At 35.2% G+C, this 72,089-nt stretch overlaps 1 pseudogene; it reads right to left on the reverse strand.

The window, feature by feature from the left end:
• Positions 1-2,699: 2,699 nt before the first annotated feature.
• Positions 2,700-44,967, reverse strand: LOC131399556 (huntingtin-interacting protein K-like; annotated as a pseudogene).
• Positions 44,968-72,089: the final 27,122 nt, after the last annotated feature.

Raw genomic sequence — 72,089 nt, forward strand, 5'->3', positions numbered from 1 at the left:
AAATTATAATGTTATAACATTTTTGTGGTATGCAGGTGGCTATGCTGAATTCCATGCTTAAATTAAGCATAATAAAATGATGGCATACTTTTCTAAATATGGTTTTTATTACATTGATGGCTTCATAGTTCATGAATATTTCTCATTTCCTAACGTACATTTTTTGCAAGGCAATTATATTGGAATTTTCCTAGTCAAAGTATTTTAAACTATACTGAAACATGAAAATCTGTTTTATCAATATCCATTTATTCTAAAACTTCATTAAGTTCCAATTGTATCTTAGTAAAATTGGCAAAGGAGCAGGTAAAATATGAATAAAATTTTTCCTTGAGAAACACTGAAAAAACTTTCTATTGTTTACGTTGGTTTGAAAGACATTTACAGATACATTAAATTTTATCTTCAGCATCAACCAGAGTATAAGGATTTTTGTTGTATGGTTAAAGGGAAAGACTCTGAAACAGACTGCAAATTCCTATGATACCACTTGCTATCTGTGATGCTTTCAGTGCCTTTCTTCACCTCTCCATGCCTCACATTCTCATATGCTTTATCAAAAACAAAAAGAAAAAAAGTGAAAAAGAAAATACGTATATTTACCTAATACGAATGCTATGAGAACAAAACAGATCATGTTCAGAACTGTGCCGTATACAAAGTGTGCACCATATAGACGTATGCTACCACCACTACTATTGTTAGGCATAAGATGACCATCACATTTTACAAATAAGAAATTTTAGGATCATAGAAATTATGACTTATTCAAAGTCAAATAGTTAATCCATTACTAAGAAAATATTAAAATCCACTCTTCACTTTATTTATGTAAAGTCAATTTTTATGGGAAAAATTTTTCTCTGTATTTAATGAGACATCAAAATTGGCAATTCATTTTAATGATCTACAATATTAGTGATGTCTCTATAGCATTGATATCTTATAAAGTTTTGAATTTTAAATAATATCAGAAAACATAATAATTGTCATTATATAATCACTATTAGAGTACAAAGGAGAAAGTTGAGAAAACTTCACAAAATAAGTAGCATCGGGTTTATGTTGGACTGCAAACTGATGAAAATTGGGATTTTAAATCAAATATATGTCTTTTTATACTGTGCATCTGCCACTTTCTAATGAATGAGTTTGGGCTAGATATTTAACTTCTCTAAGTCTTGGTTCCCTCATCTGAAAAATGAGAATAACAAAAATATATTCTTCACAGTTTCTCAGCTAATGCAGTTGTCTTTTCCAGAAATATATTCATAATTGCATATCTAAATATGCACAGGAATATTTATTGCAGCATTATTTATAATAGTAAAAAGTGTCATTGAATATATGGGTGTGTCCCTCTTGATAGAGAAATAAATATAAATTATTTTATCATTAAAAACTCTAGCAAACCAGGAGGAATAGTTATTGACAAAATAGAAAAAGATTGATACTAAAAAATGTTGACAATTCTTTCTTTTTTTTTTTTTTTGTGAGGAGATTGGCCCTGAGCTAACATCTGCCAGTCCTCCTCTTTTTTTGCTGAGGAAGACCGGCCCTAGGCTAACATCCACGCCCATCTTCCTCTACTTTATATGGGACGCCGCCACAGCATGGCTTGCCAAGCCGTGCATCAGTGAGCGTCCGGGATCTGAACCTACGAACCCCGGGCCACCACAGCAGAGTGCACTTAACCACTTGCGCCACGGGGCCGGCCCCAACAATTATTTCTTTTAAATGAGAGACAGGAAATAATTACCATGCTTATCACCTTTATACAACCTTTTGAAGAACACTGGAGTTCTTAGCAAATGCAGTAAGACATATACAGATGATAAATAATATAGATAGATAGGTAGATAGATATAGAAATATAGATGAATACACAGACGTAAAAATATACCATATCAGAAATGAAGAAAATGAAGAAAAAATAATGTGCTATACATCAAAGATTTGTGATTGTCCATGTAGAAAACTCCCCAAAAAGATGTCAAAATTTTATTATAATTAATAACATTATTCAGTAATTTGCTGCATGCTAAGTACATTTAAAAATATAAATAGCATTTCTCAGCATGAATAATAAACAGATGGACAAAGTATATTTATGATAGCACAAAAATATTAAGTACTTGCACAGAATCCAATAAAAATATGCAAGACCTTTATGCATAAAATTAAAAAGCATGGAACAGTTTGAGGTGGATATTTCTGCATGAGTTGCTTGGAATCTGTAAAAAATGAAGAGATGCACTATTTTCATAGATAGGAACCCTTAATATTGTAAAGAGGTAATTCTTACTAAATTGAACTACAAATTAAATGTAATTCCAATAACAAGAACTCCTACTTTTTTGGTCACACTTGATCAGATGATTCTAAAATGTATATGCCAGAGAAAGGAGGTGACTATCACCAAGACTCTCCCAAGCAACACTTTCTGTCTCTAAACTGAAAACAATGCCTATATGGAACATTCAATCCATGGCACAATTTCCTTTACTATTACATGGAGAGTCAGGTTATCTATTTTATAATAAAACATTAAATGCTTGTATTAGTTATCTATTTTTGCATAACAATTGCTCCACGACTTATCAAAAAACATTTATTACTATTATTATTATAAATTGCAGAAAAAGACAAATCTTCATTGAAATAAATCAGTCCAGTGGGTAGGGCTGAAAAAGCACAAATCAGTTGGTTAGGGCACTGAGAGTCTCTGCCACATTGCCCACGTGTTTCCTCTAGTTCCCTTCTAAGGCTGCTGGTTGAGATCTGCATGTTTGTCATTATCAGCTCCAAATCCTCCTTCTTGATGGTGACTTTTGCCAGTTCCTTCTCCTGTTCCTGTTTGGCTTTCTGCTCCCAGGACTGTCTCTCTCCAATCACGGACATGGCCGACTCCGGATTGGAACTCTGGATCTCCTCCTTTTCCGTGTAGTTGGGGATTCCCTTCAGGTCTCCAGCACCACTGGTCATGCTTCTGCGGCCCCTCTGGTTTCTATGAATCGGAAGTCAAGGAGTGCCTTAGCTGAGTTGTTCTGACTTCGTTAGGCTGAAGTCAAGCTGTTGGCTGAAGCTGGAATCTGTGAAGTCAATATCCGGGCTGAAGCATCTTCTTCCAATCTTACTCATAATGCTATTGGCAGGAGGCTTCAGTTCTTCAACACAGGGGCCTCCCCACAGGGCTCCTCACAACATGAGTTTCTCCAGAGCAATCATAATAGAGAGACAGAGAAAGTGGGCAAAGGAGTGTGTGTCCAAGAAGGAACTACACATGGAGACCACAAAGGGGTGTTAATTTCAGGAAGGGGCAGGCATGATAATTGGCGGCCATCTTGGAGGCTGGCTATTACGTTGCCCAAGAAAATAGAATGTGAATTGAGTTTTCAAAAAGTTTCTGAACAAGTTTTACAAGAGAAGATTCTGTGCCGTTATTTATTGGTGTATCGTAAAAAAACTCGCCCAGAAAATAGTTTCTTTCACCATATAACCCTCAAATTTGAAAAAATACACAAAATATTTCAAAGAAATGCATTTTGATTTCTTTCACTCTACTAACTTATAACCAATTAGACAATAATGAGCAAAGACTTGTATGATGTATTCATTCATATTAATTACTTTGGAATTCCAGAAACAATAAAAACAATTCTCTTCAATGTTTAGCTTCTGAGCCATTAAAATATATGGCGAAGAATAAATTAAAAATCCAAATTATCACCCAATTTGCTGATTATGCTAATATTGAAAAATATATGTTAGCAAGTGGATTTGTAATTCTTAACTCTATAACTAAACAAACTTACCCATCAGCCTCACTCTGCCACTGCTGTCTTCCACACATGAGGTGGGGTTTGGAATAATCCTCTAATAGATTGGAACAACAGAGAAAATGTGTATTTTCTATGAACAAGTCCTTCTATGACAGAAAGGGTTACTATATACAGAACGGTAGATTTTTTTCCCTCAGCTGTGCAATTAGATAAATTATCTACCACTGTCTCAGTAAAGGCTGTGTCCTACTATTTGATTAGTAAGTACACTCTCAGAGAACATGAGTAAGGGACAGAGGAATGGAAGCAGGGAATGAGGTTGAGACTATCTAAAGATAGGTTTTCAAGCTAGCCCCAACTAAACGTGACTGATTGCTGGATCTTGCTGGTGGGTCCTGACAGAGCCAATTAATTATGTCTCAGGAAAGATAATCTATGGAGAAGAGAGAAAGAATGTAACTGTGGGTTCACATCTCCTATGGGTTATTGGTTAACTTATAGGTGCTATTTTCACCCTTTTCACAAATTGAACAGGAGGTTAAATCCCCTGCTCTTCCAGAATGTGCATGTGTGGCTCTTAAGCGTGGATCCAGTGCCCCATGCCTAGGGATCAACAGGAAAGCCCCAGGTGGAAGGACAGAGACATTTTGAGCAGGCATGGGAAAGGCTTACATCCTCACTAGCTGTGTGTTATTCCTATCGCACCTTTGGTAAGCCACCCAGCCCCTGGATTTGGAATGCGTATCCATTGTAGTTCTAATGAGAATCCATTATAATTAGGCATAAAAATTGTTCTGTTTTCCTTCCTCAATTAATGTCCAGATTCCTGTATTACTCATTAAAACCTTCTTTTTTTTTTTTTTTTAAATTTTGGGCAACTAAATAATTTTAAATTTTACAATTTCTATGATATCATCAAATCGCAGTATTTTTTAAAGCTTTTCATATGTTTTTGGCATTTTTTTGTAGAAACGAAGCTTGGTTCCTTATATAGAAATCATAATTAAATATACATTTACCTTAAATTAGATTATTTTTAACATTTAATAAGCATATAAATCTAATCTGGACAACCTCAAGATCAGGGAGATTATACAAAAGAGAACATTTTAGGGGTTATACTTTTTTTTTGTTTGCACTTTTTTTTTTAATTGCAGTAACATTGGTTTATAATGTATAAATTTCAGGTGTACATCATTATACTTCTATTTCTGCATAGATTACATCATGTTCTCATGTTCACCACCCAAATACTAATTACAATCCGTCACCACACACATGTGCCTAATCATCCCTTTCGCCCTCCTCCCTTCCCCCTTCCCCTCTGGTAACCACCAATCCAATCTCGGTCCTTATGTGTTTGTTCGTTGTTGTTATTATCTTCTACTTATGAGTGAGATCACACGGTATTTGACCTTCTCCCTCTGACTTATTTCACTTAGCATAATATCCTTAATGTCCACCCATGTTGACACAAATGGCTGGATTTCATCATTTCTTACGACTGAGTAGTATTCCATTGTGTATATATACCACATTTTCTTTATCCATTTGTCCCTTGATGGGCACTTAGGTTGCTTCCAAGTCTTGGCTATTGTGAATAACGCTGCAATGAACACAGGGGTGCATGTGTCTTTACGCATTGGTGTTTTCATGTTCTTTGGATAAATACCCAGCAGTGGAATAGCTGGATCATATGGCAGTTCTAACCTTAATTAATTATTTGAGGAATCTCCATACTGTTTTCCAAAGTGGCTGCACCAGTTTGTGCTCCCACCAGCAGCGTAGGAGAGTTCCCTTCTCTCCACATCCTCTCTATACTTATTACTTTCTGTCTTGTTAATTATAGCCATTCTGACAGGTTTGAGGTGATATCTGGTAGTTTTGATTTGCATTTCCCTAATAGTTAATGATGTTGAACATCTTTTCATGTGTCTGTTGGCCATCTGTAGATCTTCTTTGGAGAAATGTCTGTTCAGGTCTTTTGCCCATTTTTTAATTGGGTTGTTAGTGTTTTTTGTTGTTGAGATGTATGAGTTCTTTATATATTATGAAGATTAACCCCTTATCAGATGTATGGTTTGCAAATATCTTCTCCCAATTGTTAGGTTGCTGTTTTGTTTTGTTGATGGTTTCCTTTGCTGTTCGGAAGCTTTTTAGTTTGATGTAGTCCCATTTGTTTATTTTTTCTATTGTTTCTCTTGCCTGGTCAGACGTGGTGTTTGAAGATATGTTGCTAAGACCAATGTCAAAGAGCGTACTGCTTATGTTTTCTTCTGGAATTTTCATGGTTTCAGGTCTTACATTCAAATCTCTAATCCATTTTGAGTTAATTTTTGTATATGATGTAAGGTAAGGGTCTACTTTCATTTTTTTGCATGTTGCTGTCCAGTTTTCCCAACACCATTTGTTGAAGAGACTTTCTTTTCTCCATTGTATGTTCTCGGCTCCTTTGTCGAAGATTAGCTGTCCATAGATGTGTGGGTTTATTTCTGGCCTTTCGATTCTATTCCATTGACCTGTGTATCTGTTTTTGAGCCAGTAGCATGCTGTTTTGGTTACTATAGCTTTGTAGTATATTTTGAAATCAGGGAGTGTGATACCTCCTGCTTTGTTCTTTTTTCTCAGGATTCCTTTGGTTATTCAGGGTCTTTTGTTGTTCCATATAAATGTTAGGATTCTTTGTTCTATTTCTGTGAAAAATGTTGTTGGTACTTTGTTAGGGATTGCATTGAATCTATAGGTTGCTGTAGGAAGCATAGACATCTTAACTATGTTAATTCTTCCAATCCAAGAGCACAGAATATCTTTCCATTTCTTTGTGTCTTCTTCAATTTCTTTCAGCAATGTTTAATAGTTTTCAGTGTACAGATCTCTCACCTCTCTAGTTAAGTTTATTCCTAGGTATTTTATTCTTTTTGTTGCAGTTGTAAATGGGATGGTATTCTTAATTTCTTTTTCTGCTACTTCATTGTTAGTGTATAGAAGTGCAACTGATTTTTGTATGTTGATTTTGTATCCTGCAACTTTACCATATTCATTTATTACTTCTGAAAGTTTTCTGGTGGATTCTTTAGTGTTTTCTATATATAAAATCATGTCATCTGCAAATATTGACAGTTTCACTTCTTCCTTTTCAATTTGGATCACTTTTATTTCTTTTTCTTGCCTATTGCTCTGGCTAGGACTTCCAATACTGTGTTAAACAGGAGTGGTGAGAGTGGGTATCCTTGTCTGGTTCCTGTTCTTAGAGGGATAGCTTACAGTTTTTAGCCATTGAGGATGATATTAGCTGTGGGTTTGTCATATATGGTCTTTGGTATGTTGAGGTACTTTCCTTCTATACCCATTATATTCTGAGTTTTTCTCGTAAATGGATGCTGTATCTTGTCAAATACTTTCTCTGCATCTATTGAGATGATCATGTGATTTTTGTTCTTCATTTTATTAATGTGGTGTATTACGTTGATTGATTTGCGAATGCTGAACAATCCCTGCATCCCTGGAATAAATCCCACCTGATCATGGTGTATAATCTTTTTAATGTATGGTTGTATGTGATTTGCTAATATTTTCTTGAGGATTTTTGCATCGATGTTCATCAGTGATATTCTCCTGTAATTTTCTTTTATTTTTTTGTCCTTGTCTGGTTTTGGTATCAGGGGCTTAATGTTGGCTTCATAGAATGAGTTAGGGAGCTTCCTCTCCTCTCTAAGTTTTTGGAATAGTTTGAGAAGGATAGGTACTAAGTCTTCTTTGAATGTTTGGTAGAATTCACCAGGGACGCCATCTGGTCTTGGACTTTTATTTTGGGGGAGGTTTTTGATTACAGTTTCAATCTCCTTCCTGGTGATTGGTCTATTCAAGTTCTCTATTTCTTCTTGATTCGGTTTTGAAAGGTTGTATGAGTCTGAGAATTTGTCCATTTCTTCTAGATTGTCCAATTTGTTTTCATGTACCTTCTCATAGTATTCTCTTATAATCTTTTGTATTTCTGAGGTGTCTGTTGTAATTTGATTTTACCTATTTGAACCTTCTCTCTGTTTTACTTGGTGAGTCTAGCTAAAGATTTGTCAATTTAGTTTAACTTTTCAAAGAAACAGCTCTTGGTTTTATTAATTTTTTCTATTTTTTTTTAGTCTCTATTTCATTTATTTCTGCTCTGATTTTTATTGTTTCCCTTCTTCTATTGATTTTGGACTTTGTTTGTTCTTCATTACCAGTTCCTTTAGGTGCACTTTTAGATTGTTTAATTGAGATTTTTCTTGTTTGTTCAGATAGGCTCATATTGCTATAAACTTCCCTCTTAGAACAACTTTTGCTGTATCCCATAAATTCTGGCATGTCGTATTTTCGTTTTCATTTGTCTCCAGGTATTTTTTGATTTCTCCTTTGATTTCTTAATTGACCCAATCGTTGTTTAGTAGCATTTTGTTTAATCTCCACATGTTTGTGGCTTCTCTGATTTTCTTCCTATAGTTGATTTCTAGTTTCGTACTGTTGTGGTCAGAAAAGATGCTTGGTATTATTTCAATCATCTTAAATTTATGGAGACTGTTTTGTGGCCTAATATGTGATCAATCTTGGAGAATGTTCCATGTGCATTTGAAAACAATGTGTGTTCTTTGGTTTTTGGATGGAATGTTCTGTATACATCTACTATGTCCATCTGTTCTGGTGTGTCATTTATGGCCAAGTTTTCCTTATTGAGCTTCTGTTTGAATGATCTATCTGTTGGTGTAAGTGGAGTGTTAAAGTCCCCTGCTATTATTGTACTACTGTCTATTTCTCCTTTTATGTCTGTTAATAATTGCTTTATATATTTAGGTGCTTGTATGTTGGGTGCATAATATTTACAAGTGTTATATCCTCTTGTTAGATTGTTCCCTTGATCATTATGTAATGTCCTTCTTTGTCTCTTGTTACAGTTTTTGTTTTAAAGTCTATTTTGTCTGATATGAGTACTGCTACCCCAGCTTTCCTTTCACTGCCATTTGCATGGAGTAGCTTTTTCCATCCCTTCACTTTCACTTTGTGAGTGTCTTTAGGTCTGAAGTGTGTCTCTTGTATGCAGCATATATATCGGTCTTGTTTTTTAATCCAATCAGCCACACTATGCTTTTTAATTGGAGCATTTAGTACATTGACGTTTAAAGTAGCTATTGATAAGTATGTACTTACTGCCATTTTTTAACTTTTTTTCTGGGTGTTTTAGTAGTTCTTCTCTGTTCCTTTCCTCTTCTCTTGCTCTCTTCCCTTGTTGTTTGATGGCTTTCTTTAGTATTATGTTTGGGTTCCTTTCTCTTAATTTTTTGTGTAATTATTATAGGTTTCTGGTTTGTGATTACTGTGGGGTTCATATACAGTAACCTAGGCATATAGCAATCTAAATTAAGTGGACAGTCTCTTTAGTTTGATTTCTATCTGAAAGCTCTACTTTTTACCTCCTCTCCTCCCACATTTTATGTTTTTGATATCATATCTAACCTCTTTTTTGTGTGTTTGTATCTATTACCCTCTTATCATGGAAATAGAGAATTTTTCCTGTTTGTGGTCTTCTATTCCCCCTTAAATAAGTCCCTTTAACATTTCTTGTAGTACTGGTTTCTTGGTGATATATTCCTTTAATTTTTGCTTATCTAGGAAACGTTTTTTCTCTCCTTCCATTTTGAATGATAACCTTGCTGGGTAGAGTATTCTTGGCAGCAGGTTTTTTTCCCTTTAGCACTTTAAATATATCATTCCACTCTCCTCTAGCCTGTAAGGTTTCTGCTGAGAAGTCAGCTTATAGCCTTATGGGATTTCCTTTGTATGTAACTTGTCTTTCTCTTGCAGCTTTTAGGATTCTCTCTTTATCTTTAATTCTGGACATTTTGATTATGACGTGTCTTGGTGTGGGCCTCTTTGGGTTTATCTTGTTTGATGCTGTCTGTGCTTCTTGTACCTGGATGTCTGTTTCTTTCCTTAGGTTAGGGAAGTTTTCAGCTATTATTTCTTGAAATAGATTCTCTGCCCCTTTGTCTCCCTCTTTTCCTTTTGGGACACCTATAACACGGATGTTAGTGTGCTTGATGTTGTCCCAGAGGTCCCTTAGACTGTCCTCACTCTTTTTAGTTCTTTTTCTTTTATCTGTTCAGCTTGGGTAATTTCTTCTAGTCTTTCATCCAAGTCACAGATCTGTTCTTCTGTAACCTCTACTCTGCTTTTGAGTCCATCCAGTGAATTTTTCATTTCCAGTATTGTATTCTTCATTTCTGATTGGTTCTTTTTTATATCTTCCATTTCTTTGTTGACATTCTCACTGAGTTCATCCATTCTTCTCCCCAGATCAGTGAGCATCCTTAACACTCTTTGTTTGAACTCTATGTCGAGTAGGTTGCTCATTTCTGTTTCATTTAGTTCCTTTCCTGGCGTTTTGTCCTGTTCCCTTACTTGGATTGTGTTCCTTTGGCTCCTTATTTTGCCTCTTTCCCTGTGCTTGTGTCTACATATTAGGTAGGTCAGCTACGTCTCAGCTGCTTGTAGTTGTGGGTCCTTCAGTCTCTTTATTGGATGTGGGGAGCTCCAGCACAGTTGGCTGCCAGGTCTAATAGCACATTCTTGTTGCAGGAAATCTAGTAAGTGAGTAAGCCCCCAGCGTGGCTGGTTGTTAGGCTCAGGAGCTTATAATTGCTATAAGCTTCTGTCCTTTAAGTATCTTGTCAGCTCTCCGAGAATTGCAGCTGGGTGGGGCTGGCTTCAGGCACAGGAACACCCAATTATTTTAGGCTTTGGAAGGTGGAGCCAATCCCTTATGTTGCTGTTTGAGAAGCACAACTCTTCTGCAGCTGACAAGCCCCACTGCCCACAGGTCCACACACACAGTCAACACAGTCCTGCCCCATGCACATGCCCCAACCTCCTGAAGTGGACCCAGTCTCTCCAAGGCGGGAGCCCCACACTCTCCTCTCACTCCTCGTGCATGCCCTGTCCCTCAGAGGTGGACCCACTTGCCAGGCTGTAGAGAATCCAAGCAGTTCACTTAGCAGGCCCACAAGCTTCCCAAAGATAGGCTGCCTGCCCTGGCTGAGCTGGATTAAATCAGTGCTCTAGTGGGTGGGGCAGACCCTGGGCTAACAGACCAGGTGAATATCTCCAATGGCATCTGCCAGTGTCTGTGTCAGCACGCCCACATCTGGTCACAACAATGGCCGCTGCCAATGTCCCAGTCCCTAGAGAAGTCTCACCTCTCACTGAGATGCCCTCAGAGCCTATCAGGTAATTCTGTTTTCACCAAAGGACTGTGCATCTTTCTTTCTGGAGATTTTAAGTTCCTTTCTGAAAGAGGTGAATTTGTACATGGGCCCTTTAAGATCCAGCTTTTATTTCTTTGTGAACCAGCTTTTCTGGGGGTATTCCCCAATGTTGTTAGTAGCCAGCAAAGTCAGATATTATGCCACTCATCTTAGGTTGTGCTGGGTCCAAAAAAATGCCCATAGTGGGAGCACCTCCTGGCCCCACTCCTCCTGGGAAGGCTGTGTACCTTTGGGCTGCTCCTGGGCTGCCGTGAAGCGCTGCGGCTTGTGAAGGTGGCATTTTTTCTCTCCAGAAGAGAGTTTCTGCCTCCTCCACCTCAATTAGGATTGTCGTTTGTTGCAGGAGCTCCTCTTATCCAGTTTTCAGCTCTCTCTCAGGGGTACTTTTTCCAAGAGTAGATGTAAATTGGCTGTGTCCATGGGAGGAAGTGAGTTCGGAGTCCACCTACGCTGCCATCTCAACTTCTCTCTCTCAAGATTCAGGGGTTATTCCAAATAATGTAAAAGATGATATTTACCTAACTTTATGCATTTAACTTCTATCAAGGGAATTAAAGTGATTTCTTTTTTAAATTATTGTTTCCTTTATGGCAGATACAAGCTAATAATATAGTGCTAAAATAGCTAGAAGCTTCCTCTCCGTCCCTTCATTGGCCTGGAACCTTCACTAGGTGATGGGGCCTGATTCCATTTTTATGGCTCCACTAAGCAGTAGCTGCTTTTTCTAAATTTTGTTTTTGTTGTCTAGTCATTTGAGATAATAAAGAGCATTGGGTAGGACATAACTAGGACCTCAGAGGGCAGGACTGAGATTTCAAGGGGGCGTTGCCTACAACTAGAATCTGGTGCATACACATACACACACATTCCCTCTTCTGTTTCTATTCTTTGATGTAATTGCTTAAATTCTGAGCTCTTAAATATTTCTCAATGCTTAGGATGTTCATAGGATGCAAAAAGAAATAATCTACCATCGTTGAAGTCAAAGAATTTACCAAGTATTGGTAAAACACAGAGTAAAAACTCATATGAACAAACACATAAAAATATAGGATAGTAATTGAAATGGCAGGCATTTTTACAAGGTACTAGATAGCAAGGGTTAAACCCATCTTTGAAATGCAATAAATGAAGTGTTTAGGAATGTTCAGGGATTTTTTTATAGAAGAAAAAAATATGAATTTGTTTTTGAACGTTGAGTAGGAATTCAGAAAGCAGAAAACTCGAGAAAATCCAATTATGGCAGAGAAAAACAATTTTATTCAGAGACGTTCAATATGTTTTACGCTGGGAAAGTAAAGTTGTTTAGTTTTTTTAAATCTCATATTCTTTAAATATTAGCTTCAATTAATCTCTGCAAATTAGATGCCATTATGATGTTATTAAAAATGTGAATCACAGATACGACTGGAAAAGCTACAGGTGTAGGAGTATCTGCAGGAATAATTTGAATAAAAATAGCCTAGCCTGCATTTCACACATACATGCAAAACTTAATTCTCCTTTTCACTTCTTTTCTTAAATATTAGTAATATCTAAATATTTTAAAAATACCTTTATCTTCAAAAGTTCTAAAAATATAAATAATTAGTAACATATATTTCTATTTCCTACTTCGTTACACAAATGAGTTCAGGTGATCCTCAGTAAGTCTCATAACCATGAGCAGTTTAGTCCAAGCTTAATTATATCTATCCTTTCATCCTTTTTCTTATCCTTTATTCTCCCAGCACTTGTGCCTTGACCTCATTTTTAAAAAATAGTGAACTCTTTAATTTGTGTAAAGTTATCAATCAACTTGCACTTCAGTCCCACCCAACAGGGTCCTAACGAGTCATAATTCTACTTACTCTCGCGTTGGTACCCTCAGATGACTTGCCCCCTTATGCTTCTGGAGAACAGACCTATCATCAGCAACCACGGAGCATTTCTGTCTTCTCTCATTTTTATTCCAGGAAGGATGCTGAGCACTTCTGAGAATTTATCTGGGATGCACAAATCAGTGCCATCAGAAATTTATGCTCTTCAATTCAAATGAACTCTCCGTCCTTTTCTATACTTTACCAATAGAATAGAACAGGACAGTTTAATATCCTAATATAGGGTTTTAAGTAAGAGTATGAGATTTGGATGTAGAAGAGCATGCAATAGAAATTCATCTCCTTTACTTAATAGTGATATATCTGTGGCCCTCAGTCTTCATCTGGAAATGAAAATAAAACAATATTTGAATATGAGTTAAATAACATAGTGGAGGTTTTATTTTTTATTTTTTTATTTTTATTTTTTTGCTGAGGAAGCTTCACCCTGAACTAACATCTGTGGCCAATCTTCCTCTTTTTGCTTGAGGAAGAGTCGCCCTGGGCTAACTGTTGCCAATCTTCCTCTATTTTGTATGTGAGCTGCTGCTACAGCATAGCCACTGATGGACGAGTGGTGTAAGTCTGCACCTGGGAACTGGACCCAGGCTGCTGAAGCGGAGCACCCCAAACTTAACCACCAGGCCACAGAGGCTGGCTCTGTGGAGGTTGTTTTTAATACTCAATATCTATTAGATAATATTGACCTTGCTATTATTTCCCACAGTGGCAATTCAAAAGCTTCCTCACTCTTTGAATGTGCTTTACTCCATTAATTTCACATTTACTCTTGTCACTTGAATATACTTAATATTTCAAGGAGAAAATAGAAGGCATCATAAGGGGACCCTGTGAATTTTCTTCCTTTTTGTATACCATACCTGTATCCAGCCTTTTTTTTTTCTATCCAAATGTATAAATACACTGATTCTCTCTGGCTAACCTCTTCATTTGTGCTTTATGTCCCATATATAATTCATCTTTAGGGAACTGCTTCATTACATCCCTGCTACTATTTTGGGAGGGGAGGGTGTTTCAATATCTTTTAAATTTGATCGTCTATAAAAACATAGTATTTTTAAAATTAGCAATACCAAAAACCTCCCTCAAGACCATATCTTCTTAGTTGTCACCTATACCCAGCCTCTTCCTTAACACACACCTGCATTCATTATTTTCTTCATTCTCATGCACTCCTCCACTGCATTCAGCCTTCTGTTCCCCTTACTCCATTAAAACTCTTAAACCGACAACACAGATGACTCTTTGGCTGCTAAATCTAATGGCATTTTAAAATACCTACCTTTATTAAAGTTCCCCTCTTTATTTCACGTATACTAAATTGCAGTTGCCTTATTCTCTGGATAAACCACGGGTCCCCACTAAGAGAAGATTTATTCTTTCTTTAGACATGTTAATTTTGGCTATGTGATTATATAGCTCTCTGTACTCAATAAGAGTCAATTATATAGATTAAAAAAGGAGTATTTTAAGTACTATAATAGCAGTGTCAGACAACTGAAACTAAGAAAAGAAACATAGAAAATTGATCTAGTAATTAGTATTCCTAGTGCTTATTCTTACTAGTATTAAAAAATTTAAAGTATGTTCCAGTCATCCAAAATGTAATAAACATGTATGATGCACTTTAGGGGAAAATATTATTTTTTAAATTAGTACATGACTGAAGATGTAATCATCAATTATCTCTCGCCGTCCTTGAAACCACTTCTTTTCTTCATGTTCTGGACAATAACTTCATTTAATCTCCTCTTTCATCCCTGACTCTTCTTTGAAAGTCTTTTTTTTTTTTTTTTTTTTTTTTTTTTTGTGAGGAGATCAGCCCTGAGCTAACATCCGCCAATCCTCCTCTTTTTTCGCTGAGGAAGACGGCCCTGGGCTAACATCGGTGCTCATCTTCCTCCACTTTATATGGGACGCCGCCACAGCATGGCTTACCAAGCAGTACTTCGGTGCGCGCCCGGGATCCGAACCAGCGAACCCCGGGCCGCCGCAGCGGAGCGCGCGCACTTAACCGCTTGCGCCACCGGGCCGGCCCCAAGTCTTTTTTTTTTTTTTTTTTTTTAAATGATTTTTCCCTACTCTTAAATATTACTTCAAATTATCACAAACTTGTAAATAACTATCTAATGCAAATTTGAGCTGTCTCAAACTCAATATGTACCAATTAAACTAGTTATTTTTTCCTTACTTCATGCCCCTTGAACACAGCTAACTTGAGACAGCTGTCCTGTCTCAAGACATTCCTACTTCACCCTTGCTGTACCAACTGGTGGAATCCTCTTACCTCTATGTGGTAGATTGTGTTTTTGTTCAAAACACCCCCTTCCCTTTTTTATCAGGCCTATCTTTATGGGACTTTACCCTAGTGCCTTGCAATGTGGGAGGAAAATTCTTCCCACCTTATTCCTGTTAGTCTAGACTATCTTACTTTCTTTGGCAAATGAAATGAAATATGCCAAATCTGAGCAGATTCTGTAAGAACTATTATGTGACTATGTTACTTCTTATTTTTTTCCAATGACATGAGAATGGTTTGTCCCAGTTGGAAACTACTTTTTTTTCACCCTGAGTTCTAGAGTGAAGCAACAGGAAACGGAATCCCGAAAACCACGCCTGGCATGAAGTAAGTGTGCTGTGGCAATTTCTTTACTCATTGACAAACCATTATACAATGTTTACTCATACAAACCATTGTATTCTACATGGAGTCATGTATATTTTACTGAATATCAACCTGAAATATGGAAATGGTCCTTTACCTCTCTGTTCTTTACTGATCATGTACAGTTAATATTCTTAATAAGGAATAAGGTTAAGAACATAGACTCTGGAGCCAACTATTTAGATTCAAATCACAGTTCTGCCATTAGATCCTTGGTCTTAAGAAAGTTACTTAAAGCCCCTGTGCCTCAGTTTCCACATCTTAATGTTAACGTACACAAATGTTTGCTATTATCAATACTGACTCTCTAATGTCATTCTTACCCAACCATTTCTCTGTCATCATCATCTTGAATTAGCTACGTTTCCATCATTTGTGGTTTAAATATTGAATTATTTCCTAACAGATATACTCAGCAATCTTTTTGGTCTTCTTCATTCCATTACTTCATTGTAACTAGAATAATCTTTCTAAAATACATATTACTCTTTCTCTTAAAGTATCTGTAGAGAAGGTCCAAAATCATTGTCATACAAAACCCTGCATGAAGTTCTACTGCTGATGTGGAGAGGATTTTGTCTCATCACACAGCTTGCGATTGTGGTCAAACTTTGAGTAGTGTCAGGATGCAAATCTAGGACTTCTTGATCCAGAGCCAGTATTTTTCACCACTTTGCCTCAATTTATTAGACCTAATGTGCTTTTAGTATCCATAATCTCTTTTTCTGAGACATTTAAAGTAGGTATACTGTTTAGTAGTAAATTTAACATGTTTGCCAACCATGTATTTCTCTTTTTTCCCCTGCAATAAATTAAATAATTAATTACTTAAAGTAAATTATTTATGATATACTTTTTAATGCTCAACTACAGTGATCCATATAGACCTGTAGAATTAAAGATGCCCTAAAAGTAAACTACTGTTTACCCTAGGACACATAACCTGTCTTTACATAGTTCTATTTTATGTGTGAGTTCAAATATTCTGTTGTCCTTTATTTTTATATCAGCATGAGGCTTGGTCTGTGTGACTTTTAAAAACAATTCTATCTCCATCTTTTAAAAAATTAATTATTTCAATCATATTGGATTCAAGGTGGAATGAGGTAAATGAATTAATTGATTATTTGAAATAAAATTGGTGTGATTAAATGGGATCTCTTGGTCTAATAATAAGTTTCAAATAAACAATTAGAAGACATGATACATTATTTTTTCTTCTCTGAATTTGGGAGTATTATCTGAAAATATCATTTTGAGTTTCCGTTGAAACACATCATTTGATTTTTAAAAAGAGAAAAAATACCATAAAAATTCACTTGGACTTAACTTTATAATTTTCTTTATTCTACTATAATTTATGTAGTGTCCTATTTTTCAAATAATAGATGGAAAAGAACACTTGTATGTTATTTATAATTGGAATTGAGATGGATTTACCTCCTCCTGTTCCTTGTCAGTATCTTATCCAAAAGCAGTGGGAAGAAATCTGCCTTCTACTAATATTCAATTTGTGAACATTCATATCTTTATTTCAGCAGGAAACTCATTCTATGAACTACAGAAACAGATGCCTATCACCAGGCAAAAATAGGTTTACTCATTTTAAGATGCTGTGAGAAGCTGTTATTTTATCAGTTAAGCATATCATCTTCACCTCAACATAAAAATGAATATGATCACACAAAATCCTTCTGGAAATTTTAGTAAATGAAGCGTATCAGATTTGAACATCTATAATCACTGAGTGAGATTGAAATTAGATAAAGAAATAAAAAAATAAACCTTACAACTGAAAAAACGTGATTCTGGAAGGAAATTCACAGGTGATATAGATGACACTATGGCATCTGGCTTGTTTATCCATGGGATCATTCAATATTAGAATTTGAGGAAGTAATTTAACTGAAGTTAAAAATGCTACTGATCTTAATTCTAGCATGAACTACACAAAAATTCTAAGTTGAAGGATTGTATATAGAAGAATGTTTTGAGGACCAAGTGGTATTATTTTTGTAAACTGTGGTATTTCTAATCATAAAACATGCAGGCTTACGTATATGCTTTATATTGTTGAAATACAAAGACATTTGTGTTCTACTTTTTATTGATGTCTTCTACTTTTAGAAGTTACCTATATGAAAATAGAATTTGGCTAGGAAATAAGAAAATTCTGAATTCTAGATCTGTGTTCGTCACGGACTCACCTTTATGGATTTTATTTTTCTCATATTTTGAATGAATTGTTCGGGCATTGATATCTGTACCACTTTCCCACTCTCAATTTCAGTAAGTGCAGTCATTCAAATGAATGCTCTGAGCTGGTATTGTATTTCTTATTTTGTTTTTTTGGTGATGACGATCAGCCTTGAGCTAACATCCGTTGCCAATCTTCCTCCTTTTGCTGAGAAAGATTAGCCCAGAGCTAACATCTGTGCCCATATTCCTCTATTTTGTATATGGGATGCCACCACAGCATGACTTGATGAGCAGTGCATAGGTCTGCACCCAAGACCCGAACCTGCGCACCCCAGGCCGCCGAAGCAGAGTGCACAAACTTAACTGCTACACCACCAGGCCGGCCCCCTGCATTTCCAGTTTTTGATAAAATAGTCATTGAATTTTCAAGAATCAACGTAGTAGAAAATTTCCTATCAACTTAAAAATTTGCTCCAAACTTTTCTACATTATATGAAAACTTCCAGAAATCATGTCTTCTAATGTCAAGAATAAGTTATTCAAAGAATTGCAGTATTTTAGCTATAAGTTGAAATTTAAATTTAAGTTGTCCTAGAAAATATTTTATTTCAATCTCACAATGTATAAGCCTATGTTAAATTTCATGAATAATTTAAATATTATACAAATTTTCTTAGTTTTTTCTGTAAAATGTAACTGATGAAGTGTTGTAGCTGTCACACTTCTTAGTTTTCTTCATGCTAAATGTACCTGGTTTAAAAGCTTTTCATTTTTGTAGATTCGTAAGCAAATTCTGAACAAAAACATTTCTAACCAAAGTATTTGGCCAGAAAGTGAAATTTTAATTAACATTTCAATGAATGTTAGTGAAAATCATTTACAAGGATGCTACAAGTGATGAATACTTTAATATGATACAGAAATTGAAATACTTTCTACTGGAAGCAATGTCAAGTAAGCCAGGATTCTTTCCTCAGAACTAGAGACTATCAGAAGGAACACTCATCTGGAGTCATTCTGATCTTCTCACTCCCGCCAGCAATGCTTGACAATTTCTGCCAGTGTTTTGTGGGATCTCCTCAGGTTTAATGATGATAAATAAAACAAAGTTGGAACATAAAAAAACAGAATCAGAAATGATACATGTTTTTTCTTGGACTACAGCTATTTTTGCACATTAATTTCATGATATTTATGAAATCAGTAGGAAGCAAAGTGCAAAGTAAGAAGTTGAAGTAAGAAGAAGCTAGGGGATTGTTTTTTATATATATGAACTCTTTTTTTTTTTTTTTTGATGAGTAAGATTGGCTCTGAGCTAACATATGTTGCCAGTCTTCCTCTTTTTGCTTGAGGAAGATTGTCCCTGAGCTCACATCCGTGCCAGTCTTCCTTTAATTTGTACGTGGGACACTGTTACAGCTTGACTTGATGAACAATGTGTAGGTCTGTGCCTGAGATACAAATCCACCATCCCTGGGCTGCCAAAGTGAAGCACGCAAACTTAACCACTATACCACTGGGCCGGCCCCATATGTAAACTCTTATAGGAATCCTCACATTTTCCCAAAAATGTCTTTTATTTAAAATGCATTCTGTGATTATTTATGTTAATGCTATATATTTGTTTTTTTCTCTTGTTTGTTCATGGCATCACAAATTAACAAAAATTATTTTTAACATGAACTAGAGATTTTCCCAAATACTCAGTATAATGTTCATTGTCCCCTCAGTATAGTAATGTGTATAAGCCGAAGACACAGTACAGGGCCTCCACTTCATTCTACTCTCATTGGAATATTGCAGGAATACTCTATGCTTCTGACGTTTTCTGGCAGATAAACAGCTAAGATTGCCTCTTCATAACTGAAATGTTTCCTAGATAATAGAAACAATTTCAATTTTACATAAATTATTCTAGTACCTTGAAGATGATGTATGGCACAACCAATATTAAGAAACAAAGATTACCATGTTGACAAAATCAAAGAGAGTTCTGAAAAGTCAATTTTGGGGCCTCACATACAAAAATAATTCAAAAATTCTAAATAAAATAAAAGCAAATCAAATCCAAACATGCATTGAATTATACTTTATCTAAGACAGCTTGTCTCAATTATGCAATGGTTAACATTAGAAAACTTTTATACACAATATGGTAATTAAAATTAAGTATATTATTATGTTAATGGAATAAAAATAAATCTATTCTTAATTTAAACAGTTAGCTATCACTGCTGAAATAGACTATGTTAATACAGGAACTTAAAAGTGATTTAGGAAACAATTTTATGAATATATGTAAAATGGATATGTAATAGTTGTGCCATCCAAAATCAGTGGGGAAAAGAAATATTCAAATGATGGATAGAACTCTTTTTCTCCTCACATGCTAAATAAAAATATCAGATGATCTAAAGACCAGAACATGAAAATAACCCAGCAAAATAAAAAAAAAACCCAGAAAACAAAAAAATTATAAATACTAAAGGAAAATACACATGAAAGTGCTTAAAACCTTGAGGAATAGAAGGCCTTTTTAATAACATTCAAAAGATGAAAACTGCAAAGGAAATATTGAAATTTTTTTTACCTTTTAAAAATTTTTTTTATATAACAATAAAACTTCTCAATAATAAGCAGGTGACAGTTTGGGAAACAATATTTGAAAGCTATAACAAAGGAAAAAATTTGTTATCCAGAATATATAATAATTTTGACAAATCAAACAAGACAATACAAACAATATATATGCAAATGATATAAACAGGAAATTTTAGAAAAGTAAATACACTTAGACAATACAAGCATGAACATATTCTTGACATTACAAGTAATCAGTAAAATGCAAACAGAGTGCAAATGCAGAGAGAGGCAAGACCTGGGGCACGTGTCTTTATTAGGATCCGTGAATGGAATGCTTGGGGGTTCCCATCCTAAGACCAGATTGGTCAATTCAAATCAAGAACGGGGTCTTATCTAAGGGGGTGCATAAGGGGAAGGCATTGGGAGGCAGGGGAGACTGTTGATCACAAGGGTTGTTGGTAAGTTGTAACATGAACTTATATTTGCTTGTGAGTCTGTGGGCTGCTGTTTATGGAATGTGCTTGCATGGGGGGCTGGTGTCAGCTTAAGGTCATTGCAGCCTGCTTGGCCAAACAAAATAGATGCTGAGACAGCAATACCATGGAGTAGCCTAGCTAAACCCTCCACAGCCTGGACAGTATATTACAGTTAATTTCAGTCAATTTCAGCTCTTAGTATAGTAGCACATACCCATCCCTTACCCCCCAGCCTCATGGCAGGTAGCCATGCATATGTTCCAGGAGCAGCTTGCACACAGCTTCTGAGAGCCAGGGTGGGCAAAAAGACCCTGTCCTCCAAATATCAGGGATCTGTGCTCTGCCTGCCTGCTGATTGATGCGTTTAATTTCAGAGGTTCACACAAAATGCAGATGGCCATCGTTGTTACACTCTCTACCACTGTTGCAAGCCCCTCCTCCTCAGGCCAAAGTGCCCTCTGGGGTATTTAAGGGGCCAGTGCCCTATTTCCCTTTAGTTTTCTCTTTTTCCCCTTTTTGGGAGCCAAACATTAAAGACCAGGACATTCAAAAGCAACTGCATACAAGGAGCAACTAGAAAGTCACCCCGCATACCTGCGGAAAGGCACAGGCTCCAAAAGGACCAGAGAAGACCTTCAGGTTACACCCCAATCTGACCCTCAGCATAGAAACAGTCTACAACAGTCAAAAAAACAAACAAAACCAAAAAAATAGTAAACCCAAGGGAAAGGAGAGAATCTGTTTTCCAGAGTGACGACACTATTAGATTTGAATATTCAGTTTTCAACATTTTCAACCAAAAAAAAAAGAACAAAATCCCATGGCATACAAAGAAATAAGAAAGTATGGCCTATTCAAAGGAAAGAAAAGTAAATCAGAAACCATCCCTACAAAAGAGTTGATAGCAGATCTACTAGTCAAAGACTTTAAAAACAACTGCCTTAGAGAACTAAAGGAAGATGTGGAGAAAGTCAATAAAATGATACATGGACAAAATGAAAATATTGATAAAGAGATAGAAACCAAAAAGAAATTCTGGAGCTGAAAAATACAATAACCAGAATGTAAAATTTGCTAGAGGGATTCAAAGGCAGATTTGAGTAAGCAGAAGAAAGAATCAGCAAACTTGAACATAAGACAACAGGAATTATTGCATCTGAGAAACAGAAAGAAAAATATTGAAGAAAAGTGAACAGAGCCTGAGGGACATTTGAGACACCATTAAGCAGATCAATGTATGCATTGTGAGAGTTCCAAAAGGAGAAGAGAGAGAGAAAGGGGCAAAGGGAATATTTGAAAAAATAACAGCTGAAATTTTCACAAATTTGATGAAAAACATGAATATAAACATCCAAGAAGTTCAACAAGTTCCAAGTAAAACAAATGCAGAGAGAGACACATAGAGGTGGATTATAATCAAACTTCTGAAAGACAAAGACAAAGAGAGAATCATGAAAGAAACAAGAGAGAAGTGACTTGAAACTTACAGGGGATCTTCAATAAAATATCAGCAGATTATCATCAAAAATTTCAGAAGCCAGGGGCCGGCCCGGTGGCGCAAGCGGTTGGGTGTGCGTACTCTGCTGCAGCGGCCCGGGGTTCGCTGGTTCGGATCCCAGGCGCGCACCGACGCACTGCTTGGCAAGCCATGTTGTGGCGGCGTCCCATATAAAGTGGAGGAAGATGGGCACAGATGTTAGCCCAGGGCCGTCTTCCTCAGCAAAAAAAGAGGAGGATTGGCGGATGTTAGCACAGGGCTGATCTCCTCACAAGAAAAAAAAAATTTTAGAAGCCAGAAGACAGTGGGCTGATATATTCAAAGAGCTAAAAGAAAAAAACTGCCAAGAATCATATACATATGGCAGAATTATTATTCATAAGAGAGGGAGAAATTAAGACATTCCTAGATAAACAAAATCTGAGGAAATTCATTACCATTAGATTCACCCTGCAAGAAATGCTAAAGGGCATCTTGCAGTTTGAAATGAAAGGGCACTAGACGGTAACTCAAAGCTATGTGAAGATATAAAGATCTCAGTAAAGGTAAGTACATGGACAATTATAAAAGCTAGTATTATTGTAACAAACATTTGTAACTTCATTTTTTGTTTTTTATATGATTTGAGAGACCAACTAGGGCCGGCCCGATGGTGTACCGGTTAAGTTCACGCACTCCACTTCAGCAGCCTGGAGTTTGCAGGCTTGGATCCTGGACACAGACATATGCACTGCTTATCAAGCCATGCTGTGGCAGGCATCCCACATATAAACTAGAGGAAGATGGGCACAGATGTTACCCCAGGGCTAATCTTTCTCAAGCAAAAAGAGGAGAATTGGCAATAGACATTAGCTCAGGGCTAATCTTCCTCACAAAAAAAAAAAAAAAAAGAGAGAGAAACCAATACATTAAAAAAAAATTATTAATCTAAAAGCTAGTACTATTGTAACTGTGGTTTGGAATTCCTCATTTTGTTTTCTACATGATTTAAGATACTAATGCATTTAAAATATTTATTAATTTAAGTTTTGGGGGCACACAATGTTTACAGATGTAATTTTGTGACATCAACAACTGAAAGGGGTGGGAATGGAGCAGAGTTTTTAAATGTTCTTGAACTTTAGCAGTTATAAATTTAAATTAGAATGTGCTAACCACAATAAAAATAGCTAGAGAATATACACAAGAGGAAATGGGAAAGAAATTCAAATTTTTCACTACAAAAAATCAACTAAACATAAATGAAGACAGTAATGTAGGAAACGAGGGACAAAAAGCTATAAGACATGTGGAAAACATATGAAGTAAGAAGATAAGTCCTTCTTTAGCAATATTCTTTTAATGTAAATGGATTAAATTCCTATCAAAAGACAGATATTGGGAGAATGGATAAAAAAATAACTTGTTCCACAATATGCTACCTACAAGAGATTCACTTTAGATCCAAAGACACAAATAGGTGGAAAATAGGTTGAAAGTGAAAGGATAGGAAAAAAAGCTATTTCTTGCAAATAGTAATAAAAAACAGCAGAGGTAGTAATACTAATGACAGAAAAAATGGACTTTAAATCAAAAAGTTTACAAGCGACAAAGAAAGACTTTATAGATTAGTAAAAGTTTCAATACAGCAAGAAGGTAAAACAATTATAAACATTTACACACCTAACAACAGACCATAACAATATATGAAGCACTAATTGACAGAGTTGAAGGGGAAAACAGACATAGTTCTACAATAATAGCTGGAGACTTCATTAGTCCACTCTCAACAATGGGTAGAACAAGCAGACATAAGATAAGTATAGAAATAGAGGACTTCCTCAGCACAATAAACCAACTAGATCTAACAGACATATACAAAACACTGTACCCAGTAATAGAATACACATCTTCTCAAGTGCACATGGGACATTTTCCAGGATAGACCATATGTTAGGCCACAAAGTAAGTGTCAATAGATTTAAAAATATAGAAATAATACAAATATCTTCTCTGAGCACAATGGGATGAAGTTAAAAATCAATAATAGAAGGAAAACCAGAAAATCCAAAAATTTGTGGAAATTAAACAACACACTCTTAGAAAACAAATGGATCAAAGAAAAATAAAGAGGGAAATTAGAAAATACTTAGAGATGAGTGAAAATAAAAGCACAACATACCGAAACTTATGAGATGCAGCAAAGCAGTACTAGTAATGGAGGAATCCGTATGTATTCTCTCTCACTTACTTGATGATGCAAGTAAATAAATTGTTGCTGCTGTGTTGGGATTAAATCCTCTTCTTGGTATTTACCCTTGAAAATCATCAAACATTGCTAATAGAAACATGTAAATGATTGTTTATGATTATATGGTTTGCAATATTAAACAAATGAAAATGTGATATTTGTCCAACAATAGGGGAACGTATTATACCTTTGCATACTATACAGCTGTTGGAAGTAATGATTTAGATCCAAGTTTAACAGCATGGATAGATCTCTAGGTGATCCATGGCCCACTATTTAGAGGTAATTGAGGACTATAGGAACCAGCAAAGTAGAAGTAACCAAAAGGAAGATTGGAAAACCATCAGTGTATGCTATTCTGGAAATCGTGAGACAAAAAATTCAAAGAAGACAGAAAGGTCAAGTAAGTGAGAACTGAGAAGTGATTCTTGAATTCAGAAATGTGGTACTTGTTGCTGACCGTGACAGACTGATTGTCTTCAGCAGCTGGGTATGAAAGACTGAAGGAAGTACAATCAAGAAAGGGAGCGAGAATTAAAGTCAGGATGAATAGTTACGGATGCAGAAGGGAGTGGGTTGAATTGCTTTCTATATTTCACTGAGCAAGAAAATGGTACTGGCATCTAGTGTTAATAGGACTCGTGGCTTTAGACAAGAGCCTGAACAGTGTATCCACAGTAACAGAAGGGAAGTAGGAACATACCAACAAAGATGCAACTAGGTAGAATTTACTTCCCAAAATGTATGAGAGTATTTAAATACTTTAACAACAGTAACGTCATGATTGCATGGATTGCTGGATTTGTAGCATTGAAGGAGTTGAGCTAGAAAAAGGAGGTAATGGTGGGAGAGTACAATACTTGAGATCAGGGAGGGTTTGTTATTAGCAATGACAAAGTCTAGGTGTGATCTTTGAGATGTAGGGGGTTGATGGGTGATGGAAAGGAATATTGAATGAGAGGTCATAACGAATTCTCAAATCACCAAGAAGTTTGTTGAGTGCAGATTGCCCCAGTGACTAAAATCTCTAAGAAATGGGAAAGTATGATTCAGGGGATTGTAGGTGAAGACAGCAAGAAGGTAGACTGGGTATTATCATATGATAATCTTAGAGTTAAGCTGGGTAGCTAAGCTAATGGATGAAGAAGGGGAAATGAGGGGGAGGGAGCACATTTACCCCATTTCTAATAGCGTAAGGTTCAACAGAGTGAGTAATACGAGAGAGCCTTGTACTTACCACCTGAGAGAGCCACAGCAGAATCAGGGTATGCAGTGAGGTGCCAGATTTAAATTATAGCAGGATAATGCCTGAAGATAAATGAAGAAATTTATAATGGAATGTGTTCCCTAAACCTGAGAGTTTTGTATACAGTCATGTGTCACATAATGACATTTGGGTCAATGACAGACTGCATATAGGACGGTGGGGTCCCATAAGATTAGTACCATACAACCTAGGAGTGTAGTAGGCTGTACCATCTAGGTTTGCACAAGTACACACTATGATGTTCACACAACACAAAATCACCTAACCACACATTTCTCAAAACGTATCCCCCTTGTTAAGTGATGGATGACTGTACTTGTCTTTATAAAATAAAATCCATTCAATTTGTAAAATTGGATTTGGGGACATTTTCTCTAAGAGTCTGATCTGTTTTTGAATATATACATGCACATATGAAATATATACACTCAGCCATATATAATACATATATATGTATTTGAACACATAAGTATTAATATCCATTATTCCATACATTAATTCATATATGTACTTAACTACATTTCAAGTGTTAGATCGGTAACTATGGAGAGTAAAAATTAATGATAATTAATTTTAAATCTTAAGATTATAAGCTATTGAGAGAAGCTGTTACCTTAAACTTCATGAATGATATAAGCAAATAAATAATACAAATTTCCTGACACTGAATAATCACAGGCTAGTTAGAGGAACACATATATAAACAAATATGTGATAAGCAGGGAATTGTCTGAAACACTCTGTAAGGCTGAGGGAAATGTTACTATGTTATTTAGGCTGAGATAAGGGAGTTAATGGAGAAGGAGTGAAAATTTAGTTCAGATAGAGAAGGGTATTTAAACAATATATAAGAAAACAGAAAATTATAAAATTACATAGGACTGGATACTAGGCATGTTGGTAGTTATAGGAAAGGACGTAATGGCAAGTGGGGATATAACTTTAGAGACATCAAGAAAAGTGACATTGGGATAGTCAATTTTCAAAAGCCACCATTTCCTCCTTAAATAATAAGCTGTATAACATCTAGAATTTTGCAAAGTTAACTTAATTAACGATATTTTGAAGACTTAAGTGACTATAAATTACATCTAACAGCTGGCTAGTAATTAGAGAAGGTTGAGATTGAATATTATTATACAGGACAGCTAAATCTATAGATACATTTCCTCCTACAGGATAACTTGCTATATCCCAAATATAACCATGAATCTGCAAAATGATCTGCATTCTAAATACTGGGTCACACTCAGAAATCAAAGCAGGGCTTGAGAGCAACATGAAGATCAGAGTTTAAGGCCAAGTGTGATGCAGAAACTAGGGCCAATAAGTAAGACCCCAATAATATATATAAATACGAATATATGAACTATGAATATAAGTGTATTTAATGCTAAGGCATTATTTTAATAAACAAATCATGGAAAAAATGATGCTAATGAAATCACTTTACACGAACATTGTATTTTAATACTGCACGTTTCTAAAGCTATTTCATGCAAAATCTTCATTCCCCGTAGACCAAACAAAATTTTAATTATTCCTTTTTATTATGTTGGACTTAGCCAAATTTAACTAACAATAACAATGTCAATCAAAGTTAAATTATGGGCCACACAGCACAGAGAAGCATGAAATGTAATTTCTTTGCTAGAGGTAAAAATTTAAGAAAGTTTGGCACAATTGCAAAGCTTATGTCCAATCCCCTTGTATTCTCATAAAATTGGTAGACTTTAAGAATTTAATTTTCATTTTATTCCCTTTGGTGCTTCCTTGCATATGTGAACAGGTTATGAACTTTAGAAAAAGTAATATGAGCAGCTAGGAACTTAGGAACTTAATTCACAGTATAAATTTTTCTCACTGTGCTCATTTCTTTGCTTATATTAGCTTTATAAAGGGATCCAGACAAGTTTCACATATTCCGTTTTGGTTTTAGGGACATTAACTTCTCTTAATCTAGAAGAGTCTCACCTTTTTTTAAAAAAAATTGCATGTTTATATTACATTGACTCTTTGAAGAGATCAGGCCAGTTTTCTGAGGACTTTTCCACATTTTGTTTTTGTCTGATTGTTTTTAAAACCTTGTTTAGATTCAGGTTAAACATCCTTGGTGAGTTCCTGCATAGGTGAGAGACTGTGTTCTACGTACTACATCACATCAGGAATCAGGATAAACGTATGGTTACAGATCCTGCTATCATTGATGCTAGGATTGATCACTTGGTTAAAGAGTTACCGCCAAATCATTCTATTGTAAACATAGTCCTCCCCTCACCAAAAAAAATGCTAGTAATCTGAACAGTGATATTTTGACATCTTACCAAATTTCCTATCTTTCAATAATCCTTTATTTAACTGGTTTAGCATTCACTGATGATTCTTGGTTACATAATTATGTTACTCATATGATATAAAAATACAGCCTTAGTATCAGAAAGGTGTAGTTGGGATCACCGATGTGTTACTAGTTGTGTGCCTGTGAGTGAGTCACATAAAAGTGTTCTAGGGCTAATTTTATATTTGTGTATAATGATGAAATTACTTAACTCAGACATGCTGGTAAAAACAAAGTATATATATGTGCAAGAATCTCACGCTCTCCTCCTGGGAATGTAAAGGAAGGCCACTTTGAATGTGGTTTGGTAGTGTCTACCAGCGCTGCTGAATGTATGCGTATTCTAGAACTCTGCAATTAAACTCCTAGGTCTATAGTCATCAGAAATGCATATATAGTCATGATAATGTATGTATAAAGATACTGACAATAGCGCTATTCATGATATTCAGAAACTGGAAATTAACCAAATGCCCATGGACCACAGAACGAATAAATAAATCATAACATGTTCATTAATGGAAGATTATATAATAACCAAAAAATTTAAAAAAATGAACATAAAATTTTACCAAAAGCTCACAAATATATTAGAGAAAAAAGCACAAACACAAAAGAATACACACTGTGTGATCACTTTTATATAAATTTTAAAAACAGTGAGGGTTTATCAGTGGTGTTAGGACGCTACCCTTGGGGAGGCAGTGACTACAAGGGGACATGAGGGACACTTCTGAATTGAAGATAGACAGAGTGATGTTTGGCATTACTCTCTGCCTCTTGACTGAGGATTTTTAAAAATTTAATCACAGGTCTGTTCATTTTTTTAAAAAGTAATCCAGCTTTACAAACATTGCATTTTTTTTGCGTTTATGATGTACTTTTAAAAAGTGTTAAAAACTTTATGTAAAACATCTTATAGTGCTTGACACACAGAAGATACTAGGTAAATGTCTGTTCCCTTCACGCTTTCTTGTAAATAATAAAACTGTGGGAATGACAAACTCAGACAGTCTCTTCAACCAAACCTTCATGACTTTTTAGAAATACAATTGGTTTTATTTTCCTGTACTTTTGTGTTTACAAAACAAAATGTAACTTATCCATATACTCTATTCCAGTGGGATGGTCTATGGGTAAATCTTGTGAACAATGTTAAAGTAGACAACACTCACTTTGCAACCTGAAATGACATTCAAAGTCCCAGGGGAGTTACATAGAGACCATTCTTTTGATTATCCACTAGAAATGAGACATCTCGCCTGAAACAGATTGGTTTTGAAATTGTTTGTGATGTTGCATTGCCAAATTTTAAAACATATGTTGTGTTTTCAGATTTTAAAGTTTTTAAAGTACAATTGTCCGCCTCAACATTGTGTGGCTAAAATTCATGAATGATATAAAAAATGACCTGTGCTAATTTAAAATGAAACCTGTAAATTTTATTTGTAAATATGATTAACATAGAGGAATTTACATAATAATTACGTCTCTGAAAAATGTATGTGTATATGTTGAATAACCGATTTCCCTCATTTACATACACACATATGATGAAAATATTTGGAATGAAAATTTGGATTTTAGTAAATTTAAATTATAAAGCTATAATAGTTTATATATAATATACATATGTTTCATCATTATTCAGAGAAATCAAATCTTTTGATATTTTAATTACAATTAGAGTAGGTCTACATAATATCAATATAATTTGGTTTAAAAATGACATTTTTCTTAATTTGGGTGATACAAATAAACGTTATGGTTTCTCTTAGTGAACTGATTTATTATTGAACTGAATTAATTTTTTAAAAGATTTGTAAGGGCTATAGGCCATATGCAAAGTTATATTTTGTGGGAACATTTATTAAATTTATGTTTTTAAGTAATTAGTGATGATAGAAGTAATGAGAGGGAAAAATATAGGATTTTTAAAATATCCACTTCTATTATGTCTATTAGGGCATGGGTATGGGTATTTGGTTTTATGACATAAATAGTATATATTGTACAGTATTAAACTTAAAAATTCTCATTACAACACAGAAAATACAATATTTGTATTTACACATTTTGTAGGACACAAGTAAATCAATTGGGGCAGGGTTACATTAAATAACAATGTGAGAAATGAGATCTCTTGGAATTATATATTTTGTTTTACAAGGCACTGGTAATTTTAATTACAAATATTTGATATTGACCCAATTTTACAGTAATCTCTATGATATTTAACTTATGAATTAGAAGTGTGCATTATTTTATGCTGTTTAAATGTCACATAATCTGATTTGACTGTGTGCAAAAATTGGTCCCTCTGGGCAGCGAAAAGTAGACTATTAGTGAGAAAAATGTTCTTAAGTCCTTCAGAATTTCTGCTTTACCACATTTACCAGTCACAGATGCTCAATTTTAAATATTCATCAACATGAAGAGCATACATTATAAAAGATTTCCAAGAGAGATTAGATAAAATGTAAATAGTAAATTATTTATGGTAATAAATGAGGAATATTAAAAACTATCCTTCAAAGATAATAATAATTAGAGCATGTTACTAAATTTAACTGAAAGATTATTTGGGGTCAATTCTGGTAGGTATTTTATAATCCATTCATGTTTATTCTAGAACTATTTCTAAATATAATTGAAGGGACTTAATTTACTATAATAATTGAAATTGGCATAACACAAATAAATACTAAATACTAAATAAACTCTAGACTTGACAACTTTACAGGTTATATCAGTCTATTATTTCTAACCGCTTTTTTGTGGTCAAACTATATATCATTTCATTACACCATTTAATTACTACTTGACATAACTATACAATAATTTTCACCTATATTTTCTAAAGTATATATTTTTAAGTTCTGATAATCTACTAATTTCCTGCCAAGTTTCCCCTTATGGTTCCTTTACTTTTTCTTTCCTTCAGACCACACGTTCTATCAAAATCAGATGTAAGTTAGCATGTCTTTACCTCTAATTTCAGAATATATTCATAATTGAACCCTTATGTCTCCATTGTTTCTATACTAGACACATTTATCAAGTTTATTAGAATCTTGCATCTGGATTATTATAATAGAGTCCTGTCTAAGCCCCCTTCTTTTACTTTTTATGTCCTAAAATCATCTCTCTCACAGCAATCACGGTAAACTCATTAAAACATAAATCAAATCATTCTACTTACCCTCTTAAAGTCTTCCAATAGAATAGTGGGTATTTTTCTTCTTAAAATGTTTCTTAAGGGCCAGTCCTGATGGTCTAGTGGTTAAAGTTCAGTGCTCTGACTACTTCAGTGGCCAGGTTAGTTTCCCCATAGGAACCACATCACCTGACTGTCAGTTGCCATGCTGTGGTGGCAGCTCATATGGAAGAACTGGAAGGACTTACAGTTAGCATATACAACCATGCACCAGGGTTTTGGGGAGGAAAAAAAAAATGAAGAGGAATACTGGAAACAGATGTTAGCTCAGGATGACTCCTTCCCTGCGAAAAAAGAAATATGGTAGAGTTAAAAAAATGTTTCTTTGTTATAATAATTATTATCTTTAATTGATGAACATTAAGTACTCAAAGCAATTTCTCTCCATGCTATCAGACAGAATTTGCCTAACACCACTCAGTATGAAAATGTCAGGTCCTCTCTTGCAGGCTTTCTTGCAGTTAGGAATATGAGACCATGTAGGCTCCTCCCATCATATACAACTGTCCACGTGTTAACTTGGAAGCCACATTAGTGTCTATCACCATAAGAATATAAACTTTATTAGATAAAAGACCTAATCTGGCTTGTTTACTGCTCAATACCCAGCATCTTGACCAATTTCTGCCTCATAATAAGACTATAAAATGCTGATAGGATGCATGCATGAATAATGATAAATATAGTATCTACAGATAAAGTTTAATCCTGATTAGAATGGTATAGATTTTTTTAAACTATATTAATATATCAAAGCCCACTTGATTATTCTCATGTCTTTGAAGTGTTCTTACTATATAAATGTAATGGGGAATTATTGTACAAATGCACAAATAACCCAGATTTTACTTATTAAAATTAAAGCTTATGAAGAATTCTCCCAGGAGCTTATTTAATTTAAAAATTTGTTTTAACAATAACATTTATCCCGTAACAACACTGTTACAAAATACAGATTTTAGAGGCCAGTCCCCTGGCATAGTGGTTAAGTTCGTGCACTCAGCCTCAGGCGGCATGGGGCTCAGATCTCAGGTGCAGACATACACACCACTCATCAAGCCATGCTGTGGCAGCGTCCCACATACAAAAAAATAGAGGAAGATGAGCATGGATGTTAGCTCAGGGACAACCTTCCTCAAGCAAAAAGAGGAAGGTTGGCAACAGGTATTAGCTCAGGGCTGAACTTCTTCACCAAAAAGAAAATACAGATTTTAAAGGAAATTGAAAAAGTAGATATAAAAACAGTTTGATACATCAATGACTTTTTAAAATAACAATGCAAGGCCCGTTAAACAACTTATAATGTGATGTATTACATTCATTTTTGCTAATACTAACATATTTTTTTCATTTATTTATTTACTTTTATTTTTTTGAAGTATAACTGACATATAACATAACACGAGTTTTATGTGTAAAATATAATAATTTGATATTTGTATTATTGTAAAGTGATCACCACAATAAGTCTAGTTAACGTCCATCACCATACAAGGTTACAAAAAATATTTTTTTCTCCCGCAGAGGACTTTTAAGATTTACTCTCTTAGCAACTTTCAAATATGCAATATAGTATTATTAACAATAGTCACTATTCCACACATTACATCTGCATAACTTATTTATTTTATAACTGGAAATTTACACCTTTTGACCCCCTTCATCCATTTCACCCCTTACTCCCACCTGTGGAAACTAAAAATCTGTTCTCTGTATCTATGAAATTTTTGTTTGTTTTTTCATTTGTTTGTTTTTAAAATTCCTCATGTAAGATCACACAGTATTTGTCTTTTTATTTTGACTTATTTCACTTAGCATAATGCCCTTGAGGTCCATCCATGTTGTCACAAATGGCAAGATTACCTACTTTTTTATGGCTGAATAGTATTCCATTGTATGTAAATATTATATCTTCTTTATCCATTCATCCATTGATGGACACTTAGATTGTTTCCATGTCTTAGCTATTGTAAATAATGCAATATGCAATAATATTTTCAATTTCTCATTGTATATGATGTTTAGACATACTATACACTGATATTTTACTTTGGGTTTTCTCATTTAAAGTCATAAGCAAAGTTACACTATTACTATCCATTTTTTTTTTGCTGTATCTAATGTTTGTGCATATATCTTTTTTTAAATTTTTCATCTAGTTTATATTGCATTGTATTTAAAACTATCCTGGGAGGGGGGAAAATGGGGAGTTGTTGTTCAATGTGTATAGAGTTTCAGTTTTGCAAGATGAAGAAGCTCTAAAGATCCATTGCACAACAATGTGAATGTACTTAACACTACTAAACTGTACACTGAAAAATAGTTAAGATGATAAATGTTATGTTGTTTTTTTACCACAATTTTTAAAACAATCACAGGTTTGAATTATAAAGACTAACTTGTAAGAGGAGAGTCAAGATGGCGGCGTAGGCAGACTCTGAACTCACCTCCTCCCATGGACACAGCCAATTTACAACTACTCGTGGAAAAATTACCCCTGAGACAGAACTGAAAACTGGATAAGAGAAACTCCTGCAACAACAGACAATCCTAACTGGGGTGGAAGAGGCAGAGACTCCCTTCTGGAGAGGAAAACGCCGCCTTCACAAGCCGCCAGCTTCACGGCCGCTGGGAGCAGCTCACAGGTACGCAGCCTCCCTGGAGGCACGGGGCCCTGAGCCGGGGAGCGCCCCCGCTGTGGGCATTTTGTGGACCCAGCACAATTGACACCAGCGGCATAATATCTGACTGTGCCTGCTACTAAAGCATTGGGGAGTACACCCAGAAAACGCGGTTCACAAAGAAACTAAAACTGGCTCTTAAAGGCCCGCGCACAAACTCACCCGTTCCAGAAAGCATCCTAAAATCACCAGAAAGAAAGGTGCACAGTGCTTTGGTGACAAGAGACTCACCTAATAGGCCCTGAGTGCATCTCGGTGAGGGGTGAGACCTCTCCAGGGACTGGGACATTGGCGGCGGCCATTGTTGTGGCCTGGTGTGAGCATGCTGACACAGAGGCCATTGGAGTTCTCCCTGAGGCCTGCTAGCCCAGGGTCTGCTCCACCCACTAGAGCACTGATTTAATCCAGCTTAGCCAGGGCAGGCAGCCCACCCTAGAGACTGGCCCCACCCAACAACAAGCCCACAGGCAACGTGTGGGCCTGCATAGATTGGTGACTGGATTCTCCGCAGCCTGGCAACTGAGCTGACTTGAGTGGGGCAGGGTGTGCACAAGGAGCGGGTGGAGAGTGTGGGGCTGTGGCGGAGTGTGTGGGGCTCCCGCCATGGAGAGACTGGGTCCGCTTGGGGAGGTCGGGGCGCTCACACGGGGCAGGACTGTGTTGACTGTGTGTGTGGACCTGTGGGCAACAGGGCTTCTCAGCTGCAGAAGACTTGTGCTTCTCAAAGACCCACATAGGAGGTTTGCCCCACCTTCCAAAGTCTAAAACAATTGGGTGCTCCTGTGCCTGAGGCCAGCCCCACCCAGCTGCTAATCCTGAGAGAGCTGACAAGAGACATAATAGGCTAGAGGCTTGCAGCAACTGTAAGGCCCTGAGCCTAACAACCTGCCACACTGGGGGCCTACTCAGTTAAAAGAAATACTGCAACACAAATGTGGTATTAGAACTTACAGCCAACTGTGCTGGGGTGCCCCACACCTGATAAAGAGACTGAAGGGCCCACAACAACTACAAGCAGCTGAGCATTACAACAGCTGGCCAGGAGCGTAACTCAGCCTCCCTGGGCGCCTATAGGGAGAGCTAACAGACCGCAATAGAAGGACACACGTAGCCCACATAGGGGCCACCCCTGGAACATTGAGAACTGAGGGAAGGACACTGGAAGCCTCCTAAGGCATCACTTACATAAAGTCACCTATCCAAGAGCAGGAGACGTAGCTGACCTACCTAATACGTAGACACAAGCACAGGGAAAGAGGCAAAATGAGGAGGCAAAAGAATACATTCCAAGTAAGGGAACAGGACGAAACCCCAGAAAAGGAACTAAGTGAAACAGAAATGAGCAACCTACCCGACAGAGAGTTCAAACTAAGAGTGTTAAGGATGCTCACTGATCTGGGGAGAAGAATAGATGAACTCAGTGAGAATGTCAACAAAGAAATGGAAGATATAAAAAAGAACCAATCAGAAATGAAGAATACAATACTGGAAATGAAAAATTCATTAGAGGGACTCAAAAGCAGAGTAGAGGATACAGAAGAACGGATCTGTGAGCTGGAAGAAAGACTAGAAGAAATTACCCAAGGTGAACAGGTAGAAGAGAAAAGAATTAAAAAGAGTGAGGACAGTCTAAGGGACCTCTGGGACAACATCAAGCACACTAACATCCGTGTTATAGGTGTCCCGGAAGGAGAAGAGCGAGACAAGGGGGCAGAGAATCTATTTCAAGAAATAATAGATGAAAACTTCCCTAACCTAAGGAAGGAAACAGACATCCAGGTACAGGAAGCACAGAGAGCCCCAAACAAGATAAACCCAAAGAGGCCCACACCAAGACACATCATAATCAAAATGTCCAGAATTAAAGATAAAGAGAGAATCCTAAAAGCCGCAAGAGAATGTCAAGTTACATACAAAGGAAACCCCATAAGGCTATCAGCTGACTTCTCAGCAGAAACCTTACAGGCTAGAAGAGAATGGCATGATATTTTTAAAGTGCTAAAAGGAAAAAGCTTACAGCCAAGAATACTCTACCCAGCAAGGTTATCATTCAAAATTCATTCAAAATGGAAGGAGAGATCAAAATTTTCCCAATAAGCAAAAATTAAAGAAGTTTGTCACCAAGAAACCAGTGCTACAAGAAATGTTAAAGGGACTGATTTAAGGGGAAAAGAGAAGACCACAAAGAGGAAAAATTATCTATTTCCATGATTAGAATGTAATGAATACGAATGCACAAAAAAGAGGTTAGATATGATATTAAAAACATAAAAGGAGGGAGGAGGGGAGTTAAAGAGTACAGCTTTCAGACAGAGGTCAAACTAAAGTGACCATCAATTCTTTATAGAAGAAGTAAGGAACAGAGAAGGACTACTAAAACACTGAGAAAAAAAAAAAAAGTTAAAAATGGCAGTAAGTACATACTTATCAATAGCTACTTTAAACGTCAATGGACTAAATGCTCCAATTAAAAGGCATAGGCTGGCTGACTGGATAAAAAAACAAGACTCATATATATGCTGCATACAAGAGACACACTTCAGACCTAAAGACACTCACAAACTGAAAGTGAAGGGATGGAAAAAGTTACACCACGCAAATGGCAATGAAAAGAAAGCTGGGGTAGCAGTACTCATATCAGACAAAATAGACTTTAAAACAAAAACTGTAAAAAGAGACAAAGAAGGGCATTACATAATGATCAAGGGAACAATCCAACAAGAGGATGTAACACTTGTAAATATCTACGCACCCAATGTAGGTGCACCTAAATATATAAAGCAATTATTAACAGACATAAAAACAGAAATAGACAGTAACACAATAATAGTAGGGGACTTTAACACTCCACTTACACCAACCGATAGATCATCCAAACAGAAGATCAATAAGGAAACATTGGCCTTAAACGACACACTAGAACAGATGGACCTAGTAGATATATACAGAGCATTCCATCCAAAAACCGAAGAATACACGTTCTTTTCAAATGCACGTGGAACATTCTCCAGGATTGATCACATATTAGGCCACAAAACTAGTCTCCATAAATTTAAGAAGATTGAAATAATACCAACCATCTTTTCTGACCACAACGGTATGAAACTAGAAATCAACTATAGGAAGAAAATCAGAAAAGCCTCAAATACATGGAGATTAAACAAAATGCTACTGAACAACGACTGGGTTAACGAAGAAATCAAAGAAGAAATCAAAAAATACCTGGAGACAAATGAAAATGAAAATACGACATGCCAGAATTTATGGGATACAGCAAAAGCGGTTCTAAGAGGGAAGTTTATAGCGATACAGGCCTATCTCAACAAACAAGAAAAATCTCAAATAAACAATCTAACAATGCACCTAAAGGAACTGGAAAAAGAAGAATAAACAAAGCCCAAAATCAGTAGAAGAAGGGAAATAATAAAAATCAGAGAAGAAATAAATGAAATAGAGACCAAAAAAACAATAGAAAAAATTAATAAAACCAAGAGCTGGTTCTTTGAAAAGATCAACAAAATTGACAAACCTTTAGCTAGACTCACCAAGACAAAAAGAGAGAAGGTACAAATAAGTAAAATCAGAAATGAAAGAGGAGAGGTTACAACAGACACCTCAGAAATACAAAAGATTATAAGAGAATATTATGAAAAGCTATATGCCAACCAATTCGACAATCTGGAAGAAATGGATAAATTCTTAGAATCATACGACCTTCCAAAACTGGATCAAAAAGAAGTAGAGAATTTGAATAGACCAATCACCAGTAAGGAGATCGAAACAGTAATCAAAAACCTCCCCAAAAATAAAAGTCCAGGACCAGACGGCTTCCCTGGTGAATTCTACCAAACATTCAAAGAAGACTTAATACCTATCCTTCTCAAACTCTTCCAAAAAATTGAGGAGGGGTGGGGGGGAAGCTCCCTAACTCATTCTACGAAGCCGACATTACCCTGATACCAAAACCAGACAAGGACAACACAAAAAAAGAAAATTGCAGGCCAATATCACTGATGAACATCGATGCGAAAATCCTCAACAAAATACTAGAAAATCGCATACAACAATACGTTAAAAAAATTATACACCATGATCAAGTGGGATTTATTCCAGGGATACAGGGATTGCTCAGCATTTGCAAATCAATCAACGTAATACACCACATTAATAAAATGAAGACTAAAAATCACATGATCATCTCAATAGATGCAGAGAAAGCATTTGACAAGATACAGCATCCATTTATGATAAAAACTCTGAATAAAATGGGTATAGAAGGAAAGTACCTCAACATACCAAAGACCATATATGACAAACCCACAGCTAATATAATCCTCAATGGTGAAAAACTGAAAGCTATCCCTCTAAGAACAGGAACCAGACAAGGATGCCCACTGTCAGCACTCCTATTTAACATAGTATTGGAAGTCCTAGCCAGAGCAATCAGGCAAAAGAAGGAAATAAAAGGGATCCAAATTGGAAAGGAAGAAGTGAAACTCTCACTATTTGCAGATGACATGATTTTATACATAGAAAACCCTAAAGAATCCACCAGAAAACTTTTAGAAGTAATAAACGAATATGGTAAAGTTGCAGGATACAAAATCAACATACAAAAATCAGTTGCATTTCTGTACACTAACAACGAAGTAGCAGAAAGAGAAATTAAGAATACCATCCCATTTACAATTGCAACAAAAAAAAATAAAATACCTAGGAATAAACTTAACCAAAGAGGTGAAAGATCTGTACACTGAAAACTATAAAACATTTCTGAAAGAAATTGAAGAAGACACAAAGAAATGGAAAGATATTCCGTGCTCTTGGATTGGAAGAATTAACATAGTTAAGATGTCCATACTTCCTAAAGCCATCGATAGATTCAATGCAATCCCTATCAAAGTTCCAACAACATTTTTCACAGAAATAGAACAAAGAATCCTAAAATTTATATGGAACAACAAAAGACCCCGAATAGCTAAAGGAATCCTGAGAAAAAAGAACAAAGCTGGAGGTATCACACTCCCTGATTTCAAAATATACTACAAAGCTATAGTAACCAAAATAGCATGGTACTGGCACAAAAACAGACACACAGATCAATGGAATAGAATCGAAAGCCCAGAAATAAACCCACACGTCTATGGACAGCTAATCTTTGACAAAAGAGCCAAGAACATACAATGGGGAAAAGAAAGTCTCTTCAACAAATGGTGTTGGGAAAACTGGTTAGCCACATGCAAAAAAATGATAGTAGACCCTTACCTTACACCATACACAAAAATTAACTCCAAATGGATTAAAGACTTGAATGTAAGACCTGAAACTATGAAACTTCTAGAAGAAAACATAGGCAGTTCGCTCTTCGACATCGGTCTTAGCAACATCTTTTCAAACACCACATCTGACTGGGCAAGAGAAACAATAGAAAAAATAAACAAATGGGACTACATCAAACTAAAAAGCTTCTGCACAGCAAAGGAAACCATCAACAAAACGAAAAGACAACCTAACAATTGGGAGAAGATATTTGCAAACCATACTTCTGATAAGGGCTTAATCTCCAAAATATATAAAGAACTCATGCATCTCAACAACAAAAAAACTGCCAACCCAATTAAAAAATGGGCAAAAGACCTGAACAAACATTTCTCCAAAGAAGATATACAGATGGCCAACAGACACATGAAAAGATGTTCAAAATCACTAACTATCAGGGAAATGCAAATCAAAACTACAATGAGATATCACCTCACGCCCGTCAGAATGGCTATAATTAACAAGACAGGAAACAACATGTGTTGGAGAGGATGTGGAGAGAAGGGAACTCTCATACACTGCTGGAGGGAGTGCAAACTGGTGCAGCCACTATGGAAAACAGTATGGAGATTCCTCAAAAAATCAAGGATAGAACTACCATATGATCCAGCTATTCCACTGTTGGGTATTTATCCAAAGAACTTGAAAACACCAATTTGCAAAGGTACATGCACCCCTGTGTTCATTGCAGCGTTATTCACAATAGCCAAGACTTGGAAGCAACCTAAGTGCCCATCAAGGGACGAATGGATAAAGAAGCTGTGGTATATATACACAATGGAATACTACTCAGCCATAAGAAACGATGAAGTCCAGCCATTTGTGACAACATGGATGGACACTGAGGGTATAATGCAAAGTGAAATAAGTCAGAGGGAGAAGGTCAAATACCATATGATTTCCTTCTTTAAGTAGTAGATAATAACAACAATAAACAAACACATAGGGACAGATTGGATTGGTGGTTACCAGAGGGGAAGGGGGGAGGGAGGAGGGTGAAAGGGATAATTTGGTACATGTGTGTGGTGATGGGTTGTAATTAGTATTTTCGGGGTGAACATGATGTCATCTATGCAGAAATAGAAGTACGATGATGTACATCTGAAATTTTTACAATGTTATAAACCAATGTTACTGCAATAAACAAAAAATTAAAAAAAAAAAAAAAAAAGACTAACTGTGGGCCGGCCCCGTGGCTTACAGGTTAAGTGCACTCGCTGCGCTACTGGCAGCCCAGGTTTAGATACCAGGCGCGCACCGACGCACCACTTCTCCAGCCATGCTGAGGCCACATCCCACATACAGCAACTAGCAGGATGCGCAACTATGACATGCAACTATCTACTGGGACTTTGGGGAGAAAAAAGGAGGAGGATTGGCAATAGATGTTAGCTCAGAGCCGATTTTCCTCAGCAAAAAGAGGAGGATTGGCATGGATGTTAGCTCATGGCTGATCTCCATCAAAAAAAAAAAAAAAGGAAAAAAGAAATGAAAAAGGAAAAAAGCATAAAAAAAAAAGGCTAACTTGTTATTTTGCTTAGTATAGAGGATGTTCACATCAATAAGAAAATCATGAATAGATCAATGAGAAGGAGTTAAGTGACTTAAACAGAAATTTATAATACAAATGGTCAATGATGAAAAAATTCAAACTCACTAAGTTACCTCAGATGCATCCATTTAAAATTTGTCATATTTAACAACAAAATGGCAAGAATTTAAAAATATATGTATGTCTAAATGAAATTCTCCATCTTGGTAAGGTCCCAGGGAAGCAATCAGTCTCTCTTCTTCCCTGAAAAATATATACTCTTATTGTAATATTCAAATATTCTCACTATGTATTAACAGATTCCAGACCCAGACCCAAATCAAATCTCTCCACAATTTGGGTAGATCACAAGATAATGCCACATGCTTGATGTCCTTTTGACTTTTAGTAATTGGAAAAGGGTCTGTGGAATTACAACATGTAAAAATCCCATTCACGGAAATATTGAAGCAAGAATTGAGAAAATTAGTAACCAAGAAAAGAGAGCTTTTGTCACAGTAAGAAGTACGTATGTAAATTCTTAAGGTTTAGGAGATGATTATTTTTTATATCCTTTTGCTCATTTGTTTTCTTGGTTGCAATATTCCTGGACTTTTACAAATTTCTAGAACCAGCAAGAGAAAGAAAGGGTCTTCATGATAAGGTCACTAAACTCCGTCACCTGCTCTTTCTCCTTTCTTCTTTTCTCTACTTTCTTTTTCTTTTCATCTCATTCTCGTTCCTCTGCATCTTCCTGTGTTGCTGCTTCTATTTTATCTTCCTCTTGCTGATTCTACTCCTCTTCCTCACCCTCCTCCTCCTTTTTTCTTTTTCTTTTCCCAAGTAATGACATTAACAAACAGCAGCAGCAAAACAAAACTGACTTAAAAATGAACTACACTTAATATGTTATCTTATATTTTAACAGTAATTTGTCTATTAAAGTGTTTTAGAGTGTGAATAAAAGTTTGCTGAATAATTAATTGGTTTAATAGTTATGCTTTTGTAAGGTCTATAATACTACTAAAATGTTGTAAGTAATTAATGGATAAAAATAATCAAATAAAATTAACATCACATAAAATACCAGTAGCACAGAGTTTATCTCAAAAAAAGGAAATTCTTACATAAAAAATAAATAATGTGATTGATACACAAGGACGATCATCATAAGCTTATTATTTTATTTGTCCAAATATTATTTGAAAATTCTCAATTCACATAACTAATTAAAACTTAACTGTAAAAGAATTACTTTTTTTTTTTTGAGGAAGATCAGCCCTGAGCTAACATCTATTGCCAATCCTCCTCTTTTTTTCCCCTTTTTCTCCCCAAAGCCCCAGTAGATAGTTGTATGTCATAGTTGCACATGCTTCTGGTTGCTGTATGTGGGTGGCGGCCTCAGCATGGCCGGAGAAGCGGTGCATCCGTGCGCACCCAGGATCGGAACCCGGGCCGCCAGCAGCGGGGCGCACGCACTTAACCACTAAGCCACGGGGCTGGCCCCAAAAGAATTACTTTTTATATATGATGAATCATACATATGATAAAGTTACACTAACATAATGATCATTGAGGAAAATAAATCAAGACAATACTCCTTAAATCTCTGGGTCACATAGCCTTTTTAAATTTGTTGAGACTGAGTTTTGTCTAGGAAATTGAATGCATTATATGTGCCGTTTAATTTTTATCAGTTATATCTCAACACTGGTAAAAATTAATCTGTCTTGGGCCGGCCCCGTGGCTTAGCGGTTAAGTGTGCGAGCTCCGCTGCTGGCGGCCCAGGTTCGAATCCCAGGCACCCACCAACGCACTGCTTCTCCGGCCATGCTGAGGCCGCGTCCCACATACAGCAACTAGAAGGATGTGCAACTATGACATACAACTATCTACTGGGGCTTTGGGGGGAAAAATAAATAAAATTATTAAAAAAAAAATTAATCTGTCTTGACCCAATTACCGCCTCTTATTTACTTTTGATCTCTGTAAGAATTATGTTGTTTTTTGTGCAGATTCCTCACCAACTACAATTTATGAAAATAGATCCAATTAATTAGTTCATGTAAAATTATTAAACAAACATTAATTTACTAAACAAGATAAGCATTTATTATAGTTATTGATGAGTTTAATTTGATTTATAAATATTTAAGATACATTAATTTGTCTTTTTTCAACTGTAATGATACAATGATTTAGCAATGAGTCTTGAATATCTGAGGTCAGTCTGATATCACAAGAGAAGGTCTTTCAAGCATATATACACAGAAAGAAAAAAAGAGAAAGTGTTAGCATGATTGGAAAAAGAAAACCTACCCTGTAGTGAAAAAGCTCAAACACTAATTGTCAGAGGATAACATAAAGTATAGAAAAAGGTAACAAAATAGAAAAAAATAGGTTTTTCTCATTAAAATATACATGACAAACTAAGAGAAATCATACCATTGGATACAAATTAATTATAGAATCCTTAGAAATAGAAAGTGAGAAAGGGCATAAAGACACAAATAAAAAAATCACAAATTTCCACAAAACTCATAGAAAAATATTTAACCTCACTATCACAGAAAATCTTTTACCTATACAACTGGTAAAGTTTTTAAAAGACAGATTTGGGGAAAATTAGGTGGAGGATTAGAATTGCCACAGTCTTGTAGTAGATGTGAAACTGATACAACCTCTCTGGAAATGCAACAAATTTTTAAATGCAACAAATTATTAGTTTAAGCTGCTCTAACAAGAGATGTAAAGTACTCTGGCTCAGACAACTGAAAAAAGACGTAAAATACTGTGGCTCAGACAAAATAGAAATGCATATTTCTTACATAAGTCTAGAGCTATGCAATGGTCAGGGCAGTTAGTCAGTTTCAATTCATGAGATCATTCAGTGACCCATACTCCTTTCATTTTATTTCTCTGCCACCATCTCCAAGAGGATTGTTGCCATCTGCATGAACAAACATGAGTCACACCACCATATCCGTGCAACAGGAAGAAGAAAACCTTAGAGGATCAAACGTCAAATGTGTTAAGGCCAAGATCCAGTAAAGGTAATTATGAATTTTATTTATATCCCATTGCTACAAAATTAGACACATAATCAAAGCTATCTGAAAGTAACATTGGCCAATGAATTCTCTAGCTGGCTGATTAATTAGCATAACTGTATTATTAGCTATAGTTTCTTGCTTTCAATCAGTTCTATGTGAAAGTTACCACTCCCAGAAGAATTTTCTGGGTATAATTCTTAAACTTATGAAATTTCCTCCTATATTTAACGTTGCCTATGTTGTACTCAACTTTCTCAGCATCAATTTAATGGTGATTAATTTCATGCCAGCTGGAAACTCTTGATCTATGCAGCTGGGCTGACAACCATTGTCTACATAAGTAAAAATAGTGCAATGCAGTTCAAAAAGACTCTGAGGGGCCGTCCTGGTACCATAGTGGTTAAGTTTGCACACTCCGCTTTGGCGGCCCGGGGTTCGTGCGTTCGGATCCCAGGCACCCACCTACACACCACTCCTCAAGCCATGCTGTGGTGACATCCCATAACCAAAACAGAGGAAGAATGGGAGGGATGTTAGCTCAGGGACAATCTTCCTCAAGCAAAAAGAGGAAGATTGGCAACAGATGTTAGCTCAAGGCCAATCTTCCTCACCATAAAAAAAGAAAAAGACCGAGCCACAGAGCTCCTGCTTTTGGTTGTAGACAAAGCTCCTGCTTTTAGCAGTAGACAAACAACTGTTTTTTTTTTGTGATACTGAATCCTCAAATTCTGTACTTTCACAAAACTTCTATTGCATGTTGCAGGCAGAACGTTGCTTTTTTAGCAGAACTCCATTTCCTTCCAAGTATACTTGCAAAGTGGCCTTCTGACTCCTTCCTGTAGAGTTACAGCCTCCATAGCATGCATTCTGCTGTCCAAGTCATCACAGGTGGTGGTTACATCCAATTCTGCAATGACATAGTGAAGATCACAAGTCTTCAAGTCTCCATTCATTGTTTCCTTCTTGTGCAAGGCCCAAGTAGCAAGTCATTGCCATATATTTTAGGTTTTGTTCAAGCAACACTCCAACTTCAAAATTCCGCTAATACTTTATGTACTCTCTAGGTGAAAGGCTAAGCTGCTATAACAAAGAGACCACAAAATACGGTTATTTAAATCATTGCAATTTAATTATGTTTTCACACCATAGTCCCATGATTGGTGGTGGTGTAGTGGGGGTGGATCTAGGGCAGGAGATGTCTCTGTAATAATTTCAGTCACGCCACCATGCTAAAGATGTCACTTCCATCTCTGCTTCCACTAAAGTTGTTACCATTATTCAGATAATGAAAATGGAGATAGAGACAGTCCGATCAATGCACTTGGTAACATACTCAACAAACAAAATGGTAGAAAAGAAAGAAATTAAAATAAGTGAATGGGGTCTCAGTAGCGTTATAAGTAACCAACCCCACCAGTGATATATTCCTACAGAGAACCAGTTGATACAGGCTCCTACTTTCATCTGTGGCTAATCTCAACCCTGTCCTTTGTTTACATTATATAAGTATTGGTCCCAACTCACTTTTTTCATAAATATTATAAAATATTTTTATAATTGACATTTACTTTAATACCGTTTATTTAAAATTACTACAAAAACTCATGACTTATTGTGGGGGAGATATTTATTTTTAATTTAATATCCAAATATCCATGTAGTCCCCCATATTTCTTATCATCTTTGTGGGCATATCTGTCTCTGGGAATAGTTATGACCAATAGGAGAATTAGAAATAATTCCGTTCCATCTGTAGAGAATCATTTAGGAGACTATATTCAAAATTACCATTTGCTCAGCTCCTGCTGTATTGAAGATGGTAGATTGACACTAAGATGACAAAATAAGGAAAAAAATCCAAGCAGTCCTGATCACTGAGTCACCACAGGAGCCATGCATACCCCTGACTCATCAGAAATACATCAGAATTTGCATCAACGTAATGTAAATCTCTTTTAATATTTAAGCATTTCTTTGTACTACCACATATTCTTGCATGTTCTATTACATGGATTGGTACAGGAAGTGGGGTATTGTGATATTAAAAAAAAACATGCAACATTGGCTTAATGAGTAAACTGTAGACTATTAGAGAAAAATGATAATAGAGGCTGAAAAAGATAGAGGTTGATGTTGTACAGGACTGTGATCTATGAATACTTGGAAGGCAAGCTATTTGTAATGAATTTGTAGCTTCAAAGAAAGAGTATGGAAATAAGAAATCTAGAAGTGTATTCTGCTGGCCACCCTGCCTCATAGCAGTGGAAGTTCTGCAATGGCCTTCTGCCCAGATTCTTGGCCTCTCACCTTAAGCTGAGAACTGGCAATGTCCTAAGGGAAAATAATAGCAACAGAATGTCAATTGACTTCTCCGAAATTCACCCCCCACTGGGATATTGATCCTATAAGTTCCATTTTCCTAACACACAAAAGTCTTAGGTGTGTGGGGCCGGCCTGGGGGCATAACGGTTAAAGTGTGCGTGCTCTGCTTTGGCAGCCCTGGGTTGGCAGGTTCGGATTCCAGGCGTGCACCGACACACCACTTGTCAAGCTATGCTGTGACGGTGTTCCATATAAAGTAGAGGAGGATGGGCGTGGATGTTAGCCCAGGGCCAATCTTCCTCAGCAAAAAGAGGAGGATTGGCAACGGATGTTAGCTCAGGGCGAATCTTCCTCAAAAAAAAACATTTGGTGTGTGTACTGTGCGTGTGTTCCACCTTTCTTCGTTGTTCACTGCTGGAGCAGTGGTATAACAAAAGGTCATCCATCTTAGGAAAACTAGAAGCTTCAAAGGTAAAATATTTTATAATGTGGTAATCAATCAACTAATTAGGCAATTAATGTAAATTAAGACTTTAAAAACATCTTTCCTGTTTTTTTCCTAAAAGTAGTCTGCTAGCAGCACTGGAAACACTTCAAGTCCGCTAGTAACTTTCATGAATTTATTCATGAAATTTATTCTCTTATGAAGCCCCACTAAAAGGAACCAAGACTCCACGAAGTTGTGCTGAGTTCATATTTTTAGTTAGCAAAAAGCAGGATGTGTCTGAAATATCTCCTTGTGTCCCAGATTCCAGTATGTTTATGAGACTGGAAGCAAGCAATTGATATTCATTATTGGTAGATGTAGTGGTAGTAATTTCTAGTGAAAAATGTTTTTGCCAGTCCCTTAACTCAGAGTAACACACCAAAAGTTTGAAGGTAATATAAGAGTATCAAATGCTAATTTCATACCAAATAGAAGTACATACGATAGCTTAGCTTAGGTTTAATATTTGTGAATATTAATAAGGAAGTAAAATATACACAGGTGATTATTTATTTTTGGCAGACGGTTTATAATGCAGAAATGAGTAAGTGTGTGTGTGAATCAAATTAATCAGATAAATATTGATAGATTTAGCAAAAAATAAGAAGGTCTAATCAACAGCACCAATCATCATAATAACCAATTAAAAAATGTTTGAATATGTATGCCAAAATGATAAATTAACCACATGTTTCAACAAAGAAGATTGACCGCGTGGGTTCAGTCCCTCATCTCCACACAAATGAAACATCTAGATACTGTATTAATTATCATGGATTCTAATTAGGTAAAAAGAAACATCCAATAAGACTGAGATGCAAGATCCATATATCATAATGACAGAATAATGAGTTTGGCAATGTTGCTCATGTGAAAGTCAATGTGTATATCATTTCCCCAAAATACATTGTTTAAAGCATTAAATCTGTGTGAAAGTCATGAACTTGAACATACATTGAACTAACAATTGAAACTTAAAACTTGCTCAGGGTTGGAAAACTTTGGAATAAAAATTTGCTTCCTTGACCTGCGATGAATCAATTGGTTGACCTCTAGGTCCCACATGAAAGGCTGTTATGAAGTGACAGCTATCTTTTCATAAGATGACCAAAACACTTAGAAAGTTTAAAAAATCTGATAAAATTACTGCTACTCTGGAAATAGTAAGGATAAAGCGAAAAAACATTGTGACATTTTATGTGTGTTCTATACCCATGATGGACTACTATGCTGCTATGTCCTGATATGGACATACGTTCAGGATGTATTAGGTGTAAACAAATACACCTAGTGTATATAGAGATTGTCTGATGGGAAGATGGGCTGGCAGTAAGTATTATCTATGTTTAATTTTTATATTTTTATATTTTGAATTAATTCAAACAACAAAATAAAAATTAAATTTAAAAACAATGTCAGAAAAAATACAAGAATGTATACGGAAATAAGACTGAAATAAAATGTTCTAGAGATTTTAAATCTTGCCACCTCATTTCTATATTTTACATACTGTTTAATAACAACAGACCCTATTTATAGAATTAATGTGTAATCTTAGTGTGCTAAAATAAAAAGCCATATGGGATCATGAAAGAGAGAACAAAAATCACTTGTAATCCTACCCCTGTTCTTTAATCATTACAGCAGGCATGTGTGTTTGAGTTCAAATATTCTTCCATCCTATCCATTACAGCAACTTGGTGAAAAGTGAGCCTTATCATGCCAGATTGCCTGGGTCTGAAGCCCAGGTACACTGTCAACTCTATCAGGACAAATGTGTCACTTAACACCTGTGTGTCTCAGTTTCTTTATTAGGAAAAAACAGAATAGTAAGACTAGAGATGTTATGAAGATTCAACCTTTATATTTTATCACACTACTTCAACTAATTCATTCAAAAAATATTTGTTGAGCACTTCATTTGTGTCAAAAAAACTTGCTTACTAAGGTTTAAAAAAAAAAGTAAAATAAAAACCCCCATCTATTTTTTCACATTTTCTACCCAATACAAATCATGATTCAAAGACAACATTGGACTATGTCACCCTGTTTTTCATCCCATCCAACCCTTCTCAAACCAGTCATCATAACAGCAACTAGCAGACCATCAGCTTGCCCCAGACTGAACATTGAGACTTTCTTCTTTTTTTAATGTGTATCTGTGTGTAGTCAATATACAGAAAATAAAAAGGGCTCTCATGTTCTAACATCCCCATTAAGAAACAGAAAAAAGGCTTATTTTTATAGTCTCTTTTGTGTGTATATAAACAGTTTAAAGAATCAACAACAAATGTCCCAGTGTCTACTTTAAGTCCTATAAAATTAGTGTTGACTTTGCAATCTCCAGTTTCTCTATTTTACCGCGATTTTGAATTTTATGTTAACTGTTACCTTGTTTTAGTTTATAGTACCCAAGAGTATAATGGTAAATTATATCTGTATTTTATACTTATTTATATTAAATGTTATACAGTGTATTCTTCTGTGGCTTCTCTTTATGGGTTAACGTTATGCATTTTGAAATGTTGATAGCTGTTTCTCTAGTTCATTTATTTTCAACAACATAAAGTATTATACAGTGTGTATATAGATATAAATGTATTTATCCATTCTGCTATTGGAAGATGGTGCATATTTTTGTGGTTTTCTAACCAAAAATGAAGCTACTTATGCAATAATTTTCTTTCCAGTTTTATTGATAAATAGTAGACATATATCACTGTATAAGTTTAAGCTATACAGCATGATGGTCTGATATTCATATATTGTGAAATGATTACCACAATAGGTTCAGCTAACACCCATCTTCTCATATAGATAGAATTAAAAGAAAAGAAAGAAAAAAAGGGAAAAAGGAAAAAAAAATTCTCCTTGCAATGAGATCTCATAGGATTTACTCTCTTAACAACTTTCCTATATATCATACCATAAAGCAGTGTTAGCTATAGTCATCACATTGTACATTACATTTCTAGTACTTATTTATCTAATCACTGAAAGTTTGCACCTTTTGACCACCTTCCTCCAATTCCCCCTCCCCCCACCCTCCACCTCTGGTAACCACAAGTCTGATCTCTTTTTCTAAGAGTTTTGTTTCTTTTTTTTTTCAGATTCCATATATTAGTGAGATTATATAGTATTTGTCTTCTTTGTCTGACTTATTTCATTTAGCATAATGCCTTCAAGGTCCATTCTTGTTGTCACAAATGGCAAGATTTCATTCTTTTTTATGGGTGAATAATATTCCACTTTATATATATACCACAGTTTCTTTATCCATTCATCCTTCAATGGACACATGTAAACTTATAAATGCTGCTTGTGTTGTATTCTCAGAACCTGTTTCTTTAAGTTTAGAACAAATCAGGGAAAAAAAAAGCAAACTGTGCCCATTGTAAATGTATACATATAAAATATAGATTAAATATAAATTATTTTAAATAATGATTACAATATAGGTTTTAAATGCGTGTATTCTTGTGTTTTTGTGTTAAGGAAGATTTGTTCAGGGCAATGCTACGAACAATATTAAACTACTGTCTAAAAGATAGTTTTTTTAAAAAAATACTGTAGTTATGCAAACTTCAGATGTCTTACTTCAAAAATTTCTCTTTAAAGGTAAGCTTATCAAAGCATATCCATTCTTTCAAAGACTACATGAAGTGTTGTTTCTTCTACTAAATTCCCTATGTAGTAGGCCCCATAAAAATTTTATTTTTCAATGTTTCAGTATGTGAACAGAGCGATGATACAGCAACATTAGACATGTCAGGACAATTTAAGACTTAAACATTTCCTTTTAAGACATTGCCTATGTATTACCTTTTTAACCCATAGAAAATAGCATCAGGTACTATGGGAATTTTTTGTGGCTTTATGTTTTATGAACAAAAAGAATATGTGCTGGTTTACACGGAGAACCAATTTGGAATGCCTTGTAGCTCTATCTTTTCCAATGAGTCTAACTTAGAGTCTTTCTTTTATACCAAAACTCACCAAATGCCACATTAAATCTCAAGTATAGCCTTGAAACATAACATTTCAATTTTCTTCACTACTAGAAAATATAATTTTAAATATTAATCTCTGTGGGTGTCATTGTCTACATAATCTCAGCTAAAATAGAATAGAATTCTGGAAAGATTAATGAGAAAAGACACTGTTACAGTGACCCAATCTTTTCAAGAAAAAAGAGTCAAAAAAAGAGAATTATAAGAAACTTGGGCTGTTTCTCACGGGAAATCAGGCAAAGAGGTTAAGTAAATTTTCTAATTTCACACATCTAATAAGTGTTCATTTTCATTGTGGCTACAAAATCCATTCTATGACTGGTTTTGTTCTGTCTTTCAAAGATTAGTATAAAATAATATAAACTATGTTTTTACTATTCTTCCAACACATTTGTTTTCTAACATTCACTAATTATTCAAAGTATACCATATATTTTTTTTCAATACGTCTTAATTTTAATGCATTGAATTCATATTTCAAAAAAGATTTGAAATTAAGAAATTTTGGGCTAACTTTAGTCTACTTTAATTTTTTTCTTGTGTGAATATTATCCTATCCTGTGGCTGATGAATACGAGACACATCAGCCCTGACACTTCCTTTTCATCCGTCTGGTACATTCATTAGGAGATTTCTTGCTTAGAGGTTTTGCACAGCTATTCTACTTTGTGAATGTTACTTTACTAAAATTAGCTACTATAATTGGTATCTAAGTCTCATTAACTGTTGTCCACAGACTTTCACTAAAGGCAAAGAGACCAGTGAGCTCACCTCTCAATCCTGCTAATGTGTCTTCTCACAGAACTTGAGTAGATTGTATTTTTTTCCTCAAAATCTTCTTCATGCATATCATTTTTCATTATCAGCTTGGCCCTTTGACTTGCTCTGCCAGTGGAATGTGATAATGACATGTATTTTACCTGATGAGACATTTTAAATATGCTTGCATGATTTTACTTATTCTTTCTCATGTTTTTTAACTTCCGTGTGAACAGCATATCTCAAGGAACTACCGATTTTTCAATCTTGGTCTTGTAATAAATTATAAGTGAAACAGTAAACACAGTTAACTCACAGATGCATGAGTGTTGTTGAAATTTTCTTATTGTTTATTATGCAACATCATTACAAAAATAGCTGACTAATGTAAGGACAATTAATTATATACCTTTTTCTGACTGATAGATGAAGTGAGGGCATCAATGTCAACTTTATGTTGGTGTATTAGCCAGGGTTCTCCAGAGAAACAGAACAGATAGGATGTGTATTTATATGGACAGAGATTTATTGTAGGGAATTGTTCATGAGATTTTGGAAGCTGGCAAGTACAAAATCTGCTGGAGACCTAAAGAGGAGCCAGTGTTGCAGTTCAAGTTGAAAAGCCATCTGCTGGCTGAATTCCTTCTTGCTCGGGGGAGGTTAGTCTTTGATCTCTTAAGACCTTCAACTGATTTGGATGAGGCCCACCCACATTATGGAGGGCAATCTGCTTTACTCCAAGTCCATCAATTTCATGTTAATCTCAGCCACAAAAACCCTCACAGCACCATTCAGAATGATGTTTGACCGAATATCTGGGCACTGTGACCCAGCCAATTTGACACCTAAAATTAACTATCGCAATTGGTAAAGCTGAATCACTTTCTTATGTAAAGGTAGAAATACAAATTTCAATATTTTATACTTGTCTTCCAAATTGAGGACCAGCTCTGAAATCTGTTAAAATGAAAGAAAGAAAACCAATAATTATCAGCCAAATGCATAAAGCAAGTGCACTTTGACCTTACAGTTTTGATTCATGATCATTAATGGTCAATGCATAAAATCAAGAGATTTTTAGGTAGCTATCTGGATAACTTGCTTTTCTTGAAAAATCAGATCTGTCACCACGTGGCAACAATTGACTCCCTGTTTTATTTTATTTATTTATTACTTTGGTGAGGAAGAATAGCCTTGAGCTAACATCCATTGTCAATCCTCTTTTTGCTGAGGAAGATTGGCCCTGGGCTAACATCCGTGCCTATCTTTCTCTACTTTATGTGTGCAACGCCTGCCACAGCATGGCTTGATAAACAGTGCATAGGTCCATGCCCAGGATCTGAACCCACGAACCCTGGGCCACCAAAGCGGAGCGCACAAAGTTAACCATTATGCCACTGGGCCAGCCCCTTGACTCCCTGCTTTAGAGAGTCATCCTCTGTTTTATTTGCCATGTTCTCCGCTGCTCTTAAATGATTGCTAAAATTGAGGTCAGTGTCGGTTGCCCCTTATTATCTTACTTGTACTGTGTCTTTTCTTATTCTCAGCTGATTTAGCTTAAATAATTATTCCATGGAGGTATTTCAGCACCTGGCATTATTTGGGAAACATAAAATCTTAAAGATATTAGAATGAGTTCATTTTAGAAGAATAGAAGGTTATAAGTTCTTATTGGATTTATCATGTTTTCTGAGACCAAAGAAGGCCCTTTTAATTTTGAAAATTTTCTCTGAAGCTACTTGAAATATTCTGTTATTTATAATACTCTTGTTGAATATCAGCAGTCTTTCAACTCCTTGATTGAACCCTTAATAGCAGTTGGTGTCACCTGAAATGATGAATTAAAAACAGAACATCAAACTGCTCTTTACGTCAAGGCTCATTTAATATAACTGATCACTCTGAAAGCAAACAATGAACAATTAAAAAGAGATCTCGTCCATTTAATATATATCAAGTATTTTAATCGTTTTCATTAGGGATGCATGAAAAAGCCAAGATGTGTTTTGGTTGTGGAAAGTAATGATCCAAGATAAAAATATATCAACATGGGAGAAAAATAGCACATAAACCTATTTCTGATTTGTCACCTGGAATTAGAAGCACATTTCCATGACATAATGTTGTCAGACCTTTGATTCAGTTATTAAATGTGCAGATGATTAAGGTACGGGCTGGTTAAAGAAATCCAATTAGCAGTGTAGATTATTCTCAGAAGTGAGCACTACTTTACACACATTGTGAGCAACCGAAAATGCTTCACATCAAGAGAGGTCTTGATGTAAAAGGAAATTGCCAACAGTAGACATCATAGTACAAAGCACGTCCATTAAGATCACATGTTCAAAATCAGATAATACTTTTAATCCTGGATTTTTCAACCGCTGCACTATTGACATTTTGGTCCAGAGTTGGTTGGTTGTTTTTAGTGAGAAGCTGCCCTGCTCATTGTGGGACGTTTAGTAGCACCAGTGACCTGAACCCATTAGATGCCAGTAGCAATCCGCTGGTTATGACAACCAAAAATGTATCTAGATATCGTCAATATCCCCTGCAAGGCAACATTTTCTCTAGTTGAGAAACATAGTTTAATATTATATCTTCTTAAATACTAGAACACATAATCTATGAGTATTAAAAAATAGCAGAAAATATAAACAATAAACATATTTAACTAAAGAAAATACTGATTTAAAGGAATCACTAAAATTTAAAGTCTTAGAACATAGATCACAAGGTACACATCGAAAAGTATGATATTAACTTTAATTGAGCTACTCAATTTTCTTGTATAATAACTTGTGAAGATTTTGTTATGGATAAACACTGTGCTAGATAACAAGATGCTTAAGAATAAGATAGCATACTGTTTGCAAATTGATTTTGGTCTTATTTATAATTAATTCATGTACATTATTTTTCATGTTAATATTAATAAATGTCTAATGTTTTTCAGCTTTATTGAGATTAAATAGATAAAAATTGTACATTTTTAAGATGTACAACTTGATGTTTTGATATATGTATACATTGTGAAATGATCACCATAATGAAGCTAATTAACATATCAATCATCTCATATAATTACAATTTTCTTTTTCTTTCTTCTTTTTTTTTTTTTTTTGGTGATGAGGACTTAAGATCTACCCTCTCAGAAAATTTCAAATATACAATGCAGAACTGTTAGTCTGTAGTCACCATGCTGTACATTACATCTCCAGAGATTATTCATCTTGTATAACTAAAACTTTGTAGCCTTTGGTAAACATCTCCCCACATGTCCATCCCTCAGCCGCTGATAATGACCATTCTACTCTCTGTTCCTATGAAACTGACTGTTTTAGATTTCACATATAAGTGAGATCATTCACTATTTGTCTTTATGTGTCTGGCTTATTTCATTTAGCATAATGTCCTCCAGGTTCATCAATGTTGTCACAAATGGCAGGATTTCCTTCTTTATAATAAAATAACTATATATTTCATTGTATATCACATTTTCTTTATCCTTTCATCCTTCATCAGACATTTGGGTTGTTTCCATGTCTTGGCTATTGTGAATAATGCTGCCAGGAATAAGAGAGAGCAGATATCTTTTCGAGATTCTGATTTTCGTTTCTTTGGATACATGTTAAAAGTGGGATTGCTGGATGATATTGTAGTTATATTTTTAACTTTTTTTGTGTGTGTGTTAGGAAGATCAGCCCTGTGCTAACATCTGACAATCTTCCTCTTTTTGCTGAGGAAGACTGGCCCCAGGCTAACATCCATGCCCATCTTCCTCTACTTTATATGGGACACCGCCACAGCATGGCTTGCCAAGCGGTGCATCAGTGCGCACCCGGGATCCGAACCAGCGAACCCTGGGTCACCGCAGCAGAGCACACACACTTAACCACTTGCGCCACCGGGCCAGGCCAATATATTTTTAACTTTTTGAAGAAACTCCATACTATTTTTCATAATGGCTGCACCAATTTACATTCCCACTAACAATGTACAAGGGTTCCCTTTTCTCCTCATCCTCTCCAACACTTGTTATCTCTTGTCTTTTTGATGGTAGTCATTCTGATGGGCATGAGGTGATATCTTATTGTTATTTTGATTTGCATTTCCCTGATGATGAGTGATGTTGAGCACCTTTTCATATATGTGTTAGCCATTTGTATGTCTTCTTTTGAGAAATGTTTATTCAGGTTCATTGCCAATTTTTTAATCAGGTTATTTGGTTTTTTGCTATTGAGTTGTAAGAGTTCCTCATATATTTGGGATATTAACCCCTTATCAGATATATGGTTTGTAAATATTTTCTCCCATTCCATAAGCTGTCTTTTCACTCTGTTGATTGATTTCTTTGCTGTGCAAAAGCTTTTCAGTTTGATGTAGTCTCACTTGTCTATTTTTGCTTTTGTTTTCTGTGTTTTTGGTGTCATATCCAAAAAATCATTGCCAATATCGAAGTGAGGAAGATGTTTTCCTATGTTGTCTTCTAGTAGTTCTGCAGTTTCAGGTCTTATGTTTAAGTCTTTAATATATTTTGAGTTGATTTTTGTGTATGGTATAAGATAAGAGTACAAATTTATTCTTTTGCATGTGGATATCCAATTTTCCCAACACCATTTGTTGAAAAGGCATGCTTTATCCACTTGTATTCTTGGCACTCTTGTCAATTATCAGTTGACTATATTTGCATGCCCTTATTTCTGGTCTCTTTCTTCTGTTCCATTTGTCTAAATGTCTATCTTTATGCCAGTACAATACTGTTATGACTATTCTAGCTTTGTAATATATTTTCTAATCAGGAAGTGTGATGTGTCCAGCTTTGTTCTTCTTGTTCAAGGTTGTTTTGACTGTTCAGGAATTTTTGTGGTTCCATATGAATTTTAGAAATGTTTTTTCTATTTCTGTAAAAAATGCTGTTGAGTTTTTGATAGATACTGCATTGAGTCTGTACATCGCTTTGGATAGAATGGACATTTTAACAATACTAAGTCTTCCAATCCATGAACACAAAATGTCTTTCCATTTATTTGTTTGTTTGTTAATTTCTTTCACCAACATTTTGTAGTTTTCAGTCTATAAGTCTTTCACCTCCTTGGATAAGTTTATCCTAAATATTTTTTTGATGCTATGTGAATATATTGTTTTCCTAATTTCCTTTTGAGATGGTTCATTATTAGTGTATAGAAAGCAACTGATTTTTGCATGTTGACTTTATATCATGCAACCTTACTGAGTTCGTTTATTAGTTCTAGCTGTTTCTTTTTTGTGGAATCTTTAGAATTTTCTCTATATAAAATTATGTCATTTGCAGACATGTAGCTTTACTTCTTCCTTTCCAATTTGGATGTATTTTATTTCTTTTTCCTTGCCTAATCTCTCTGGTTAGGTCTTCAAATATCATGTTTCATAGAAGTAGTGAGAGTGGAGAGCCTTGTGTTATTCATAATATTAGTGGAAAAGCTTTCAATTTTCACCATTGAAAATGATGTTTGCTGGGGACTTTTCATATATGGCCTTTATTATGTTGAAGTAATTTCCCTCTATTCCTAGGCTGTTGAGAGTTTTTATCTTAAAAGATGTTAAATTTTATTAAAAAATTTTCTGCATCTATTGAGATGATCATGTGATTTATCCTTTATTCTATTAATGTGGTTCATCATCTTAATTGTTTTTTGTATGTTGAACCATATTTGCATCTCAGGAATAAATCCCACTTAGTCATGGGGTGTAATTCTTTTAATGTGATTTAGTTTGCTAGTATTTTATTGAGGATTTTTTCATCTATGTTCATCAGAGTTATCAGCCTATAGCTTTCTTTTCTTGTAAGTGTTTTTGTCTGGTTTTGGTATCAGGGTAATACCGGCCTCATAAAATGAGTTTGATAGTGTTTCAAATTTTCAATTTTTTTCAAGAATTTGGAAAAAAGATTGGCATAAATTCTTCTTTAAATGTTTGGTAGAATTCTCCAGTGAAGTCATCTGGTCCTGAGCTTTTCTTTGTTGGGAGGTTTTTGGTTACTAATTCCATCTCTGTGCTCATTATATGTCCGTTCAAACTTTCTACTTCTTGATTCAGTCTCGGTAGGTTTTATGTTTCTAGGAATTTATCCATTTCTTCTAGGTTGTCCATTTTGTTGGTGTGTAATTGTTCATAATAATCCTTTATGAGCCTTTTTATTTCTGAGGCATCCTTTGTAATGTGTCATTTTTAGTTTCTGATTTTATTTATTTGAGTCTCTACTCTTTTTTCATAGTTAGTCTAGCGAAGAGTTTGTCAGTTTTGTTTATCTTTTCAAAAAAAACCAACTCTTAATTTTGTTGATTTTCTATTTTTTTCTATTTGCTATTTAATTTATATCTACTCTTATCTTTCTTATTTCCTTCCTTCTGCTAACTTTGGGCTTAATTTGTTCTTCTTTTTCTAGTTTCTTTAGGAGATAAGTTATGTTGTTTATTTGAGATTTTGCTTCTTTTGTAATGTAGACATTTATTGCTATATATTTCCCTCTTAGTACTGATTTTGCTGTATACTATGAATTTGGTATGTCATGTTTTCCTTTTCCTTGTCTTGAGATACTTTTTAATTTCCCTTTTGATTTCATCTTTGACTCAATGGTTGTTGAAGAGTGTGTGTTTATTCATAGATTGTTGTTAAACCATTGTTTTCGTTGGGGGACAAGAACTGGGACCACCTAGTCCACCATCTTGATGACTTCACTCGAGAAATGTGTAATGTTTAATGATGGCACTTTGAGAAATGTCATTTGAGCAAATCTAAGTCTTCTGTGATATATGGGTATTTGAAGAAAGAAATGTGTATTTTGGAAATATTTGAAACCAACTTTCCTTCTTTTTATGGTAAACAAACAACGAAAGGACATAAATTATTCCTGATCTGTTAAACAGCTGTCATAGCATTTCCTCCACCAACTGTGATATTCATCACACCCCCGCTGAGTAGTGTTGGTACCTTTTCTTTTGTGGCACCTTCTTTGTTGTAGCAATATTTAACATAAAATTACTCTGCTTAAATATCTCTCCCTAGCCTTTCACTGGATTGTCAGAAACTTGAAACCAAGGACCAGTGTTATACATTGGTTTTTATTCTCAGCATCTACCATTGTGCAGACACATGGTAGATGTCAATAATTATTTGTTAAATGAATTTAAAAATATCAACCTAAGGATAAATTAGAATATATCTTCATCAAGTAGGCCATGGACAGCACAAGATGTTTGGGAAGAGCCTAAAAATCAGGCTTCTCCCAGTCTTTTGAATTCTTCCAGTTGTTAATCTTATTTATCACTGTGTTTCTCACTTTACCACCTTTCTTAGATGAATTGCTTAAAGAATATAATTTGGTTTGAATAGTTCTACAATAAGAAATCTTATCTGACTCTAAGCCAATTTGATTATGTTGCTGCAGAGATAAAGGATCTGTCTTAACAAAGATATAAGATTACTATGTCTTCATTGCAGATGCCAACTTAGGCTAAGATTTTCTCTTTCTTACTTCACATACTGAATGTGATAGATGTGGCCAAGTTACTACAATTCCTTACCACTTTTCCTCCAGATTTCCTAATGCCTTTCCCTCTGTAGGCCTATAGCCTGAGACTCTAGATGCAACAGGTGACAACACAACAAGCATGTTTTCCACCGTATGTTACTGATTACCCAGCCAGAGAATGAAGAATCCTTAGCACTCCACACCCCACCACAGATCAGCCAGTTCCATGTTTTAATATATATCATTCATAATACTCCACAAATATCTGTTTGTCAGAATTATTTAAATCATAATGACGTGCCGGTATTTTGGAAAGTTTTGTCAGTTTCTATAATCATTAAACATATGACCATCTATGGCCTAGAAATTTATTCTTAAAAACATAAATTTATATGTCCACAAAAAAGACTTGTACATGAATGTTCATAGCAGCCTTATTCATATTTATAAGACAGTAATCAACAGGAATATGGAAAACTAATTGTATATTCATATAATAAAATGCTACTCATCAATAAAAGGGAGCAAGCTACTCATATATTCAACAACATCAAATGAATCTCAAAAAATCATAAAAAAGTCAAATGTAAAAGAATATATACTCTAAAATTTCCATTCTATGGAGTTCAAGAATAGTCTATCTATGGCAATGAAAGTTAGAATACAGGTTACCTCTGTGTGGAGAAGGGGTGGGTAGGGAGGTGTTTGGCTGGATCTTGATGATATAAAACCACATTAATCTAGGTGGTTTTCCATATGTAAGAATTTATTGAGCTGTATAAGAAATATTTATGCATTTTATTGTACATAATTTTTATCAATAAAAAGTTCTAACAAGGAAAAATTCCATTCGAACTAGCATTCAAAAATGGAATTTATTGGGTCATATAAAGGGAAACTAAAGACAATGATCTGATTTTTGGCACTGCTGGTATCAGAGACCATGCATGACAGTTTCAGCGCTCTATCCTTCTCTATATTTCTGAGTTCTCCTCTGCTTAGCACCACTGTCATAAGCCTTCTCCATAGCATGGCAGAATAACTACCATGACATTGGATTTACATCACAACATCTTATTTATTTTAACTGAAAGAGAGACACCACCAGTCCCCAATATCCAAAGAAAATAATTCTGAGGAGATCCCTAACTACCCAGGCTTAGATTATTAGGTAATTTTATATGGAGAGTTAGGAAATTGTAATTGAAAATTAATTAGTCATGTACCATTTTGGGCAGGGTGAGCTCCATGAGACCAAATGCAATCCCTTCCCCATTGGGAAGAGTTGTCTGTTAGAAAAAAGAAGAAAAGAAAAGATGTAAGTGATATTGAACAAGTATTGATTTTAATGTCACTTCAAATGTAAATGAGCACTATGAGATGAGAAGCAACATTTTCAATAAATATGGAGAATGACCAAAACATAATCATTCATGATGGAAATTAAGAGTATTAGACAGTAGCTTTATCCAATGTCTAAACGGAATATATTTATTTTATATACATGTTCGAGTCAGTAATTTTGATTTAGAGATGCCATTGAATACTGAGATGATACACAAAACTACTTCTAGAACCTGTGAAAATATGTAGCTTCCATTTAATAAAGCTTGAGGGCTGTAGCAGTATTGGAGAGCTTAGTTTCAATTGACATCAGGAGGTAGAGAGATAAGTTCTTGACAAGACTAGGGAAGAAGGGTGTTTGTTTACTATGTTGGAGAATTCCAGAGAAATAGAGAAGGATAAAAACAGTTGTAGGATAAATCAAGAAAGAGAAAACATAGAAATTTGAAAATAAACATTCAGAGGAAATGGCTAATAAAGAAGTCTATATAATCAGTAATTAACAAAAATGAGAAGGATCTATGCTTAATGAATATTAATAGTCTGAAAATGCTAAGTAGATATAGAGTGTGGTTTCATTGAAATTGAAGACTAATTTATAACCTGTGTAGGGTACAGGAAGGTCAACGATGCAATCCCTGCCAATACAATGGACAATGAAGTTCATCATGGCATTTTGGCATACAAACAAATTAGGGAAAAGCTTAAATTGAAAAAAAAAACTTCAAGTCATGATCAATAGGTTCTTCAGAGAAACAGTAGAGGTGTGTGTGTGTCTGTGTGTGTGGGGGGTGGGGGGGAGAGAGATTTTAAGAGAGAGATTTTAAGCAATTGGTCACGCAGTTGTGGGGCTGGTAAGTCCAAAATCTGCAAGGCAGGCGAGCAGAGTGGAGAACCAGGGAAGAGTTAAGGTTAATTTCTCAGGCCCAAAGGCTGTCTGGTGGTAAAATTTCTTCTTAGCGGGAACTCATTCTTTTCTCTTAAGGTCTTCAACTGATTATATGAGGCTCACCCACATTATGGAGGCAAATCTGCTTTACTTAAAGTCTACTGATTTAAATGTTAATAACATTTTTAAAATACCTCTATAACAACATCTATATTGAGGTTTGACCAAAAATGGCAACATAGCCTAGGCAAGTTGATACATACAATTAAAATTAACCATCACACTATTCAACATAACATGTAGTCATTAAAATTTCAATAATTTGATAATGAAAGGGAAAATTATACTATAATGGTAAGTACAAAAGTAGCACAAATAATATACAAAACATGATATTTATGTAAACTGCTTCTATTCTAAAAGTTTTAGTGACAGAAATAAATAGAATATTTTTTCTCTTCTTATAAAACCTTTGACTTTTAATTTTTCTAAAATGAGCATTCATTATTTTTTTAGGGAAAAATAAACATTAAATTCAAAATAAATTCAGACATAAGTAAACCAAAGAAAAAAAGATTCACACCCTATACTTAAAGCAGCCCTGTCCAGTTCACCTTCTTCTGTGCCTTCCTCACTTACTACTATGGCTGAATTGCGGCCCCCACAAATTCATATGTTGAAGCTCTACCTAGTACCTCAGAATGTGACTGTATTTATAAATAGGGTCTTTAAAGAGGTAATTAAGTTAAAATGAGGTCATTAGGGTAGATCCTACTCCAATAGAACTGGTGTCCTTATAAGAAAAGGAAATTAGGGGACAGGCCATGTGAAGTCACAGGGCAAAGACACCCATCTACAAGCCAAGAAGGAGTACTTGGAAGAAATCCACTCTGCTGACACCTTGTTTGCAGACTTCCAGCCTCCACAACTGTGACACAAATATTTCTGTTGTTTAAGCCATGCAGTTCATGGTACTTTGCTATGGCAGCCCTAGCAAACAAATACACTCATCCTCGGCATGAATCCTGCAGGAGACCCCACTACGCTGCGCTTTGTTACACAGACAACATGGAACTCAGACAGCCTCCTTGCTTCTTTTATACACAAGAATTGTTTGCTTAAGAACGTTGTCCTTTGGGTTTGAAGATGAATCTGTTAAAATATTATGCAAAGAAACCTCAGAGACTCCACTTACCCCACACAGGTGGTCCTCACCTGGCCTTTACTCCCATGACGCTCAGTGAATGATTCTCTCTGCAGATGCAGTACTGCTACTGTAGGATTTATGGTTTCTCTACAGCCCTTTGTATGTTGATCGATTTATTGGCCATGTGTTCTGCAGTATTTTATTTGTTTCCATAGCCAAATATAACCACCATGTTAGCTATTCCTCACTGTTCAACTTTGTTGCTTAATAATTGAATATACTCTTTTTGATATATGACTCCTTTGAGTAGCAATTTATAAAGTACTGTGACCCAACTTTAGCAAACTTTCTAAAAGGAAAGAGTTACTCTTGATATATTGAATTAATTTTGGGAAACCATAAAAGTGATATGTGAGAAATGACGTCATGAGTCACCCTTTTACCTTAACTTAGAATTATGAAAAAAATTCTGGATCAAGATTCTGATAAAACTTGTTCTATGTACTACTATGATTATACAAAATGGTTTATACTGGCATTGTCCCCTGCAGTGTTTTACATACATTACTGTATGTAGAGTAAAAGTGGTGTTAGCTCAGAAATAATCCTAGATTTGAGAGTAATAATATGGCTGGAAAACTACAGCTCTAAAAGTGGCCATTGTAATTCTTGTCTGATTTACACATCTGTCACTCAAGTGAAAGAACACATATGCTTGAAAGAGTTTAATTAACTTCATCACATGATTAAATAAATCTCTCTCTTTTTTTTTGGTGAAAGTAAAATGAAAATAAAGCATTTTGATTTGTAAAATCCTAAAGCAAAAAACAAGGCTAATTACCAAGTCTTTATGTATATATATAATATATATATACATATAATACCTTTCTGACCCCCACCAAGTCTTACAATATGGCTGTTAACATAGGTGACAAATCTGGGGACATTAAAATGTTAAAGACATCATCTTTGCAAAGAAGTAAGAACATATTTCATTTACTTATGGTAAACAGAGCTGTATAAAAGTGGATTGAAGTCCCTTAATCGCCACTAACGTAACCCTGAGACAAGTAATTTTGAACCTACAGGATTGGAACCCACGTTTCAGAGTTTAATATGGCTCTCTTTCTGTCTGCGTTTTTCCAACAGAAAGGTCCATTTTACTACCCTGCAGTAGTAAATACTTTTCCAATTGTCAAACATTTTAATTATAACCAAAAATAAAATGGTAATAATTAATCCTTAAGGGATATTTATAACTTTTGGAATATTCTTTATCTAGTTTTAAGAAATAATAAGAAAGATTTTTCGCTTATAAAATTATTTCTAGGGGTTCTGATTCACCAAAAACATTTATTTTCCTTTCATTTTTTATTGGACATTGTAATGTAGGTGTAGATCCATAGCAGCACGATTTATTGGATAGTTTACTCTCAGGATGACAGGGACCTTAGTAATAAGTGGGAAGATGGTTGCAGTGAGTGGCTCCAGATCTTGGGACTGATTTTCCCTGGGCATCCTTCTCTGCAGTGTGTCTCCTAACCATATATTTATGTCTACTTTATACTATTTAGCAATAATTGAGAATGCTATTATTCTGAAGTTAAATCTATAGTTCTTGTGACTAAAGAGATGTGAGTGTCTAACTGTATAGAAATAACGTTTCCAATATATATTTTCACTTATTGGGTCACCACGTAATTTGTATCAAAATAATATCTGTGACATTTCCTTTTCTTTCATTCTCTGTTTAAATTAATCATCGATTCCTGGCATTTCCACCTTATAAATATCTCTCCAAACCATTCACTATTACCAACTCCTTGCAAGTTACTGCTGTCACCTGGTCTAAAGGGTAAAAACCTCTAACTGGTGTCCAGGCATCTACTCTCTTACTGTTCGCTAGAAATTGATCACCTCCCAGCTTTAAAATGCTTAAATGATCATCTTTAATGCTTGCAATAAAGACTGGTTCCTTTAACATGATTTTTAAAGCTCTATGATCAGACTACCTCTTCTATATCACCTCACACCAGTAGTTATGTACCTTCTATGGCACTGAATTTTCTGTTTCTTAACTGACTGTTGCCCTCTCATATAGGACACTTGCATATGCTCTTTCTGGATGGCTCTTGGTTTATGAGTATTTTCAGTTCTTTAGCAAATATATCTCAGTGGATCAGAAACAAATAAATATGCTTATTTCCTAAGTGTCCTTCTATCTAAGCCAAGAGATTAATAATTTGTGTTCTTAGGTGAATGTGAAGTTAAAGTGAAGTAATAGTCTCAATTAAGTGGTGAGTCAATTTGTTGGAGACCATAGTTCCCTCTTAGGACACCCTCCTGAAAGTACTCCCTTCAAAGACCTCTGCAGTAAACCCATGGAAAAAGGACTTCAGATGATTTTAACTTTCTACCTGGCATAAGAGGCCCAAGCTAACATTTATTTTCTTTACAGCTCAAGAGAATTCCTAGTAATTTCTAGTTATAAAGACCTCACCCAAAGTCCCTAGGTTTTGAGTTACTCTAATTGGGAATTATTATTCTCATCTTAGTAAAGCTACTTAGAAAAATCCATGTATGCAGTGATGTGCAGGGCTTAGGACCTTGATAGAAAGGATTTTACTAAAAATAAGAATAACATATCAAACATAATTTAAAATTATTTTGTATATGTGTATGGTTTAGTTTAAGTTTACATATAATGGCAAATAATTCTTCTCTGTCTTTCATATGTATATTATAATTTCACTGTTCCCATTTTAATAATTCTGAGGTGTAATCTTAAAATAGACTAGCTACTTGTTTGGATAACTTTTTCAATTTTTCTGAAGTTGTACTTCACTACAGGAAACGCAGATGGGCAATCTTAGAATAGTTGTTTATATCAATAGCACAAATGTAAATTCTAGAATCCGAAACTATTGTTTTATTACTATAATTATTTTTTTTCAAAAATGTAAAGCTCTAATGAAGTTCTTGGTCCCCAGGACAAATATGATGATGTCTATAGACTGGCAACTACTAGTAAACACCAACAATTCCAGACTCATCTGTTTTTCTTTGTTATATTTTGGAATACAGAGAAAGTGCAAACGTTTTGACTTTGCTACTTTTTATTAGATGTGACAAAACTGTGTACATAGTTTTGATTATTGCAAGGTATGATAGCAATAAAAATACTATATTGATGATGTGAAATAATATAACATTTCAAAATATAAAAATTACATCCAAATTACGTTATTTTTTACAAAAATAAAAATTATTTTTGAAATTTTTTTTAAAATTTATTTTTCACCCATGTCAGTGTTTTCTTCTTTATTTGCAATCTTTTAAAATAACTTTTCATTTGATAATTTATGTGAATATTTAAATTAATTACTTCTAAGCTTAAGTGGTCTCATATTGCTACTCCTTTGTATCTTTCACCATTCCATTCTCCTAGTCAACCATTTTATGCTATCTCTCTTTTCCTTAAATTTGAAATATCTCCTCTTTCACCACCACTTTGAGATGGTTTCTACTTATTTGAGAAGAGAGACACATTTGAAAGAGATTGTTCACATGCTCCTGCCACCATATTTACCAGTCTAGATGCATCTGTTTATATTCTCTGTTTCTTTGCTTGTTTCTAAAGGGAATGTTGGTTAAGACCAACCATTCCATTTGTGCAGTCAACCTCATTTCTTCTTGTTTATGCAAAGACAATTCTAGCAATTTGTTTCATTCATGTGCATGTCTTTTCAGTAAATCTCCTTAAAGTAAGAGTATGCTTGCATTTATCATTTCAATCCCTTGTCTCCATTTTTATGCTCAATCCACTGAAATCCAGCTTTCTTCAAAATAGATTTTTATCAAGGTTAACCCTTACCTCCAAGTTGCTGTTCCCAACAGCTAACATGAAATCTGACTTCATCTAGCTATAACACTCTTCCTTGGGAAACATTTTCCTCTTCTCCCTGTGCTACATTGTTTCTTAGTTCTTCTTATCCTTACCTGGGTGTCCTGAGTGTCTGCTACTACCCTTTGCTGATTTCTCGTGGTCTCTTCACATGGAAGAGTCTGATTGGTCCAGGGCTGCTTCAATATCAACACTTCCTCTAATAGTGATTCATAATACCTTATGGGCTTTTAAATATATATACACACATATCCACAATAAAGGATATAAAATAAATAATGAATGTTTGAATAAAATAAATACATACTACAGCAGTCAATTTAATACCCTTTATTTTTGTTTCAGTTGTGTTTTAAATGAGAGCCAACTAGGTAGTTTTAATAAAATACGTTTCTAGTACTTGCATCATAAAGAATAGAAATGACTGTGACACTCAAAATATTGTTTGATCAAAATCAAAAGCACTGAGAAAATAATTTAAGTGTTTCTTTCTCCATGGATGGTATGGAAACCTGGCTCCCCAAATATCAACAACACAATCTGTTGACAAGATAAAGCTGAGATTATTGACTTGGGGAAAATACCACCTTACAAAGCTCTGGAGGGGTCTACAGGGGTTGGGGTGGGGGACGAGGTCAGAATTTATTAATAATTATTAAGCTTGGCTTAAGGCAATCTTTAAATGTGTGAACTTGATAAGGATTGGATAAGAATCACATACAATAGTCCAGAATTCGTGGAAACAGCCAGGAGAGGATTTTGAGAAAAGTATTCAAATAATCTTAGGGTGTAAATTGTTTGTTGAAGCTTTCCAATAAAGAGTTGATGGTTTTCCAGGAAGTTCCTAACGAACCGAGGAACCATCACTGGGGCAGAACAGTCCTGGAAGAGGAAAGAAATACTAATAATAATAGTGGAATGGCAGAATTGTATTAATGTGAACGTTAAGGTGTGATTCAGGTTCTCAGTGTCCAGTCTGAGTGTGGGAGTAGACAGTTTTGAGGCATTAGTTCTCAATGGTATAAGTCTAGTTCACAATGTCATGTTTTTACCTAATTAATGAAAGGTCACCCAGTTCATTGGATTATTACTTTTTTAATGAGTGTTTCTTCTCTGTGCTTCTAATTTCCCTGGGTTTTCCTCCATATTCTCAAAATAATTTTATTTAGCACTAAACTGTGTCTATTTTCCAAATTAGCATTTGTAGTCTATTGTTTAAAAGAAATTTGAATTTTTACCGTATGGTTACAGATTCTTAAATCAACAGAACACAACAAAATTACAGTTATAAAACAAGTATCCATTTCTTCTTGATAATATATCAAAATGTTTTATATTTTATTTTATAAATAATTTATCAATACATATTTGCTTACCAGTGAATAAATGTCATATTTATATAAAGTGAACTTAGGAGTTGGAATAATTATCTATAAATTGAGACAAACAGACTTTAAGAAAAGAGGGCTTTGAAAACATATTTTTTTCTATTTTTTATTCGTCTATATGAGAAAAACAAGATACTCCATTATACCAACACTGCCCTCTTTCTTCTTCCTGTATCCTTTCTCTTAGGTTATAGAAAATTTAAATTCTTTGACATTTCGGAAGAGGGAGAGTTGAACCAACTGTGAAATGTTTTCTTTATTCTTGAATCATTAAAAGCAGGAATTTTATTGTTCCTTTCAGATCTGCTGGTACATCTGATGCATTTGTTAACTGAATTCCTAAGTAAACATACTCTATAACTATGATGAGTCAAAAATCTATAATAATGTATAAATATAGAAAAATATCCAGATACACCCCCCCCCACACACACACACACACGCACACTACATTTACATATTTATTTGGCATTTTCTCTGCTTTTATACATTTTCCACCGAACAAACATGAATAGAGGTGTTTATATGAAGTACTAGTTTGCTATGCATCTTAAAATGGATATATCTAACGAGTGTAACCTTACAAAATCCTACAAAATACTCTGGGACTGTTAACATAATGTCATGTATCGAAATTATTCTTGCATTTTCTCCAAAGGAAATGCCTTCAGAATTTTGAATCTATTTTTAGTAATTATTTTAATTATGGAAAAATTATCATTTTGATTTTTGGGCAATATTCAAATTTTAGTCAAGAGTAAGTCTGGAAAGGAAGATGGACAATCAAGGTGCATAATACTATTTTGTTTAAAAAAATTGTGTAAAATATTTCTAAAAGCAATTACAGAAGGTAAATTTCAAAATTATTTTACACAAAGCAGCATTATTTAAATAAGTATATAAACTTTTGAAGTGAACACTTTAAAGAATACTGTACTTTGAGCTACATAATTTCAACTGGATGGCCAATCTAATAACACAGCTCCTATATCATGTTACTTTAAAATAATTTTAATATTTTGAATATGAATACTAATGGTTTATTTTCTCTCTACTTTTCTCCATTCCTTACTTCAGAAAAGTATATTTGTCAAGGAAATAGAAATAAAGTTAGATATTTCTGAAATGGTTGCTCTGCAACTGAGAACAGTAAATCAATAAAGAAAATTATCTTCCCATTTTTTTCCTTCAAATTTTATGAGATTCACTGATAAATAGATGTTATTTCTTCAGATACAAGGTTAAGTCATAACATATTTTATAAATAGGAATTTTGAACCAGAATAAGTAGTAAGACCACTCAAAGATGATAAGCCTAAATTAGGACATGTGTTGGAGTTAGATCAGCCAGGGGTTGGTGCTGCAATTAACTATGGGTTTTAGAGCTGGAGAATCTTAACCTCCCTGCACTTGACAGCAAATAAAATGCAATTCCTGCTGATTGTATAGTAATAAAATACAGGTTCTTCCCACTTCCATTAGCTTTGTCCTGATCAAATCAAATAATAGATTTGATTAAGTTTTGTACATCATGAAAATCTTTCCAAATATTTATCCCTCTTATTTCTCATACAGATTGCATCTCATACAAAATAAACTCTACAGCTCTACTCTTGGGTGTTTGGCCTGTCATCATTTGAGTCTTATCTTTCATCCAGTTGTTTTTCCAACACTAAACTGTTCTGTTGGCTGAATATATTTGATCCTCTAAGACACATCAGAAAGCTACTTGCCTTTTGAGAATCAACTTTATACAGTAGGATTGGGAGACGAACAGTGGAAGCCATTACTCTCATAATCACCACCACTGCCTCCATTAGGATGCTACATTTTTGTTTTTGTTTTGTTTACAATTCTTTATTCTTTCTTACCATATAAAGTCCTATTTTTCACCTCAAAATATCAGTTCCGTATTTCTTCCTTAGTTGCAGGATTATCAGTGTTCCAGTTTCACAAAGTTATTCAGTTATAATGCAGAATCCATTTACTTCTCAGTAATTGGAGTCCAGCCATCAATGTTGGAATAAAAGCAAGGCTTACAGTTCAGAGTAAAGAACAAAATCATGTCATACAGCTTGTGCAAAAAGGTCAGAACTCTACTCGTGCCCAGTGACACTTTGAGCGTTGATGTACAATTTTAATGGCAGTTTATCTTGGCAATAAAAGAGCATATTCTAAACCTAACATTGTGAAATTTTGGGTTGTACATTTTTGTTTGTCCATCACCACATATATGACTCCTTTCACCCCTTGTGCCCACCCCCCACCCCCACTCCCCTGGTAACCACAGTCCAGTTTTCTCTGTCCATGTGTTGGTTTATATTCCACATATGAGTGAGATCATACAGTGTTTGTCTTTCTCTTTCTGGCTTATTTCACTTAACATAATACGCTCCAGGCCCATCCATGTTGTTGCAAATGGGACGATTTTGTCTTTTTTTTTTTTTTTTTTTTTTTTTTGTGAGGAGATCAGCCCTGAGCTAACATCCGCCAATCCTCCTCTTTTTTTTTGCTGAGGAAGATGGCCCTGGGCTAACATCTGTGCCCATCTTCCTCCACTTTATATGGGACGCCGCCACAGCATGGCTTACCAAGCAGTGCGTCGGTGCACGCCCGGATCCGAACCAGCGAACCCCGGGCCGCCGCAGCGGAGCGCGCGCACTTAACCGCTTGCGCCACCGGGCCGGCCCCCGATTTTGTCTTTTTTTATGGCTGAGTAGTATTCCATTGTATATATATACCACATTTTCTTAATCCAATCGTCAGTCGAGGGACACTTAGGTTGCTTCCACTTCTTGGCTATGGTGAATAATGCTGCAATGAACATAGGGGTGCATAAGCCTCTTTGGATTGTTGATTTCAGGTGCGTTGGATAGATTCCCAGTAGTGGGATGGCTGGATCATAGGGCATCTCTATTTTTAATTCTTTGAGGAATCTCCATACCGTTTTCCATAGAGGCTGCACCAATTTGCATTCCCACCAGCTGTGTATGAGGGTTCCTGTTTCTCCACATCCTCTCCAACATTTGTTGTTTTTTGTCTTGTTGATTATAGCCATTCTAACGGGCGTGAGGTGGTATCTTAGTGTTGTTTTGATTTGCATTTCCCTGATGATTAGTGATGTTGAGCATCTTTTCATGTGCCTATTGGCCATCTGTATATCTTCCTTGGAGAAGTGTCTGTTCATTTCCTCTGCCCATTTTTTGATCGGGTTGTTTGTTTTTTTGTTGTTCAATTGTGTGAGTTCTTTATATATTATGGAGATCAACCCCTTGTCAGATGTATGCCTCATACTTTTTTTTTAACTGTGAGGGATGTACCTATGCTGGTTAACACCACTACCACTGACCGAGGTCTAACAGTCCCTAATTGGAATTAATTATTTTTCATCGAAATGGGCAATTACTTATAACTCATACCTCAAACAGAAAAAGACATTTATTGTTTGTGGTGAAAGCCATGTTCAAACCAAGACTAGCATTTTTGTGCCAGCCATTCATTTTAAAATATATCACTCTAAAATTCACACAGATAACAACCAAACTCTTTATAATTTTCTCCTTAAAAATTTCTCCACAAGATTACTTCCTAAAAGTAGGATAGTTATTAGTCTCTACACAATCAGTTTACCTACCAACTCTGAAATCATTCTTCTACGTGTCAGATTTTTAGATCTGTATTTTCATTTCTATTTCCCTAGCTTCTGAGGCAATTCAGATTCACATCTCTAAATGTGTAAACTATTGCAGTCAATTATTCACTTAGCCCCAGCAACAGTACTTGCTATATAATCTACCTGACTCATTCCAATAATTCTTTTTAAGCATTTTTTAGGTCAATTTCCCAGTTAAGCATCCATTTATTCATTCTAGCACCTATGATGTTTCCAGCTTGTCAATAACTTCTGTCTGTTTTATCAGAATGGTGCCAGTCATTTCAGACAAACTCCTAGCTGCAGGCAATTCCCTACTTCTCTCCTCAACCTCAGTGGCTGCTCTGTCACAGCGTACAAATGGATTTCCTCTTGTTTTTGTTTGCTTTTTTTAAAATTTTTTGTTTATTGCGGTAACATTGGTTTATAACATTGTAAAAATTTCAGGTGTACATCATTGTACTTCTATTTCTGCATAGATTACATCATGTTCACCACCAAAATACTAATTACAACTCATCACTACACACCTGTACCGAATTATCCCTTTCACCGTCCTCCCTTCCCTACTTCCCCTCTGGTAACCACCAATCCAATCTCTGTCTCTATGTGTTTGTTTATTGTTGTTATTATTTACTACTTAATGAGAGAGATCATACG

The sequence above is a fragment of the Diceros bicornis genome, chromosome 38 (assembly GCF_020826845.1).
Source record: "Diceros bicornis minor isolate mBicDic1 chromosome 38, mDicBic1.mat.cur, whole genome shotgun sequence".
In the NCBI taxonomy this organism is placed as follows: Eukaryota; Metazoa; Chordata; class Mammalia; order Perissodactyla; family Rhinocerotidae; genus Diceros; species Diceros bicornis.